Raw genomic sequence first — 61,947 nt, 5'->3', positions numbered from 1 at the left:
AGTAAACTCCGTAGCCACTAACTGCCCACCTCTCAACGAGTCATCAAAAGCAATTCCAAAGATTTGTGGAAGAATGCCCAATGCATGATGCAATGGTGAACTAAGTAACCACAAAATTGAATTGCACTCACACTTCTAGACGCCTACGCTGTTAGCACCCGAGTCTCAATCACTGCCTAAAAGTTTAACTAACTATAGTTTATAACCATAATTGACAACATAGAGTTCGGACTAAACACTTAGTCATAATTCTTTCATAAGATCACAACCTTAAAAATGTTGCTTATACATTTTATAAAAACCGGGATGTTACAGCTAACTTTTCAGATGCACTAGAACCCTCAACCACATATTGAGTAGATGAACGGGCTCAACAGGTGTTTCAACATTTACCTAAGGCAATTCCCTCTAAATCTCTAGGCGAGTGGATCGCATCCATGCGGTTGGTTCCATAGGCGATCCGAATGGTTTGTAAAACTTAACTCGACTCGTTTTTAGAATAAATTTTTAATAAATAATTATTAACAAAAATAAAATTTTTCTAAGCTGACCTAGCAGCTCGACCCTAACCAGGGGCTCTGCCCTTTGGACCTGCTAGGGGCTATCGCCCCTAGAACCCTGCTGCCAGGGGCGCTGCCCCGGACCCCCGTTTGTTAGGGGCTTCGCTACGTTAGAATTATGATATGATTAGGAGTAGTTACGTGATGCTTGTAATTTTTACACAGTTAGCCGTGCCCAGCTGAAGAGAGGTGTAACCATAACTCTGGGAGGAACAAAATTCAGGTGAGTTTCTAGCCCCTTTCCCTGTTATGTTTTTGGGCTGTGTGCATACTCTTATGTGTTTAGTGAATGCACTTACCTTAAGTGATAAGTGTATGCTATATGAATGTCTATGAATGATATAGAAAGATTTAAGAGTATGTGTATGTGGACGTGTATGATTATGTATATAAATATATAACAACAGATAAGTAAAGTATGTATGGTTGTATGGTTATCCATGAAGAAAGTACCAGACCCTAATAATATCAGAGATAAGACCCTAATAATATCTGAGATGGAAGGGACCAAACCTTAATAATATCTGAAATTGAAGGGAGCAGACCCTAATAATATCTGAGATAGAAGGGACAGACCCTAAAAATATATGAGATGGTAGAGATAGTTACGTATGTAGTTAGAAGGTATGAATGTATGAAAGAATGTATGTATGTATGTGTATGTGTGTGTGCGTGTGTGTGTGTATGTATGTATGTATGTATGTATGTATGTATGTATGTATGTATGTATTCTTATTCAAATAAGAATAAGAATACCTTGATGTATTCTTATTCAAATAAACATGTATGTATGTATGTATGTATGTATGTATGTATGTATGTATGTATGTATATGTGTGTATGTATGTATGTGTATGTGTGTATGTGTGTGCGTGTGTGTGTGTATGTATGCAGGTATGTATGTATGTATGTATGTATGTATGTATGTATGTATGTATGTACGCACGAATGAAGGAAAGGTAAGCAGGTTATATATGTAATACGTTTCTTCGGATGCGTATATGTAAGTGTGCGAATGTAATGTATGTTTCAGATTAACTAGAATTCACTCAGCGTAGCTGACTTTTAGTATGCACGCAGACAAATAGGTTAAAGCCGCTGGATTTATGAAGAAACATGGCATTGAACTAAAGAAGCTGGCATCTTGAGAAGAATGTTATGATCTTATGTTTGGTTATGTTGTATTTTTCGAAGAAAAATTTGAATGATGTTAAGACAAGATTTAAAGTTTTATGTAATGAATGGTTGATGTTTTATATTCTATGAAAAGTTTTAATTCACTCTGATGTTTAAAACTATGTTTATGAATAAATCTAACACCCAATGTAGGGCACTAGGATCGGGACCTTACAGTAGCCCTGGGAGAGGGGCTTGGAGTTGGAGTGTTGATTAGCCCTTCAACTTCTTGATGTGTGTCCCTTGTGCTTTTCGGAGTTTTACAGTTTCCTTTTGCGAGGAAGACTGAGTATCGCACCATCAAATTTTGACTAACGGAGTTTTACCGCGAGGCATGTGACATACCAGGATCTAGCTCATTTGTTATACCAAACAACCAATTTAAAATATTCAAAACATTAATTATGTCTCATTCAAGCATGAGAAAGCAAAAACCAAACAAAACAATTTACAAGTGTTGCGGAAGCGTTAAAGTAAATGGTTTAAAAATAATAAACCATGTGTTCAAACATGCACAACCCATAAATGTAAACAATGTGAAATAAAAATGTTAATGCGACAAGTACGACTCCTGACATATGCAATGTAACCCGTTCCTTAGCACATCTAGCAACTTGGGAAAGTATAAATACTCAAGGGTCAACACGAGCTTAGTGAGTTCATAAGTTGTAGTAAAAGTAGTATGTATAGTATAGTATATGTAGTATACGTAGCATAAGTAGTGTATGTGGATTTAGTACTTTTCAAGTATACAAGGGTAGCTAACCCATTTACAAGCTACTACAAGTTCGAACCGAAGCTAACTGTATTCCTTCTTACCATGTCTATCACAAAACACTGGCGCATGTATGTTAGGACAATTTACACCCGTCCATCCTTCAGTCGAGTTTTAGCAGGTGGGTTTTATCAAACCCAGTAGTACTACTTAAATTTCTCTGCGATCACATCCTAACGGTTCAAGGTATGTAACGACTTTAAGTGACATGAGGGCATCTAGTATACACTTGTGATGTATAAGAAACTACATAAATCCAAAACAAGTCATCGCATTTCCTCTAGAAAACCAATATGTAAGTATGTCCATGTTTTCTCCCAAAAAACAAGTAAGGAAAATGTTTTGTATTTTCAATCCAAAAAACAAGTATACGAAAGTAATTTTGTGTTTTCAATCCAGAAAACAAGGAAAATGTTTTGTGTTTTCAATCAAGAAAACAAGTATACAAAAATAGTTTTGTGTTTTCTCCCCAGAAAATAAAAATAAGAAGGAAAAAGAATGAACTCATCTGGTGTCGCGTTTAATAGACTTTTCTCAAACCAAATGAATGCATTTGACTCATTAACTGTTTCCTAGTACAAGGGTTTAAATGACGAGAGTGTGTTCACCAACACATGACTCTAAGTCCCACGTATGGACTTACACACAAACACAAGCTTGACCCGACGATTCATTGGTGATTGAAATTAATGTCAATAGTTGCAGGTCGTTCTAGCATGCATCATATGTCACAACATGATCAAACCATCAAGCATATAATTCAAATTCTGATCAATCAGTTTACAAGACAGATTCTAGCAATTACAAACGAATTTTATTCACTAAGCAAAACTTATAAATAAATTCTATAGAACCACAGTAGCATATATGAATTAGGTTTCTCAAAATATATTTATTATATTTTTCTCATGTATACAAAACACACATTAATTCAATCATTGCAGATAGATACCAACAGTTCAGTAGATTGCGCACCAAAAAGTAGTTTCATGGTTCTCTCAACTCATTTATCCAAATTGTGCAAGGCCAATTGGGTTGTCTTATACACTCACAATACTAAATTCTAGAAGTGGAACCAACCCATTTGGTTTTGTTATTAGGGAGGTATGGTGTCGGAAACACAGACCTGAATATAACTCCCCGAATCAGCTTTGACATATATTTTTTTAAAATCATAAAAACTATTTAAAACTCATCCAAAAATTACAAAATTTACCTTTCTGGAAACTATATCCTATAAACAAGAATCTATCACTAATCATTATTTAACATCGAGTTACAGACCAATCAATAAATGAGAACGAATCTGTTAAGAAATTGTTGTCATCAAAACTCAAACCCTAACATGTTTATGACATCTTTAGGGTTCTAATTCACCTATTAACATCATAATCATCAAAATTACATAGATTTAACATCTAGGGTTTCATAATAACTCATCAAAAGAAAATATAAAACTTAAGAATTAACATTAGAAATCGTGTGAATCACTCAAAGATACCACCAATTGCAAGAATCAAGAATCAATTGAAGATTTTTAGGGCTTATGGTTACTTGAAATCGTGAGAGATGGAGAGGGTAGATACATCAATGGGTTTAGGGGGATTAGGTTTTGGATTTTTGTTTTAATATTGTTAAAATCCTATTTTACAAGAATGGACCCTCTTGAAACAAGTTTGGCTTTAAACGAACTTTTTAACAACGAATCGGGTTATACCAAACCATTATTACTAAACTACTAACCCAAGTTAGTAAAAATACTCGTTGATATCTTTGCTAAAACTATTTTATAAAAGCCGAAAACGTACAAATCACACGCAATCGATCGCAATTTCATGAAACACACTATAAACTAAACGCAGAATCATTTAGCACATAATTTCACACAGATAATATTATAAACATATGCTTGAGGTATTATTTTTATATAATAACAAATAGCAAGTTAAGCAAGCATAATGTACTAATCGTGTAACACATAAAATCATCTATCACATAATAATTATATCCGAATCATTTAAGCATATCTGATTCGATATTAATCACCAACACGTACTGATAGACTCATGTGTGACTCTTTATTGACTCATGTAAATGTTATGAGTTTACAATTATATCCGAATCATTTAAGATAACAGAGTTTGGATTAATAGTGTTGACGTGAAAGTGCGGGGTGTCACACTAAGGAGTTGGCTTGGGTGGAGGTGTGGTATGTTGTGAGGAAGTATCAACAGTCAATTTTCTTCGTGGCCTTTATGTTACCACATGTGATTCGGGCACTTCTTTTTCCTGAACTACCTTTTTGGTTTTCTTTGTGGATTGGTTTTGTGGATTTTCTAGAGGTTTTCTTTATGGTGGTAGGTGTGGGTTTCAAGGTACTAGGTTAAATACCTTGATAACATAGAGAACTGACCTCATCTGTAACTGTTGGTGCCGAAGTATTAGTAATTTGTGCAGGTTCCACCTCATCAACCAAAGTTGATGATTTAGAATCCTTCATTCTCGCAAATATCTCATTGTTGAGACTTTGACTTTGAACATGTGATCCTTGGATCAAATCTGGGTTTGATAATACATTCATAAGGTATACCGTTACAAACCTAGGAAACATTAGAAATGGTTTTCCTTTTTTTGCAGTCATTGCTTTTGCATTATTAACTAGATCATTGAAAAGTGATTTTGAAAGCAGTAATTCTCACTATTTAGAATAGAATAAGCCAAGTATTGAAGAAACTCTAGAGCAAAAATGTTTTTGTATTTCCTTCAATTTCTTTCAACTTTTGTCCATAAAAATATCTTGGGAACACAACGTACACGTTAGGGATGAGCAAATTCGGTACCGGTAGCCGTACCGGTACCGGTTGGGGTACGTACCGGTACCGAAATCGGTCGGTACCAAATCGGTGCCAAAGTTTTGAGTTTCAGTATCAGGAGCGGTACCGGTACCGGTATTTCCTGAAATATTATACCTTTGCCAAACCAAAGATTTCGGTACCGATACAAAAAATTTGCGATTTTCAGAACCGGAATTTTTGGGACGGGACCGGTTGGTACCGATACGGTACCAATCTCATCCCTTGTACACGTGTATCCACACCTGCCAATGGGCTTGATTAATTGATTTGGATCCAAAGAGCAAGGCTGCTTATATAAACATTTTTTTTAGTTTCGGCATAAAAGTTATAGGGCTTAGGTCCAAACCAATTAATTATCTTTTAACGAATTTTGGCCGCCAGGGATGGTTATAGAAAACTTTCGATTAGGGTTACAGGTCTTTCTATTTAAATGAATCTAACTCTGTTTTTAGCCGCACCCTTGCTTCTCTATCCCAACCATATCTCGCTTCGAAAAAATGACTTCTTATTCAGTAGCGATGCTAATGTAAGTACTTTTAGTTTTGTTTGATCTAATCTGGTTCAAAATCTTTCTTTACATATTTCAAAATCGTTTCTTGTTTTCAAAAGTATTGATTGAGAATATTTTTAGTTTTCTTATTCTTATGGACATAAATCCATAGACCTTTTTTGTGTCAATGTAACATATTCAGATCAGTTTAAAAAATGAAGAGAACGTTACCGATTATATTTTTTTTTAGCTTTTTAAGAAATTTATTTTTACTACATTCATGTTCCATCATAGATCCGTAAACAAATAAAAAATATTTGTAATGGATTTTTTGGGGTTCCTTATTTGACGAGTTTATAGTAGTAAGGATATTACATCTCTTACTTGTTTTGTCCATTTCAAATATTAGGTTTGGTGTTACTTATTCATATTTGGCTAATCCATTAGGAGAAGACTACTACATGTTGATTGTTTATAGCGCTAAGGGGGTTACCAAATAAAAGAGGTAAATTCTAAAGCCATTCTATTCGAATTGTTCACTAGTAATGGCCATGGGCCAACAAATTAATGGGTCATGTCTATTATATATATGTAAAGATCTGCGGTTCGGGGCGGTTTTGGGTTAAAACCAAATCGAAAACCAAAGTTTCGGTTTTGAAAAGCGAATTCAAAATCCAATTGAACCCGAAAACTGTAAACCCAAAACGAAAAACCGAAACCAAACGGTTTTGAAAAGTTGTTTCATCTTTCTATGGGACAATCTCAAAGGGAAATTGTACTTGAATGCAGAATACATATTCCCATGACTTATCCCGATTTTGAAGCAGAAAACCAAGAAAGAAAGCACGATGTTTTTCTATCAGATTCTTGTAAGTCCCTAACCACAACACAACCTGAACATGTTTACTTGAGACTACAAATAGGTGCTAAAAAAAAGGAGCACAAGTGGACGTAAAACCTTACGATGAGATCTGCTTAAAGCAGACAGAAAAAATGAAGGCGGCGTTTGAAGATGGTGGTGGAAAGTGAGATAACGACTGGATAGGAGCTTGTTGTTTGAAGAAAAAGATTATACTGGAAATAGTTAAGCTAGAGTTGGTCAGTTGATGCTTGAATCTTTTAGGTCTTGTTTATTTATGTTTGAACTTATGTTAGATTTAGATGGTATCCCGACTTAAGTTATGAGGTTGCCGGGTTTAAGTTTCGAATAGTCTTTTCTGGTTCAGACAATGCAAAATTGAGGCTCTGTCCTTACTTGTTTCTCTTTCTGGTTCATTGTTGTAAGGCCCCGAACCCGGTAGCCCTACTTTAACGTCGGATTTACTCATAAACACAGTCCTTCAAATCAGAGTTTATTAAAACTTTTCGCGGAATATAAAACATCAATCATTTATTGCAAAACATTAAATATTTTCTTTGATACCATAACACAAAACTTTATATTCAAAACATTTTTACTTCTTTCTTCAAATGCCAGCCGTTCAATCCATGCCATGCGTCATCCTCTTGCTAGCTCTGTAATCGGCTCACATGCGTGCATACTAAAAGTCAGCTACGCTGAGTGAGTTTTAGTTAATCAGGTATCATACAATTTATTCCCATATATTACTTCCCGTATCCGAAGACACATATTACTACCTTAACCTTGTATAAATATCCATAGGAGGATCGTCACGTAATATTTATTAAAAGAACCATTACCATTACCCTACCATATATAATTTCCATAGGAGGAACACTATACTATCCATAGAAGGAACACTTTACTATCCATAAAAGGAACACTATACCTTCCATAAAAGGAACACTATACCTTCCATAAAAGGAACACTATACTTTATTATTTAATATCTATGTAAGGAGCTAGTCACTTCCCTTGACGATACGTGCAATATCCGAAGATCGTTCACGTACCGTCAAGCAATCAATCGTATCGATCACATATACCATACACGGCATACACATAAAATTATATCCTTTCGTTCATACTTTCTTACTTTCTTTTGTATTATCTTACTTTCATATCTTACGTTATAAAGAGCATTACGCCCTACATTCCTCGAGTATTACTAGGGCTCGGTACTCTCTTCGTAACCATACAACCATACGTTATCATTTCTTTCTTCTATTATCTCTATCATGTTCATACACATAAACATACATAACATACTTACCTTATTCTAAGCGCTGCAACCTGACAGTACGTGCAATATCCGAAGATCGTTCACGTACCATCAAGCAATCATTCATATATTTCGCATTATCCATATAAGGCATACACTTATCTCTTAGGATAAGTGTATTAACAAACATATTGAGTATGCACACAGCCCCGAAAACGCAACACATAAATGGGGCTAGAAACTCACCTGAATTCTGCTTCTTTTTCTGATAGCTGTAAATCCCTTCTCTATCTGAGCTCGGCTGACTGTACAAGTTACACGTATCAATACTCGTCTGATCTAATCTGGTGGCCTAGTATTAGCTTACTTAACTTATCGCTTTTTAATTTATTTTCTAATCAAACTTAGCTCTAGGCGAAGTTAACCTTAGGCGAACTTAGCTATAGGCGAAGTTACCAGCTAGGCGAACTTAGCTTTACAGCGAAGTTGCCATCAGGCGAACTTGGCTTCGGGCGAAGTTGTCATCAGGCGAACTTGGCCTCAGGCGAAGTTACCAGTTAGGCGAACTTAACTTTACAGCGAAGTTGCCATTAGGCGAACTTAGCTTGCAGGCGAAGTTCATCAGGCGAACTTAGCTTGCAGGCGAAGTTCATCGCGTTGAAGGCGAAGTTGCCCAGATGCAGGCGAAGTTACCCAGACAGCCGCTGTTCGGTTTCTTTCCAACATTTTGAGCGTTTTTAACACCCTTGCTATGGTTCAATATCACCCACTACGCTTCCCGACCATCTTCGGTCGCTTATACACTAAAAAGCTTGGATCTTTAAACCTTAAAGGTCAAGAATCATACCTTTTTGAGCTTGTTTGGATCTCGTTTAACTTGCTAGCACACTAATCGCCCTCTCTCGGACCTGCCCGATTCTTCCATTGGCTCGGCCGGTGAAGTTGTGGCGTGTGTATGTGGGTGTGTGTTTGGATAATGATAGAAGTGAAGATATTTTGGGGTGTTAGGGTATTTATATCCCTGATATCCCATGGACCTAAGGCCCATTCTCATTTAACCCATCTCTATTAATCCAAGTCCATAACCCACATCCATTACCCGACACTAGCCCGACCCACCAACTCCTATTCTTTTATTTATTTCCTGATAACCCGAGTAAACTTTCCCTCTATTATTAGGTAATATAATTGATATTATTTTGGAAATTTCGGGATGTTACAAGTCTTCCCTCCTTAAAGAGGTTTCGTCCCCGAAACCTAACTTATTCCCTATAAAGGAAAACTTCTTATATTTACACGCTTTATTGAATCGCCTTCGTTTTCTGAGTTACCTTTCTTACTTCCGACTTTGCAGTTATCGAATGGTGGTCACGTGTATTAGCTATTTAAGGTAGCTTGTCCATGAGGCCCTCAATGTACCAAGTCTCGTTTCGATCTTTAAGAGGCTTTGTCTTATATCATATTAATGCTAAAGCCTAAGTCGACACTCTATCACAACACGTCAATTTATCATGACTAACATGCATTCAGACAATTCGTACCATAATTAATAAACACCAGTCTAAATTTCAACATAAAACAACACGCATCGAGTCATCAATAAGTTACACATAGATTTAATACTTATGGCTAGCATCTAGCCTTCTTGAATGGCTTCTCTAAGCATACGGAGGAATCTGTTAAACCTCAATCACTCTTTTCTCCTTCATGTCCTCCCTTTGGCTTCTTGCAATCCCTTGCTAGGTGCCCACGTCCTCCACAGTTGTGACACCTATGGTAATCATCACATTCCCAAGAGGAATGTCCTGCTCTTCCACACCTGTAGCAAACACCTAATCCCTTCCTGCACTCTCCGGGGTGTCTCTTCCCACATTTTTCACAAGCAATGAACCCCTCTTGCCTTGCCCTCTTTTTGCGTGGATCCACCTCATTGGCTTCCTCTGGTTCTGGGGTTGGGTTCTTTTTCTTCGGTTCCATCTTCTCCCCTTCACAGTTGGCAAGGTCCTCATAAATCATCTCGGCCAATTCCACGGCCGAGTCAAATGTTGCGGGCTTACTAGACTTAACCAAAGTGCGAACATTCCGTGGAAGTCCCCTTACGTAACACTTGATCCTTTAACTTCGGTGTTCACCATGTCAGGTACCAACCTAGACATGCGGTTGAATTCAGTAGTATACTCCCGTTGTGTCATCCCTCCCGCTTTCAAATTCAGAAACTTCATCTCCACTCTTTCAACTTCTGTATCAGCGCAGAACCTCTTCATCACCATGTCCTTTAGGTCATTCCAACTCATCGCCTTGATCTCTTCACGGGTCTTCCTCTGCTCCACACTCTCCCACCAATACATAGCCTCATCTTCAAAAGATTGAGTGGCATAACCGACAGCTTGGTCAGGACGGCACTCGCTAATGCGGATAACCTTATCCATGGCGGTTATCCACTGAAGAGTAGCGATTGCGTCTCCTAAACCAGTCAGCTTAGGCGGGTCACAACCTTTGAAGGACTTATAGTTGCAACCGCCTCGGCCCCTCTTCCTATCATCATCTTTCACAGACTTTACCTCACTCGAGTCACCCATTTCCCTCTGGTCATCCTTTCTATTATTACCACCTGCCCCTTCAACGGTTCGTTCACGGCTTCCAGCAGATCCTTCGGGATTCAGGTTCTTCACAGCAGCAACTACAGCTTGAACAATGGCTACTTGAACTGCAGGGCTAAGTTGAACTTCTTCGTTGTTGTTCTGGTCTCCTCCAGCGGCGCTCCCTTCATCTTCGGTGTGGGAAACTTCTTCTACCGAGGGTTGCCGGACAAGACGAGGCCTGCCACGACGTCCAGTGCGACCCCCAGTTCCCACAACTTCTCCAGCTCCAGCCATCAGTATTCTTAAAGGGACAACACAAACATCATCACTCAAGGAACTATTTAGTACAAGGATAGCAAGGCTAACAGGTAATAACAGTGGCCAGCTGTGACTAGCTGATCACGTTGCTATCCGTGTCCTATTCGCTTCCCTTTATGAGTCTATTTGTGCTGGTTCTATTTAAGCAGTTAGTCAAATCAAACAATCAATTACTTCTATCCTTATCGTTCACGTATCTTTTCTTTCTCATTAACATATATCATTTAATCATACACCTTACCTTTACTGATTTTTGCTTGAGCGACACATGGCATTCTTGAACTGGCATCTTCTTTCTTTTCTTACTTAAATCCCATTCTCTGTTCGAGTCTAAGCATGTAGGATGCTTAAATCTCTCGAACTTATGCTCTGATACCAACTTGTAAGGCCCCGAACCCGGTAGCCCTACTTTAACGTCGGATTTACTCATAAACACAGTCCTTCAAATCAGAGTTTATTAAAACTTTTCGCGGAATATAAAACATCAATCATTTATTGCAAAACATTAAATCTTTTCTTTGATACCATAACACAAAACTTTATATTCAAAACATTTTTACTTCCTTCTTCAGATGCCAGCCGTTCAATCCATGCCATGCGTCATCCTCTTGCTAGCTCTGTAATCGGCTCACCTGCGTGCATACTAAAAGTCAGCTACGCTGAGTGAGTTCTAGTTAATCAGGTATCATACAATTTATTCCCATATATTACTTCCCGTATCCGAAGACACATATTACTACCTTAACCTTGTATAAATATCCATAGGAGGATCGTCACGTAATATTTATTAAAAGAACCATTACCATTACCCTACCATATATAATTTCCATAGGAGGAACACTATACTATCCATAGAAGGAACACTTTACTATCCATAAAAGGAACACTATACCTTCCATAAAAGGAACACTATACCTTCCATAAAAGGAACACTATACTTTCCATAAAAGGAACACTATACCTTCCATAAAAGGAACACTATACCTTCCATAAAAGGAACACTATACCTTCCATAAAAGGAACACTATACTTTATTATTTAATATCCATGTAAGGAGCTAGTCACTTCCCTTGACGATACGTGCAATATCCGAAGATCGTTCACGTACCGTCAAGCAATCAATCGTATCGATCACATATACCATACACGGCATACACATAAAATTATATCCTTTCGTTCATACTTTCTTACTTTCTTTTGTATTATCTTACTTTCATATCTTACGTTATAAAGAGCATTACGCCCTACATTCCTCGAGTATTACTAGGGCTCGGTACCCTCTTCGTAACCATACAACCATACGTTATCATTTCTTTCTTCTATTATCTCTATCATGTTCATACACATAAACATACATAACATACTTACCTTATTCTTAGCGCTGCAACCTGACAGTACGTGCAATATCCGAAGATCGTTCACGTACCATCAAGCAATCATTCATATATTTCACATTATCCATATAAGGCATACACTTATCTCTTAGGATAAGTGTATTAACAAACATATTGAGTATGCACACAGCCCCGAAAATGTAACACATAAATGGGGCTAGAAACTCACCTGAATTCTGCTTCTTTTTCTGATAGCTGTAAATCCCTTCTCTATCTGAGCTCGGCTGACTGTACAAGTTACACGTATCAATACTCGTCTGATCTAATCTGGTGGCCTAGTATTAGCTTACTTAACTTATCGCTTTTTAATTTATTTTCTAATCAAACTTAGCTCTAGGCGAAGTTAACCTTAGGCGAACTTAGCTGTAGGCGAAGTTACCAGCTAGGCGAACTTAGCTTTACAGCGAAGTTGCCATCAGGCGAACTTGGCTTCGGGCGAAGTTGTCATCAGGCGAACTTGGCCTCAGGCGAAGTTACCAGTTAGGCGAACTTAACTTTACAGCGAAGTTGCCATTAGGCGAACTTAGCTTGCAGGCGAAGTTCATCAGGCGAACTTAGCTTGCAGGCGAAGTTCATCACGTTGAAGGCGAAGTTGCCCAGATGCAGGCGAAGTTACCCAGACAGCCGCTGTTCGGTTTCTTTCCAGCATTTTGAGCGTTTTTAACACCCTTGCTATGGTTCAATATCACCCACTACGCTTCCCGACCATCTTCGGTCGCTTATACACTAAAAAGCTTGGATCTTTAAACCTTAAAGGTCAAGAATCATACATTTTTGAGCTTGTTTGGATCTCGTTTAACTTGCTAGCACACTAATCGCCCTCTCTCGGACCTGCCCCGATTCTTCCCTTGGCTCGGCCGGCGAAGTTGTGGCGTGTGTGTGTGGGTGTGTGTGTGTGTTTGGATAATGATAGAAATGAAGATATTTTGGGGTGTTAGGGTATTTATATCCCTGATATCCCAGGGACCTAAGGCCCATTATCATTTAACCCATCTCTATTAATCCAAGTCCATAACCCACATCCATTACCCGACACTAGCCCGACCCACCAACTCCTATTCTTTTATTTATTTCCTGATAACCCGAGTAAACTTTCCCTCTATTATTAGGTAATATAATTGATATTATTTTGGAAATTTCGGGATGTTACAATTGTGGTAACATCGGCAGGAAATCGAGCTTTAACATTTCCTGCAACAAGAAAAAGGCATAACTATATATCTGTTAATGATTATAAACACATTTCAGATGAGTTGCAAACCTACAGCAAGAAAAAGGCATCACATTTCATATGAGCCGCAAACAAAAAAATTGACTCGAAACCGAAAAAACAAACCGAATTAGATTGTATCCATGTGATTGTATCCCGGAAGATAATGGCTGAAAGAATGGTAAAATGAAGAAAACAACAATCGGAATCGCATGAAAAAGAATCGCATCGCAAAGAATTGCGATGTGACTAGTGTAAAGAAATGCGATTGGATTGCCTCATGCGATGCGATTGGATTGCCTTCATGCGATGCGATTTGATTACATCCATGTGATGCGATTGGATTTCATGATTGGATCATAATTCATGCGATGCGATTGGATTGCTTCCATCCGATTGGTTTCATATGCCATCTGAATGGGTTGTATAACTTATCTCGATTCATTTTTCTGATGAATTTTTAATAAAGACTTATTAACGAAAATAAAATATTTCCAAGCTGACTTGGCAGCTCGACCCCAGCTAGGGGTTCGGCCCATTGGACCCTTCTAGGGGCTGCCGCCACTAGACCCCGCTACCAGGGGTGCTGCCCCGGCCTCTTCGTTAGGGGCTTCACTACCCGAGAATTATGATATAATCAGGAGTAGTTAAGTGATGCTTGTAATTTGTACACAGTTATCCGTGCCAAGCTGAAAAGAGGCATCACAATCAATTCCGAAAGAAACAGGATTTAGGTGAGTTTCTAGCCCCTTTTCTTTGTTAGGTTTTTCGGGTCTGTGTGCATACCCATATGTGTTTAAGTTAACATACTTACACTAAGTGGTAAGTGTATGCTATATGAATGTCTTTGAATGATATATGATCGTTGTTGAAGTGATGAATGAATGTAGAAAGGATTAGAGTTAAACTAGTAAACGTATATGAATATATGTATCTAATGTATGGTTGTATGGTTATTCAACGTACAAAGGGAACCGAACCCTAATAATATATGAGGTAAACGTATAGTTGTATGGTTATTCGATGCAAAAGGGAATCGGACCCTAATAATATCTGAGGCAGAAGGGAACCAGACTAAATAATATCCGAGGCAAAAGGGAACCGGACCCTAATAATATCCGAGGTAGAAGGGAACCGGGCCATAATAATACTCGAGGAAGTAGGGCGAAATGCTCTTTTAAACGTAGAGATAGTTATTATGAGTTAGTAAATATTAGAACAAGAAAGTTTGAAAGTATGAATATGAAATATGAAAGAATGAAAGAATATAAGTGTGAAAGATGTATCTCCGGATACGTATATGCAAGTGTGGATATGTAATGTATGTTGCCTGATTAACTAGAACTCACTTAACATAGCTAACTTTTAGTATGCACTCAGGTAAATAAGTTAAAGAAGCTGGATTGAGGATGGCACATGGTATGGACTAAGTGGCTGACATCTATAGAAGGAAGACCCGATGTTCTATTTTATGTTTTAAGTTAAGACAATTGGATGTTTTAAACACGAATGTTTAGTTATGTAATGAATGGTTGTCTTTTTATTATTCCATGAAAAAGTTTTAATTAACTCGGATGTTTAGAACTGTGTTTATGAGTAAATCCAATGTCAAAGCAGGAACCTGTGACCAGGGCTTTACATGCTACAGTTGCGGAGATGGTATCTCTAAAACAACTTTTTTTCTTGAAGAATGTTAAAGAGACGGAAGAAAAATTTCAAGAACTTTTAACAAATTCTCCTTATTTAAAGGCAATATCCATCCATGGCTACGGACGCTTGATTAATATCCGTGTTAGTGGACAAGCAATTAACTTAAAACACTTAGAGATACATAGATGCGCGTATATGAAATCCATTCATTTATCTGATTTTGAACTTGTGTCAACTGACTACATGGGTCGAGGAGTAGATTTAAATCTAGCTAATTTTCCAAACCTCAGCAAACTCTTTTGTCAAGGGCATGTGGGGTTCGAATACAATACACTCAACCAGATATCATCAGGTGCTTTGTCTCGGGAGGATTTTTCATTCCTTGTATATCGTCCCCAGGTTTGCAGCTCATTTGAAATGTGTTTACAATCCTTAACAGATATATGTGATGTATTTTTCTTGTTGCAGGAAATGTTAAAGCTCAATTTCCTACCAATGTTATCAAATGTCAAGAAACTAATTCTGATAATCGGATCTCATGAAGATGAATGTTTACTAAAGTTCACTTCAATAGCTAAATCATATCCAAGTTTGGAGAGTATTACATTTGAAGTATATATGTTAACAAGTTAATTTAATGGCATAAAACTATGCCAAAAATGGTCTCACTGAAATTGAAGCAAACATGTTATTCTTTTTTGTAGCTATTTTGTTTTACACCGATCAAAAGGAGGAAGAAAGTAATGAATGTTGCAACTTACCGTTATAAGCACCTCGTGTAAGCGACGTAACTTGTTGCTTATGTGATAGAGAATGCTTTAGCACTGAAGAAAATCATTATAGATACTCGGTTTCAGGAGTAGAAATACGAATTGCGGTATATCTGCAAAGCACTTCTTAAAGGATGGGGAGAGTGCTCGATCTTCTGCAAAGAGGCAGCTAATACGAAGGACACTCCAGGTGTTAGCCTGATCATACTACGAAAATAAGTAAAAGTGAAATAGTTTATGTAATTTGTCAAACATTTGCAAACACGTCTCTTAACTAACATATAAACATCTCTATAGACTACAAACCCAAATTAACCTTGATTTTGGTTATGTGATAATCAAAGTTGTGTTTTTAATTGCTTGCGTGTCATCTTTTTGTTTAATGTATTCTCTTTTAAATATGAGAAAAGATTCGATCAGGGCTTTGGTGTGTTGTTGTGTGTGTTTAATATGTGATCAAGGCCAAATAACTTTAGAAAGCGGAAACTACGAAAAACTTTGGATGGATAAGTTCTGTCGTCACAAAATTTAAAAAAAAAACGAAAATTTATGTTTTATAAAACCTATGTAAAATGAAAATAAAAGTTAATAATAAGTTGTTATTTTATGGGGAACAAAAAGTAAAAAAAAAAATGAAACGTGAATTTGAAACAAAACTTTGTCCCAACCCCATTTTTGTTGTCCAGATCGTTTATGAATTTAATTGTGGTAGCGGGGTGAGGCAATCCTTGACACCACTGCCCGGTGGGCCATATATTTGCATCCAAACTTTGAGACCTGCACTTGCAAACTTGCAACTATTCATGTGACTTAAATCTCAATAGTTACAAATTTAACAGGTGTACATGTTTAAGCCCCCAAATTAACGACCTCGGAGTTGTTTTTTCACAAAATTAACTACATGCTTTGTTTAGGTTGCAAAATTAGCAGCCACATTCGGTTTATTTACTTTTTAAAGCACCTTAATCATTGATGTAATGTTACAAGTTAAAAATACATATTAATCTATAAGTAGAAAGTTTTCTTGCTGTACAAATATTTTCTTGCATATAATTAATAAGAAATTAATTCAAGGGAGATCAACCTAAGGTGTTTTAAGAAGACTACATTTTGAGGCATTCTCGCACAGATGGACTTCTAAACACACAATGTAACTCGGTTTTGTGCAATTCCATCATTTTGTCGTTCATCGGCACCTTACTGCTTCTTGCCACTCCTGAGGTTAATTTTTAAATTTCAAAACACATGCGCTTCTATACATCCGGAGTAAGGTTTGCTTGCTATTTATATATACAAATTACAATACGATTTATCAAATAGTTTCCTAATATTCATGTACATTTGGTTTAGTGCAAAACCCTGCGATAAGAGGGGCGACACATATTTGTCGTTGGGTGCCGTTGGAAGAATATTATTATTTTATTAATAGACCATTGGCAAGCCTTGGGGTCGATTTTTGGGCAACAACGCCACTACACCCCTAAAATAAAATTTGCTCATTTGTTGACATGGCGTCGTAAAAATCGCCCCTAATTTGTAGCCCCCCACTACATATAGCCTTATTTTGGTTTATTTTGACGATGTGGATTTAGTTTTTGGACTTTATCAATTTTAATGAACCAGTTATTGATATGGTGTTGACTAGGTTTATATGGATAGTACTTGACACTAGATGTCCTTTGGCAAAAGGCAAAATATCCACATGAGTAGCATCCACATGATAAAACTTCAATCCATGAGATAGGGTTGTCTTATACTGCATTGGAGGTTGATGATTGTTACATATGCACCGTATTAGATTACATGAATTCAAGAGTTTATCACTCACTTAATCGATCCAATATGGTTTTAGATTCTTTGGAAATCGTCATATCCATACTAAAATTGATTTCGTGACCTTGATCCATTGGTCTAGTGGTATTGTTTCACCTCTCACAAAAGTGAGGTGATGGGTTCAAACCCTTGCAAATACAAGGTATGAGGGATTTTTGGTGAAAAAAATTGTTATAAAAAACAGATTTTGTGACGTGTTACACGTTAATGATAAGCTTTTGTGGGAAGTGCCGAACACCACAAATCTTTAAAAGTAATGTGATATGTAGAGGATTAAAAAACACAAAAGGTGCACCATAAGATTAAGATTAGATGAATGGTATATGATTGAGTTCTCTAGTTTTTCACTTTTTGGAGTTCTCCAATGATTCACACACACAAACATACACAAACACACACACACACACACATATATATACATACATACATATGCATATATATATATATATATATTCTCTCTATTTTTTAAAACAAAACAATAAATTCTTTTCTATTCTCTTCAACAAAATTCACAAAATTTTTATCAAACTACGCAAACAAGATGCACCAATTCAACCCTTCAAGCTTCGGTTTTAGTCAATTCTCATCCCACAAACCAACCCAAATAACCTACAACCGAACACCACCCAGCCGATGCAACTCGCATCGGAACCCTCAATATATGTCACAGCCCGTTAAGCGATTTGCAAAAGCGTAAAACGGTAATATAACAGACACAACTGGTATCAAACGCATTGTTCATAAAGAAACATTACTAACTAATTTACAACATATTACATTGTTCTATGATCTTTTACAAACTAGGTAATACAATCAAAGCTAGTCTGTTAACTACTTCACTTCATACTTGCATGTTTACATGGCTTCGATCACAATCCAAACACGTAGCACATAATCAAGCTACTTCACTTTTCTGAATACCTGAAAAGCATTTTAAAAGCAGGTCAACTACGAATAGTTGGTGAGTTTCATAAGTTTTAACGAAATCGGTTCTGCATACCACACAGTTATAGTTTCTATGTACGTGCGTATGTAAAAATGCATTTACGTTTGTATATATGTACATTTATATGTTTGTATGTACATATGTATGTGTGTATGTTTATGATATAAGTTTGAAAACTACGATAAAATTGTAACTGTTCGTTTGTACTACGTGTCTTCATCTTCCACGTAAAATCAACCATTGTGCCCCCCCCCCCTTCCGCCCATAACGGTTCCACGTAAAATCAACCACTGTGGCCCCCTTCCGCCCACAATGGTTTCACGTAAAATCAACCACTGTGGCCCCCCTTCCGCCATAACGGTTCCACGTAAATTCAACCATTACATAGTGTGTATGTATGTATGTATGTATGTATATATATATATAGTATTTCCTATGCTATAGTGTTTCTAATGCCTACTCGCATAATATGTATATATGTATATATACACACACATATATAGTATTTCCCACGTACCACCAATCACTGTGGCCCCCTTCCGACCACAATATGTATAATCACAGTATTTTCTTGGCGTTCATGCCATAATCAAGTTAGTTTGTTTAGTTCAGCAGAACTTGGCTCATAGGCCATACTCAATTTTAGTTTATTAAGTTGTAGCAAAACTTGGCTCATAGGCCGTACTCAACTTTAGTTTGTTACTATTGCGGCCCCCCTTCTATGCACAATAGTCTCGTGGCCTCCACTGCCTACGTTGACATGGCCGTCACAGACCACGTTATCCCCATGGCTATTACAGACCACGTTATCCCTATGGCCATTACAGACCACGTTATTCCCATGGCCATTACAGACCACGTTATTCCCATGGCCATTACAAACCACGTTATGCCCACGCCATAACAGACCACGTTATTTCCCTAATTTGTTATGTTTAACATTACACAGCGTGTTTGTATAAAGATATAGTCACATGTAATTTTGTAATGTTTTGGTATTCGCACTATTTCCACTTAACTTATCATTCAACAATACTATTCACCTTTCATCAGCCTGTAATCAATCATTATGTTTGTAGGAACTTTTCGTATATGTATGTTTAGATAATTCATATCCTGAACCGTTTTTAGATAGATTCATGTATATAAATATGCTTTTCACCCTGAAAGTTCATAAACAGTTTGAAAATAGGGGTCATGAAACTCACGGTTTAGTTGATACTCAGTACGATGTCAGCTCGGGATTCGTTTCCCTTGCTATCACTTAGTCCCTATAGTCAATATTATAATAATATTAAGATTTTATTATTATTATTATTAGTATATCCTACTAAGCTGGGGTGTATAGCTAGTCTGGGTATAATTGTCATGCTCAGAAAGTGTTAATAGGCTTAGATTGTGACGTTGTTCAATGTCTTATGATTAAACTAGCCAAGTTGCTTGTTTACGCGTTTGGAAAACAGGTATGAGTATGTAAACTTGGGTAAACGTATTGGTTGATAAAATGATTAAGTTATAAGGAAATATCACAATTTAGGGGTCTGGATTCACTACGGGGCACATTTCCGTTTATTCAGTTTGGTTTGGAGAAAAGCGCGCACAGTTCATCCGAATTACCCGTATTTCTCACAAAAGGTTCGATTTTGCTTAATTAACCCAAAAATATGATTTTTGATCCCTTTTGATGTTCTGAACAGGTTCGTTAATCACGAACTCGTCGATTTTTATCAGAATTGAATTTGTTTAATCTTTAATTTAGCATATTTAATTATCTGCTTAGCATATATAATTCCCAAAACAACCTATAAAATTTCCAGAATTTAACAACCTTGCCAAATTACTTTTTCGAACCAAAAACGACTATAAAAATCCTAATAAACGTGAATCCACAACACATAGCTAGGGTTTTCCAAATGACCCCAAATTTTATATGTGATCATATTATACAAATCTAAGTTCCCCACAAAAGTTCATAATTTTTCAAGCATTTTAAGTATTTTTTCAAAATAAACGTCCCTAATCGGTAATAAATTCGCCAAATATTCTCGGATGGTCGAAGAATAACCAAATTTGGACAGGGAATCATTCATATGGTCCCTGATGTCCCTGAAAAATTTTACAATCTAAAAACAAGTACGTCGCAATCTAACCCTAAACAACCCCTAAACGAGTGTCTCGTCATTAGCTTTGCGGTTTTCGACTGTTTCAACCCTTTACTCGCTTTTCCGGGTTCTTGGCTTTCTAGCTAGAGTAACTACAGATCCTATATTATAAAACCAAGCATGTATCATCAAAAGACCAGCCTTGAAAGTTAGGTTTCGGGTAGGGCTTTAAACCGAACTTTTGAACCGTAAAAACGTGATTTAAACCCTTAATGTTTATAGCCAAAAAAACTTATCAAACCAGGTTCCTATCCTTGTCTATGATCAAAATATGTTTATGGAAAATTTTTAGGGTTTTTGCATGGTTAGAAGTAATTTTTGATAATCAAAGATCAAGTTTTATCCAAAAAAACATGTTAAATTCAAGTTTTAATAATCAAAATCCATGCTACCTTGAAGGTATTTGGCTGGAAGTTAAAGAGCAGCAAGAGCAGGTTCAAAATACGGAATTCTTGTGCAAAATATCTTTAGTTGTTATCTTATATAACAAGATTTTTCAAAAGGGGTGTACTTTTCAACAATGGCGGGCCGGAAGCTTTAGGGCCCCCCTTGGGCCCCACTTTGGCCCATTTGCCTCGTTTTTCATGACCAAATGTGAAATTCCGAGTCCAAATTTATTTCGGGTTCAGTTTTTGACAAAAAAAAATATGACTGGTGCGACAAACATTGCGAAAACGAGTGTTTTTCGGCCAAATTTTTGTAAATTTAGAAAAACATACCATTTGTTTGTAAAAATTCAAAATATTTTCATGGATCACTTAAAGCATCCCAAATAAGTGTTTTGTAAGTCTTTTTTAGCTTAACAAACGATACAATGCTTGTTTTGGAACTAACCTTCACGTTTAAAGTCATGGCGGGTAGTTAAACGAGCATGCTTTTGTTTAAGTAGTTTGCTATCGTACTAAAGCCATAATATCAATATGATGGCTTATAATAAACATATATCACTTATAGATGGCCCTCGGGATATCTGGGTAATAACCAGACCTGTTCGGTTATTCGTTAGTTCGTTACGCATTAAGCGGTTAATCATTTATTCGATAAACAATTACTAAGGCATGCTCAATTTTGTCACAAACGTCACCTTCTCCCCCAGTTAAGAAATTTCGTCCCCGAAATTCGATATACCAATTACGCCCTTTTTTGGGAAAAGATATGAGTATTTGTTTCGGAATTCTTTCTTTCATTCTCGAATGTATTTTAGAGTTAACTTATCATTTTCATCAACTCAACTAACCCTTTCAAAAATCAACAACCTCCACGTATATTGGTTTAGTTCTTTTGTCAATCCCAAGTGGCTTTCAGTTTGTTTTTAATCTTTCGAGCTTTATCTGTGGTTCCGAAAACAGATCGGATTTTATATTTTGAGTGTCGCCAATTTTTAGATCAATAAGGTGGCAATTTATATTCTTGCTCGTATAACACAAGGATAGCCGCTTGTATAGTATTATTATAGCTGTTAGTGTAGTAGGAATAAACTAGTAGAAGGTACCGGTCCCTATTTTCCTCTATTGTTTAAATAGTTTATTTGGTTCGATTGTTTGTTAGAGGACGGCAGATTCGGGTTTTAAAGCTTCAAGCACAACTCGCCAAAGATTAGAGGTGGAATGACCATCTCGATCTAAAATAGATTAAATAAGCTCACTATGTCGAGACACGATTTCTTTAACATAAGACGAGTCAGTAGTGTAGTTGTTATAAATCGGGAGGAAGTATGCGGATTGGGTCAGTCAGCGAACTATCATCCAGATAGCATCGCTTTCTCGGGATGTTTTAGGAACGTGTGTTAAGATGTCCATTGTAATTTGTTCCCACTTCCCTTGGGGTGTTTCAGGTTGTTATAACAATCCCGACTGTTTTAGGTTTGTTATAACAATCTCGAATGTTTTAGGTACTCAACCTTAACTTAGTACAGGCTACATCTTTGCAGCACATGCAACTATAATCTTTTTCATATCAGATCGTCCATAAATTTCCCTTACATTTCTACACTTTGTACTAGTATCCGGACAAATAGAATATCTGAACTGGTTTTTCCTCGTCAATAACCCGGTCACTGAAGTTATAAAGGTTTGAAATTCAAGTTTGATTCTTGCAATAAGGTATTTCGTCGGTTTTCACAGTTATAATTGTTTAACAATTCCACCCATCTTCATCGCCTCACATTCAACTTCTTCTGATCATGTATAGGTCATAAGTTTTCGTGGTTCGAGTGATTTGTATATTTAGTAGTGTACAAGTAGTGTTCCCAGATCTTAGGTGCAAATCCAACCGTTCCATAATTCTGGTCATGGATAGTATTTAGTCATTGAGGGGTGTATGCTATTACTTTGTTTATTTCCATTCATAACCTAAGTCTTTTGAGTTAGGAGGACAAAAATTTAGGTAATACTAGAAAAGTGTTCATCTCGCTGGGTATACATGAGTTCCTTGATGTAACTGTTTTAATATATACTTTAAAATAGGGTAGGGGAGGTATTACATTACCAGGTTTCTCTCCCTGTACTTCAATCATTTCGTTATCTGGAAGAGGTATTCTGGCAGTTCCGTCCTTACATCAGACTTTCGTTTTAAATTTAATTCACTAGCCCATACTGACTATTACGTAGCAGCCTCCCAATTTCACCAGGAGTAAATCAATAGAAAACAATTTGTTGCTTAGGTTGAGAGGGTAGTTTTGAATAATATGGTTAACAATTATAGTCTTACCTTTAGCGGGTTCTATATTTTAAGGATCTATTAATTTACTAACTGTTATATATTTTTCCCAAGGGTAAGAAGTTAGATGGAATAATACTTCTATCGGTACTTATAACAACGAAACGGAAGCATTTACGAATGTATTCTTCACCATATTTAGGTCTTGACATGTTCTATCAAATCCAATCACTGAATACGGCCTCTAGCCTAGTTAGACGTTGATGTTTGTTCTTGGTTTAACTTGGGATTATCCTTCTTGGAGCGTCTTGTACCGGCACACTCATAGCAAGCATGATGGTTTGTCGTAGATTGTGAGAGAATTGGTTGCGGCTGGGGTAGCTGTGAATGGTGAGGTTAGAACGGTCGGTTTACAATTCTTATAATGATTCCACAGCTACGGGCATAGTGTCCACTCTTCCCACCTTTGTGAAACAATTATATTTCTCTCACTTTGGTGAAAGTTGTATATTTTTCGTTTGGAACTAAAGTTGATCGCGGTATCGTTTTGAGTTGTAGGATGCACACATTTAATTAGTTGTATTTCTTGTACCCCCGTTTCATGATAGGTTTATTTTGTACTAGCTGATACCTCGGCATTCTAAGCATACCATTTCTGCCCAAATCAAAAGCTACCACACCGACTTGCGTCACGACATTCTCAGAAGTTAAGTGGGTACGGAATTAACTAAAGTCCCTACTTCTGGGGCTACTAATCATGGCAACAGTCGAACCAAATCGTTAAAACGGTTTGTGTATCCCAATTGGTCCGCTTCTTTCATTTTCAATTTCCTGGTTTCATGTTCTAATTTCTAGATTCATTCCTTAGACGAAAATTTTTCAATGTAAAGGTCTTAAGTATTGTCCAGATCATGAGGATAATTGCCTCTTGTCCCGAATTCGTGCAATCGTTTTCTTCCACATAAGGGTGTGGTCACAAAATGTACAAGTGACATACTCAAATATACAATCTGATGGGCAACTACGGGTATTGATAACAGCATCTGTCGCTTCGATTCATTTTACTAACCCAATTGATGTTTTTGTACCACGAAAATTTACAGATTTGTACGACATAAAATGTTTAAACGAATATCCCCGTCGTGAAGGATCACGGTTGTTACGACCGGTATTCATGTTCGGTATCAGATTTTTGTTGCCAATGGCATTTAGTGGGGGAAATTATTACTATTGGTAGTAGCATTAGTGTTCAGTGGCGGAGTATTATTCGTGGCAATGTTAGTATTTATTGGGAGAAAAAGATTTGTAACTCTATTTAGTATTGGGCAGCGAAATAGTATTCGCGGCCGTATTAGTGTTTGACATTTGATTTGTATTCATTTCCGTGTTAATGCCAGCATCGAATCGTGCTGCTATTGTCAGAATTAGGTGGTGTTTGTTTTTCCTCAAAAGCTCTTCCAGACCACTTCTGTCTGCGCCGCGCAGACCAAGCGCAGACGTTGTGGTCTGCAGTGTGTTTGTTTTTCCGAAGACATTTCATTAAAAAACCTCTGCCCGTCCTCTTCTCCCAGAAGTGTTGTTCATGCTACTTCTAACCTCTTCTCAACTTTTATTTCCCTTAGCTCTCTCAAACCTAAAACCTATACATCTTCTTCTTCAACCCTCAAATCCTGTCAGCCCCTTCCCACCTTTGATTCAGCCGCCACCACCTTGCTCCACCTCGCCGCCGCTCCTCCGCCACCTTCCTCCTGCACTTCCATCCATCCACCGCTGCTACGCCCTGTCTACACAACCCCGCCTCCCACGCTGTTCCTTGCCTCATATTATTCGGCGGCGCCACTGCCTCATATTATTTGGCGGCGACACTGCTGTTGGCGGTGGACCTTCGTCTCCGGTCCCTGGAATCCGTAACCATCCATCCATCCTTCATTGATTGATTGTTTACTTGAGTTTGTATAATTGTCCCCAAATTGATTGATTAGGTTAAATGTTTCAATTTTAGGGTTAGATGGTGTCACAAACTCTGTTCATGTGTGTGATGTTCTCACCAGAAAATGGACCACAAATTTGTTTATATATTTGGTTTTTTTAAGCATTTTTAGTAGGTTTGATTTGTTTATGTTTAGGTTTTGTTGTTGATTAATATTAATTTAGGTTTTGGTTGTTGATTAATGTCAATTGTGGTTTTATTTGATTTGTTAAGAATTTTAATAGGTTTGATTACCATTAGTTTGTTTGGTTCGGTTTGTTTATGAATTATTTGTTTATATCATTCAGAAATAATTTTTAACAGTCTGCAGACGTTAAAAAACAAACAGTCTTTTTCTTGCATGTTGCAGAGGTTTGGTCCACCTCTTCTGCCACAGATCCCTGCAGATGTGGTTCGCAGACTGCAGACATTTTACCACTTAAAAAACAAACACCACCTTACTGTCTGCGGCTGCCGAGCAATCATCTCGGCCACAACTGTCTCAGATAGTATGTTTGTTTTTCTCCGGGGCCATTCTATAACGATAACCAATCATACCGCAATTAATAATAATTCGCTACTTAACTCATCACATAAGGAATCACATTAGCAGGTGATCAGGTATTTCAGATAGCACATATGTATCACACGGATCTGTTCTTGCGTCTATATACTAAAGATAGTATATAGATTTAGCCTGATCAGGTATTTCAGATAGCACATATGTATCACACGGATCTGTTCTTGCGTCTATATACTAAAGATAGTATATAGATTTAGCCTAACAAAGGCCAATGTTTGTGTATATATATATCAAAAGCTGCCACCAAGTGACAAGAAATTTTAACTCGGTGAGGGTCAGTATTGTCACGAAAGGTCCCAAATTGTCCTTCATATCAGCATAGCACACTATTAGATGCTTGCATGGAGTATCGAAAAGATGCTATACACAATAATACCATATGTTCTTGTCTATCTGTGCTCATATTATAATAATCATAAATAGTTCACAACTCGCATAATTAATCTGATACAATCCCACCATTGGGCAACTGTTTTGTCCCGACATTCCCGTAAATAGGCATCTGCACGTTATGAGTTTAGATAGTTTGTTAAAAATGTCAGAATGCACTCATCCATCTCACTTTACCTCTGGATGTTACTAGATATAACTATAGAACGTTCTTTTACCAAGTCAGTCAGTACCCTTGACCATGCTGGGTCTCATACAAGTGGTAATTTCTAAGTTGGGAGTAAGTAGATTCTCTACAAGCCAAGACACATCATTGACCTGTGAGCATGAGGTTTCTCTTCTATAATAATCTAATCAGAATGGCGAAAATATAGGAATGGTTGGAGGTACTTGTACATAAATGGTTTAATGAGTTTGCTAGTTAAGGAGGCTCATCAGAGTTGGTTGTACTGATTATATAAAATTTTTTTGAACCATAGCTGGTAAATGGTATATACGGGTGATTACGATCTGTTATATAGTCGAGGATTTCGTAAGGTAATTATTATATTTATAGTTTCATAAATTGGGCTCCTCACTAGGTATTCCCCTAGGAATAGTGTTTGTTCTTGAATGACAGAAGTGAAAAGACGACTAGAAAACAGTTCATTTTACTATTAGAAAACGGGTATGTATAGGATAAGGATTAGGCACAAACCGAGAAGTGTTATATATATAGGGGAAGGGGAGTGTGTCTAAAAAGTGTAAGAAGTAATCTGGTGCGTTAGATTTGATGATCTGATGGTCTAGATGGAAAGGGTGTTTTTTAGGCGGTGTGTTTTTTTTAATTCTTGTTTTATAACACTCTAAGGGCATATTCTTCTGGTGTGTTATATTATATATGGAAACAAAATTAAATTACAACACCAAAAACACATCGTAATCTATATTACAGTGCGTTTTAAAACCCAACACCAAATACTAATCCATATTTAGAACACAGCATCAAGAACACCAAAAACACTAAGAACACCAAGAACAAAAACACACTTAAAAACACACACACACACACACTTATATATAAACCTACAATTTCCATGAATAATTGAAGATGAACATCACTGGTTTCGAACATCAAGGAAGAACACCAATTTCCATGAATCAAGCTTTATACTTTGTTTAATTTTGGTAACATTAACAAGGAAAGAACAACCATCACAGGTCGTCGTCGATGGGTTCCGGCCATCTTCATTGGTGGGGTTCCGGCCATCGCCGCCGCCACCACCAAACACCTTACAATACCAATCCCATATGACCGCTACCTCACCTTCGCACACTACAATGGCCGAAATCACCGTAGCGCCACCTATCACAGATCCTAGATCTTTATACTTTATTTAAATTTGGTAACATTAATAAGGAAAGAACAATCATGACAGGTCGCCGTCGATGGGGTTCCGGCCGTCTCCGTCGGTGGGGTTCCGGCCATCGCCGCCGCCACAACCAAACACCTTACAACACCAATCCCATATGGCCGCTACCACATACAATGACGGATTGTATGTTTGCTTGATTCGTTTATTTTGCCGGAATCGATTAATCTTCTTGACTGGAATAAATCTTTGAAACTCTGTATTCCGACGTCTATTCTCCGGAGCTCTGGAGCGGCGATAATGAAGTCGGAAACTGTTGGACCACAAAAGAAAATTAAATAGAATCATGAAGTCGGCAACTATTCAATCATGTTTGGTGACTTTTGTGGCTTCTATTGAAAAACTAAATAGAATCATGGATTGATGATTTAGCAAAAAATAAGGGATTTTAGTTAATAGGTATTTTTATTCCATAATTAAAAATAGATGATTGTTGCCCATCTTACCCCTATGTGTCTTATTAAATCCAACGGTCCACATCTCTTCCTAAAATTGACTTCTTGTTTTAACCTATATATATATATATATATATATATATATATAGTAATAAATGAAAGCTATTAATGGACATGTGTCATCTAGAAAAAGCTTCTCCCTTAAATTCTAAATTCTAAAAAGTAGCATGTTCTCAATATTTTCCTTTGTTTAACGGTTACAGAGATTAAACATTTAACAAAAAAAATATCATTTATTATAAAAAATAATAAAATCCCTCAAATAAAACATATATGCAGTTCAAAAAAAATAAAATAAAATAAAACATATAAGCTGTCACGTTCATCTACATCAAACCCTAATCCCTAATTTCTTTCTCCCCTCAAATAGCCATCCATACACGACCGCCTCCTCCGTCCTTCCTCCCGACAAACAGCTCTCTAGATACATTTATGGTAAACCCTAATCACTAATTCAGGCGTTTATAGAAAAATCATCGGATATTGTTTTTTAATTTTGTTTAAATTGTAAACCGGTCCTTTTTTTAGGTATTTTGGGTCTAATCAAATCCTTTTAATGTTTCGTTTATATTATTGTTGAAGAATATAGATTACAGATCTACACATTAGTATTCAGCACTTCTTTTTAATTTACTTGAATTTTTTAAGTTAGGTTTCCTTCAATTTGATCACATGGTGAATTATTGATGGTGTCTCTTTTTTCAAATCAGAATTTGATCGTAATTGTATTTAAGTTAATAATTTGTTATCCTCAAGGTTGTAATTCAAATTAAAAACAAAAAAAAGAAAAAAGTAACTGTTTAAAACTTCTTTAGCGCATTTTATTATTGAATAACCGGTTAAAACTGCTTTTATTCAGTTTCTTTGCACATTTTTAGCTTAACTGACTTAAGTTGGTTTTGCACGATCTTATTTTGCAGTTGACTAGAATGCCTATAAATATGAACCCTCGCACAAACATACTTATCCCCATCTGGTTTCTATATGGCGAATATTGGTGGCAGTATTTCTCCAAAAATGAGTTCCAGGTATATTATACTTATTAATATCATATTTTCTTCATTCAATTTTGATACATAACTTTGGAAAATAAATACAGGTTACTTGACAATTCTGAAGTTACAAAGCTGAGTGTACTTGATGTATCAACCCTTGATGCTACTATGAAGGTTAGAATTGTCAAGTTGTGGAAGCTACCTTCATTCAAGCATCCTAATACTACTCACGCACTAGAATTGATCCTTATGGATGAGGAGGTAATTTTTAAAATTTTCAGTTAAGTATTTAAATATTTAATGATTTTTTAATCCTTTTCAGCTAACAATTTTACTCCTTTTCAGGGTACAAAGATTCAAGCAACTGTTATGAATGCTTACTTATCCAAGCATGAAAGATTCTTGGTTGAGAAAGAATGTGTTTTAATTCAGAAGTTTGCCATTGGCGATAACCTTTGTACCTATCGATTGACAAATCATCCTCATAAACTGTTTTTGAATGATAATTCTGTTGTTAAGAGGTGCAATGATCGTGTTGGATCTTTATATGGCTTCTCATTCATTGACTTTGAAATGCTTCTCAGAATTCTGTTGTTGGTAAGTAGTAATAATAACTTATATTATGTAATTTTCATTATTATCAGATAACATTATTTTACACTAACCTGCTATTTTTTCATTATTTTGTAGATATCATCGGGTATGTTTATACCTATTTTGACATGGTTGATCACAAAACAAAAAATGGTCAACTGAAAAAAAAATGAATCTTCAAGTTCGTGACTCAGAGTAAGTTATTTTAAATTCCCTCTTTTATAAATTTCAATAAATCTTACTTATCTGCATATAAAAGTAATTGTGTATATTTTATATTATGTAGGTTACGTACTATTTTTGTTACCTTGTGGGAAAGCTTTGCTGAGAAGATGAGTGATTTCATGTCCCAAAATCCAGACGGTGTTACTGCTATCATGATTTTGCAGTTTGGAAGATTCACTTATTCCAGTGGTTTTAATTTTTATAATTTTTTAGTATCCATTCTTTATTCTTGCCTACTAATAGTTTTGATAGCTCTTTATGTTACTTCCCTGTTACTTAGGGCGGGCGTATGTTTCTTCTTCCTTTCACGGAAGTACCTTGTACATCAACAATGCCATTGACGACATAAAGGCTTTTAAGAAAAGGTACCATGTCTTTAATATTACATGTTTTTGTTAAATCTATTTTTTAATGTTTAAACATGTTGGTCATTTAGTAACTAATATTTCTTTTTTCTTTATGTTTAGTATTGCTGACAAAGACTCTGATGAAATCTCAAGTCGTTGCTTGGAGGCAGCACAATATACTAACAATGTTGAAGATGATTTTTTGAGCTAGCCTGTTTTTAACACCATTGAACAGGTCAACAAATCAGCTGAGGTAAGTTTGTTTGTTAATATATTGTTACTCATATTGTATTTATAGCAGATGATTATAACGAGTAAATTTTATCATGTATAGGTTTTATCTGTTGTTGTTACGGGCACTGTGATAACTTTCTTACCTGGTTTAGACTGGTACTATAACGCCTGCAGCACTTGTAACAAAAAGGTTACAATGCAACTGAATGTAAGTGAAACCGATGATGGAACTCATGGTGCCGAGGCAAAAAAGTTTATTGAGTGCCCAACTAAGGCATGTAAGAAGAAAAGTATCAATACTGTTCCAAGGTTAGTTATTCATACTTCATTACATCCTTTGATTCCCATTTTATTGTTTTGAATAACTTCATTTTTTATATTGTTTATCATATCAGGTTACAAGTAATTTTTTTAAATTATATTGTAGGTTTAAAGTTCCTTTAAGGGTACAGGATTGTACCCGTGTTGTTTCTCTCATAATGTTTGATCCTGTGGCAAGGAAGTTGTTCAAAAAGTCTGCTAGAGAATTACTTGATAGAGCTGTTGAGGTTAAATTTTATGAATCTGTTATTTTATTTTTCTCTATAATTTTTGTTTTTATGTCTTTATTAATGCTTTCAATCTATATTATAGGATGATACTCTTAACATGATTCCTCCTGAAATGGATGAGCTGGTTGGAAAAAAAATAGCTTTCAAAATTGATATTACAAACTACAACATCACCAACAATTACAAGGCATTCACTGTTAACATGTTCACCGAAGATGCTTCCATTATCTCCAAACTTGAAGCCAAGTTTGATGTTGATCAGGTAATAGTTGTACCTTAGTGTTCAATATTCAAATACCTGGAAGTAATTAATCTATATTTTATCTTAATTATTTAACATATCCATTTTAATTTACTTTGTAGGTTGAACATATCCATGGCAAGTGACTCTCAAGATACTGTCAATTTCAAGGTATTATGTAATATATATTTTAACAATAAATAATTTTTATGTTATTTTAATAACAGTGGTTATTAACAAACTTTTTTTTCATTCTATTACACTATATCATGCGTGAGTGACAATGAGACTCCTTTATCACATATGGGTTCAACCAAGGGGAAGAGTTTGTTAAACGAAGAAGAGGCTAGAATGACAAGCGCCCATTTGAATTTGAAGCGTAACTTAATTGAGGTCTATGATGTAGATGAAACTCCAAGTGAATCTACAACAAAGCATTGCAATAAAACAAATGAAGGTTTGAAACTACTGCTACCCCCACTCCAAAGCTGTTGATTCCAAAGAAAGAAAAATGATCACATTTTTTCAGCTTTTATGTTTAACCAAGTTATTTTGTCTTTTCAGTTTGGTATTTTACTTTTGTTGCGAGTTAGAGTATTTAGATTTGGTTATTTTCATGTTTGACTCTTTAAATTTGGTTGTTTTAAGGTTTGACTCTTTGAATTTTGTTTTATTATCAGCTTTTGTCTAGACTTATATAACATATTGTGCCTTTTTATATCTAATATACACTTAAATGTGTTAATATTCTGTTCATTTATAAAAAGTGCAAAGACCTAAACATGGAACATGTTAAATTCTTTTAATATACTCAACTTGATTGAACTAATTTACTATATTTTTCAAAACATCAAGTTATTAAAATAAATTGAATGTTACACTTTACTATTTATAATATCAAGAAATCATATTTTCACATAACAAAATATTCGTGTATATGTTTACCATTTTGTTTGTTGATTGTTTCTCTCTTTAAAGCTTCTCATTTCAGTTCAAGTATAAACTTGTAATTAATCATTCATTTTTTTTATTTGGTTACAGATACAAATACCTCTCTTCTCAATATCAATATTCGAAAGCAAAGGAATCTTTATTCGGATAGCACAACATCGCAGGATCCTTAGGTCGCCCAAACCGTTCATGTTACAACAGCAACTACATCAGTTAGAATGAATGAAAATTGCAATCGTAAGAAACTTTATTATACAAGTACATTACATATCATATAGTACAATAAATTTAAATACAGAGATAAGTAAAATTTATAAATAAACCTTTTTAAACTTTTATAAACTTTTTGTATGGTTTTCAGTACAGAAATGTCCATTACCGATTACAAACACAGGCGAAAGATAAGGAAAATTTCTTTGGATACCAAGAGGAGCAAGAATGCTTTTTTGGCCCAATCCGTTCATGTTACACCAACCCTTTATTTGGTACAACTTGTGAAAACTATAGATGTACTAATATTATTTATGCCTCTCTTTTACACCGTCATATATCATAATGCTCAATACTTATTACTAGCTTTTTTTAGTTACTTTTTTTTGTAGTTGATCAACATAATTTACGATCATCAAATGATTCGACATGCGTTTCAAATTGTAATGAAAATATCACTACAAATAAATCCTATCCGTATTCTAATGCATCTTCTCTTACTCTTTCTGCAAATCAAAGCATTAGAACACCATTGTCTGACATTACAAAAGGTACACTTTTATACTTTTTATATATAATTTCATATACTTTTTATGTCTATTACTTATTATAGGGATTTTAGATCTATATAATTAATTACATGTCAAAATATTTATTCTTTACAGATATGAATATGCCCATGGTTAATACTGATAGTAAGCAGAGACGACTATTGAGGAAAACTTATTTGGATTAAAAAAGATTGAAAGCCGTGTCTGTAGCACAAACTGATCATTTTTCATCAAGTAATACATCTATGACGGTGTCTAAAAATTCTTATGGTAAGAGTTCTCTTTTATGCTGCTCTTTTATTAGATCATACATCAAGTCAATTAATATTATGTTTTTTCATGTATTTTTTAGCTGCTCTTACTACTTTACAACCGTCAAATAGATCGAGAAATGTTTTGAATGTCAATCAAAACAACACTAAAAAAAAAAGCATCTACATCTTCTAATACATATTCTCGCGCTATTTGTACTAATCAAAGCATTAGAAGTCCGCTGTCTCATACTACTAGAGGTACACTTTTTGTTAACTGTAATGCTTACTCTTACAATATATCATATATTATATATTATATAATGTGATATTTATAATTTTGCCATGTCTTACTTATTATGCATATAAATTTTTTTAGATACACTTGATTACAGTAACAACACGCTAACATCATCATCAAATTTTAGACGAATGCCAATTATGTCTAATGCCAGGAGGTCCACTGCTTCATTTATCACATCTTCTGAAAATTGTAACGGTAAATACTTATTATTAACAAATTTATATTTATAAACATAATCTATCGTACATGATTTTTCATTCGTTTTATATTTTTAAATTATCTTCAGTTCAAAACAAGGGCATCGAATATTCCATTAGTAAACAGAGGAGAAGTGATAGAAAGAATTATTTGGATGCTAGAAAATCAAATGCTTTGTCTGTCCCAGAAGCTCATGATACACAAAATATTATAAATGTATATGCAGGCGTATCAAAAGGTCCATAATATATTCAGTTATTTACAAGCCATTTAATTATATATTTATATTTTACAATTCAGTTATTAAAATTATGTTTTTTCCTACATTAAATCTCAACAGATTACCTTGATCACGGTGACCAGAATGTTATTTGTGAACTATGCCATGCAAACCTATGGAAACTTGAAGCTGCTAGAGGGAAATCAACAAATTGCTATTATACCAGTTATTCAATGTGTTGTGGATATGGTAAAGTTCAGCTTCCTGGTATGAAGGAATCACCATAAGCTTATAAGTATCTTTTTAATGGTTCGAGTTCTGAAAGCAAATTCTTTTTGAAGAACATTCGTCGCTATAACTCCATGTTTTCATTTACGTCCATGGGTGGAAAAGTTGATTCTTCTATTAATAGAGGCAATGCTCCTTTTATATTCAGACTCAGTTGTCAGAATTATTATAGTATGGGCAATCTTCTACCTAAAGATGGATCTAAACCAAAGTTCTCTCAGTTATATACATATGATACTGAAAATGAAATCTCAAATAGACAGTCTGTTTTTGGGTATGTTTCTATTTTACCATTATATTTTTTTAACCATATATCTTAGATTGAATAACAACAATTACATCAAGTAATTACTGTATTGTTTTCGTTTGCAGTGATACCAACAAAGCATCTACTTCAACCTCTCGGGATAGTGATCTTCAACTTATACAATATATAAAGAATATGTTAGACTCAAATAATGTGTTGGTTCAAACATATCGGATGGTAAGAGCCTGTTACAAAGAAAATCCTCACTTGGAGCTAAAGTTGCGTTTGATTGGAAATAGGCAAAAAGATGGGAGGACTTACAACTTACCAACCGCTTCTGAAGTGGCAGCTTTAATCGTTGGTGACATTAGGGATTCATTAGAAAACCGAGATACTATGGTAAAAACCAAAGAAGGATCTCTAATATATATTAGTGAGCTACATCCTTCTTACCTTGCTTTTCAGTATCCATTGTTATTTATTTATGGTGAAGATTGCTATAGAGTTGATATACCTCACAGAGGTGTTGGTTCATCTACATCAACCAAACGAAAAAATTGTACTATGAGGGAATTCTTTGCTTATATAATTCAAGATAGGATGGGCGTGTTCTCACTAATTCTAAATTCTCGACGGCTTTTCCAACAGTTCTTAGTGGATGTGTACACTATGATCGAAACAGAGAGACTGAATTACATACGGTATCAACAAAAGGAGCTAAGATGTGAAAGTTTTGAGAATTTGTGTAATTTACGTAATCATGGTTCTACAGATGTCTCAAATATTGGAAAGAGTGTCATATTACTCTCATCATTTACCCGTGGTGCCCGCTACATGATGCAGAATTATTTGGATGCGATGTCTATTTGCAAGTGGTATGGATATCCGGATTTGTTCTTAACTTTCACATGTAATCCCAAATGGCCTGAAGTCAAAAGGTTTTTGAAAGACACTACTGTTAATCCTGAAGACAGGCCTGATATCCTGTGTCAATTGTTTAAAATCAAACTTGATCATTTGATTAAAGACCTAAAGGAGAAGTCACTACTTGGCAAAGTTTTAGCAGATATGTTACAACATCTTTATATAAATTCAATATTTGAAAACATGATTATACTTTTAAACTTTATTTTTTTTATTAATACTTAGTTCGTTAGCTTTTGCAACTATTCTGTTACTAGATTATTAATTGACATAAATTTTAACTAAATCATTTAATCTTAGGTATTCCTTTTGTGTTTTAATGCAATTGTTTATACGGTGGAATTTTAGAAGCGTGGACTACCTCATGCACATATATGTTTGTTTTTGCATGCTGATAACAAGTTTCCAACAGTGGAATTGATCAATTATTTGTGCTGAAATTCCAGACAAAAACGAAGATATAGAGCTCTATACACTTGTTAGTGATTTTATGATGCACGATCCTTGTGGTAGCCACAACATCAATTGTCCATGTATGGTCGATAAAAGGTGTTCAAAGAATTTTTCCAAACAATTCCGTGATCAAACATCTATTGACTCAGCTGGTTTTCCTCTCTATAGAAGACGGGATAATGGTTATTTTGTTGAAAAGTCTGACATCAAGCTTGATAATACAAGTGTTGTTCCTTACAACAAGACACTTTTAAAAAGATACCAGGCCCATATTAATGTCGAGTGGTGTAATCAGAGTGATTCGATAAAATATTTGTTTAAGTATATCAACAAAGGCCCTGATAGGGTTACTGTTTCTATTACAGAAGGTCATGCAAAAGATGTCCAGCAACCACCAGTTGATGAGATAAAAAAGTTATTATGATTGTAGATATCTTTCGACGTGTGAGGCGTCATGACGTATATTCTCATTTGATGTTCACTATAGGTATCCTTCAGTTATGAGGATGCCTTTCTATCTTCCAAACCAGCAACAACTTGTATATAGGCTAAATGATTATATTGACAATGTGCTCAATAAACCGTCAGTGGCATGTACAATGTTTTAGTTTGGATGAAATGCGATGAAGCTTATGAAGATGCAAAAAATCTCACATATGTTGAGTTTCCTACTAAGTTTGTGTGGAAATAGGAACAACGGTGTTGGGCTCGAAGGAAGAGTGGATTTTCAATTGGTAGAATACATTCCATTTGTCCTTCTGCGCGTGAGGGTTATTTTCTAAGGATACTCTTGAACAAAGTTAAAGGTCCAAAATCATTTGATTATATTCTTACAGTAAATGGACACAAATATGATACCTTTAGACAAGCATGTTATGCTTTTGGACTATTAGACGATGACACGGAATATGTGGAAGCTATTCAAGAAGCAAGTCATGCAGGCTCCGGTAGTTATTTACGAAATTTGTTTGCCATGATGTTGACGACTAATACTCTGTCTAGGCCGGAATTTGTTTGGGAAAAAACATGGGAAGTTTAATCAGACGACATCCTTTATAAACAACGACGTATCTTAAAGGTTCCAGGTATAACTCTTTTTCATGCATTAGTATTTAATTACTTATTACATATAAGTTTAATTTTTATATTTATTTTACAAGAATTATACTAATTACATTTACTTATTTTATATCAATTTGATAATACATTTATGGTTTTTTTTTTCCAGATTTACACCTTAATGAAGATCAACTAAAAAACCTGACTTTGTACGAGATTGAGAAGCTTTTAATTCATAATAAATATAGCTTACGTAATTGGAAAACAATGGCATACCCTGATTATGATTTGATTTCTTCATCAAATAATCGTTTAATTACTGAAGAGATGGATTATGACCGAAACAATCTGCAAAACGAGTTTACCAATCTTTTTACCGCATTAACTGACGAACAAAGATGTGTTTATCATGAAATCATAAACGCGGTTGAAGATAACAAAGGTGGTGTTCTCTTTGTTTATGGTTATGGAGGAACTACTAAAACATTTATTTGGAAGACATTATCTGCATCCTTAAGATACAAAGGAAAGATTGTTTTAAATGTTGCTTCAAGTGGGATTGCATCTTTGTTGCTTATAGGAGGTAGGACAGCACATTCTCGGTTTTTTATTCTGTTTAACCTAACTGAGGTCTCCACGTGTAATATAATGCTAGACAGCGATGCTGCTAATCTATTAAAGAAAACCTCATTGATTGTATGGGATGAAGCACCAATGATACACAGGCACAGTTTTGAAGTGTTGGATAGGACTTTGAGAGACATTTTATTGCGGGATGATTCTAACAATTCTAACCTGCCATTTGGAGGTAAAGATTGTCTTTGTTGGAGATTTTAGACAAGTTCTTCCTGTTATTCCAAGCAGCACTCGACAAGATATCGGTAATGCTTCTTTGAGTTCTTCCTGCTTTTGGGGTTATTGCAAAGTACTTAGGTTGACCAAAAACATGAGGTTAACCGTAGGAAGTGAACTACATGATATTGAGCAAACGAAGATCTTTGCACAATGGTTGTTGGATTTGGGTGAAGGGAATATCGGTGGCTCTAATGATGGCGATGCAATTGTAGACATTCCATCTAATTATGGATTCAGTTGATCCTATATCTGATCTTATTGAGTTTGTGTATCCGTCCATTCTTCAAAATTTCAAGAATACTCATTTTTTCTAAGAAAGAGCCATTCTTGCACCAACGAATGAAGTAGTAGACGAAATTAATGATCAATTGCTTTCTATGTTTCCGGGAGATAGCAAGGAATACTCAAGTTCAGATAGTATTTGTCCTGAAGAGAATGTACGTGATGATCTTGATCCAAGTTTATGTTCACCTGACATGCTAAATGGACTTAAAATTTCAGGACTGCCACATCATAAACTTGTATTAAAGGTCGGTGTTCCGGTTATGCTACTACGAAATATAGATCAAAAGAGGGGGTTTTGTAACGAGACTCGACTAAAGGTCACATCATTAGGAAGTCGGGTTATAGAAGTTGAAGTAATAGCAGGAAGTAATTTAGGGATGCGTACTTTGCTTCATAGAGTTGCTTTAACACCTTCAGACAAGAAAATCCCATTTAAATTTCAACAAAGGCAATTTCCTATTGCTGTATGCTTTGCAATGACAATAAACAAAAGTCAAGGTCAATCGCTATCAAAAGTTGATTTGTTTTTTAAACAACCAGTCTTTTCACATGGACAACTCTACGTCGCTTTGTCTAGAGTCAAAAGTAGAGATGGAATCAAACTCGTAATCCTTCATAAGGATGGAAATCTTACCAATAAGACCTCCAATGTTATATATAAAGAAGTTTTTAGAGATTTGTAATTTGTACGTTGGTTGATTTTCATGAACTTGTAAAAACATTTTATTTGTTGCTTTGGGTCTGTATGTTTAAACAATTTATGACTTAGTGTTTTTAAAATATGTACTAGCTTTGCTTTGGGTGACTAAATATTATGAATTATGCTTGGATTTTAAAAGTTTGTTTTTTATTTACAGCAACTTTAATTGTTGTTACTTAGTTGTAGTACTAATTCAAATGTAGCATTATTAAAATATAATATGTAAAATTGTTTTGGTTGATCATACTTTTGGTTGATAACAAGTAAATATTTGATTTAAAGGTTGTGAGTAATTGAGCAAGACATTTTGTTAGTATGATTAAAATTATATTAGTTAACAGTAATACTAATACATATATAGACATGAGAATATGTTACTGTATTTTTTAGCTGCATTTTCCTTTATTTTAAAACCAAAAGAAAGATTAGCAAGTTTACATTAACAAAACATCAAACGTATCAATTTGATTAAAATGTAGATTACAAATTTAAAATTATGAAAATATAATTTGTATTTACATATAAATTTATTTACTTTCAGAATCTGTTTTACCCAAACCCGTGTATCACATAGGTTCATAACCTAGTGTGTGTGTGTGTGTATATATATATAGGGGTGGGTTAAAATAAAAAGAGATAGTTTTCTAAGAAGACTAGGAATAAATCATAGCCATTGGATCATGTTAATCAATGGTTGAGATTTAAAATTACCAAAAACCGACAAAGTTTCCTAGAATTACTCTTTAATTATTATAACCGACATAGTTTCCTAGAATTATTCTTTTACCATAGGTTTAATGCCAAATGTCAAAAAATCTATTAGTTCTTACCATTCTTAGGAAACTCTTTATTCTTATTGGAACCCTTTTCTATATATACACACACACACACACACACACACACACACATATACATATTATGTGGATAGGCATAGGAAATACTATAGCGGTAGGAGATACTAGATATATATAGATATATATATGTACATACACTGTGCAATGGTTGAATTTATGTGGAACCGTTGTGGGCGGAAGGGGAGCCATAGTGGTTGAATTTACGTGGAACCGTTGCGGGCGGAAGGGGGGGCGCAGTGGTTGATTTAACATGGAAAGTGGAGGCACGCAGTACGAACGAACAGTCACGATTTTATCGTAATTTCAAATTATATCATAAACTTATACACGCACATATGTACATACAAAAACATAAATGTACATATATACAAACGTAAATACATTTTTACATACGCGCATACATACAAACTATGACTGTTTGGTACGTAGAACTAATTTCGTTAAAACTTATGAAACTCACCAACTATTCGTAGTTGACCTATTTTTAACATGCTTTGCAGGTATTTAAAAAAGTGAAGTAGATTGATTATGTGCTACGTGTTTGAATTGTGGTCGAGGCCGTGTAAACTAACGCAAGTATGAAGTGAAGTAGTTAACATACTATTTTTGATTGTATCACCTAGTTTGTAAAAAATGTTATAACAATGTAATATATTGTAAATTAGTTAGTAATGTTTCTTTATGAGCAATGTGTTTTATACCAGTTCTGTCTGTTACATTACTTTTTTACGCTTCCGCAAATCGCTTAACGGGGTGTGACAGCTACCATCACCATCGCCGCCACCACCACCACCAACGCCACCACCACCATCACCATCGCCACCGTTGATGCTAACCACCACCATCCCCGCCTAACCAACATTATTATCGACATTGCCGTTTTTTATTTTGTAATTTTTTTTATTTCAAGGCATATATTTTTTGTCATTTGTATATGTTACTTGTGATTTTTTTTAATTCATTCCCAACCTAACCCTCATCCCCGTCTGTATAATTACACTAAAACACACTATATTTCTCTCTTTTATTTAATTAAATAATAATTTTTTATACTTTAATCATTACAGTTTTCTCGTCCCACCCTATAATTTACAAAAAATCACTAAATTTTCCCCAAATTTACAAAAAAACCAGTACATTTTCTCTCTCCACTTTATAATTTACACTCAAAGTCACTCAAAATCGTACCCTGTAATTCCCAAAACCATATAGGATGCGAATGCTCTCTCTAAACAAATGATATTCCACCCCGATTTTCAGTCACGTTTTAAATAGCATAAACTAAGGTGTTGTTTGTTTTTGCAGACATAAACTGTCTGCAAGCTGATTTCATCTGTTTTCATGTCTGCAACTGAAGATGTGGTCTGAAGATCTGCAAGCTGAAAATATAAGACTGTTTGTTTTTATAAGCTGATACTGTCTGCATAACTGTCAAACTTATCTCACAAGATAGAAGTCATTTATTCAAGTTACATCTAGTTTTTAGTCTTTGCTTGCCATGCCGATTTGGTTTTGGTGGGTGGTGGAAGGTGGTGGTGGCGGATGGTGGTAGTGGCGGCGGACGGTGGGTAGTGGCGGTGGACAATGGGTGGTGGTGATGGATGGTTTTGGTTGGTGGTGGACGGTGGTGGTGATGGATGGTGGTGGTGGTGGGTGATGGATGGTGGTGGTGGCGGTGATGGATGGTGGTGGTGGTGATGGATGGTGGGTGGTGGACGGTGGTGGTGATGGATGGTGGTGGTGGTGGCGGACGGTGGTGGTGATGGATGGTGGGTGGTGGACGGTGGTGGTGATGGATGGTGGGTGGTGGACGGTGGTGGTGGCGGTGATGGATGGTGGTGGTGGTGGCGGTGATGGATGGTGGTGGTGGTGGGTGATGGATGGTGGTGGTGGCGGTGATGGATGGTGGTGGTGGTGGCGGACGGTGGTGGTGATGGATGGTGGGTGGTGGACGGTGGTGGTGATGGATGGTGGGTGGTGGACGGTGGTGGTGGCGGTGGATGGTGGTGGACGGTGGCGGCGGGGTACGGGGGTGGTGGTGGCGGCGTACGGTGGGTGGTGGTGTTGGCGGACGGTGGTAGGAGCAGTGGATGAGAGGGTGGCTGCAAAGGGAGAAGAGTAGGGTTTTTTTGTGAAGATGTTTTAAGCAAGATTTCCTTGCTTTTCTTTTAAGATGAAAGAAGATAACTTCAGATCTGTTTTAAGAAAAAAAACAAACAGTCTTCAAGGGTAATGTCTGCGCGCCTGCAGACATTAGCTCCCTTGAAGATGTTTGAAGAAAAAACAAACACCCCCTAACACTTTAAATACCCTTTGAAGTTTCAAATTGGTAGCCGTTATCCCTACACCACACCAACCCACAATGTTCTTCCACCACCACCACCACCACCCATCACTTCTCTTCACTCACTCCCGCCACTTCCTCCGCCGCCGTCACCACCACCTCTCAACTCTCTCACACTCTCTCTCTCACCCTATCTACACCATCTGGTCCGCCAACACCGGCCTCGGCAAAACCCTAGTCTCCGCCGGCATCGCCGCCGCCACCATCCTCTCTCCACCGTCGAAATCAAAACTCATCTACATCAAACCCCTCCAAACCGGCTTCCCACTCGACTCAGACTCCAATTTCATCTTCACCAAAATCCCCCAGATCCTCACCCGCCGTAACCCTAACCTTACCCTTACCGCCTCCAACCAAACCCTAAACTCCTCTTTTCCCGCCCCCAATTTCAACAAATTTGCCGCCAATTTCAACAAATTTGGCGCCAATTTTAACAAATCTGCCGCCAATTTTAACAAATTTGGCGCCAATAATATTAATATTAATAAATTTGGCGCCAGTTGTGATAATAATAATATTAATAATAATAATGGATTTGGGGATTTTGGGATTTATGAAGAGATGAAGGTTGGGGGTGGGGATGGATTAGGGGTGGGGAGTGAATTGGTGTGTAAGACGATGTACGCGTGGAAGGAGGCGATATCGCCGCATTTGGCAAGCGAGAGGGAAGGGGCGGGTGTGGGGGATGAGGAGGTTTTGGTGATGTTGAAGAAGTGTTTGGAGATTGGAGTTGGTGGTGGCGGTGGGAGGGTTTTGAGTTTGGTGGAGACGGCGGGTGGTGTGGCGAGTCCGGGGTCGTCGGGTATGCTTCAGTGTGATTTGTATAGGTGAGTGTGTTGTTGGTTTCTTGATTCTGTAAGTAGTGGCATTATAGTTTTAAGTTAGTTTATGTTTGTCTTAGTCATTGTGACTTTAGTCCGGGGTGCAAATAAAAATACTAATTGAATAGAAACGAAATACTTGACCCAAAGTAATAAATGACGTTTAGATTTGGTTTATCAACCGAAGACTAGGTTCGGTTATACCTCTTTCCGTAACCGAACCGGATTGAACTTGTTGGGATATTTGTTGTTGGATTTATGGCTCGAAATAAAATTTTGGGCCAAAAACTTTAGACCCAAATTCTTTAAAAAGTGGTTAACTAAATTTTTAGACCAAAAGTTTATGGCCCAAGTGCATAGTTTTGGGCCAAAATATCAGACCCAAAATCATTAATAAATAATAAGTGGTTAACTGGTTAACAAAATTTTAGGCGGCCCAAGATCATTAATTAGGGGTTAAACAAAAATGTTAGTCCAAAGTTAAAGGCCGAAGTTCATAATTTTGGGCCAATGTTTTTCAGGCCCAAACATCTCAAGCTCAAATGTAAAACCGAACACCGACGCATAACCAAACCGAACCCATACGTAAAACCAAAAACGATTAATTTTTGTTTCTGTTTGAGCCAAAACCGACCCATGCACACCCCTAAGTTTTTAATATTTGGTGACTAAATTTAAGTAGTGCTAGACGCTGCAAAAATATCACTTTCGCAGCACATACAAAGCTAATTATTTCCAATAAAATATTTGTAAGTTGTATGTCTTAAGTAAATCATTATTTACGGGCCTATTATCTTTATAGTTACTTATGAGTTATGAGGTGTGATATAATTAACTTGGACTTCATATTTTGTAGGCCACTTCGGTTACCTTCTATACTTGTGGGTGATGGAAGATTAGGAGGCATTTCAGGGACAATTTCGGCATATGAAAGTTTGACAATACGAGGTTATGATGTTGTTGCTGTTGTGTTGGAAGATCATGGCCTTGAAAATGAAGTACCATTATTGACTTATTTAAGAAACAGGTATGATCTTATTATATTCATTTCATACTCTTGTTCTGTGTATCTTCATGGGTATTCAAGGTGGCCATTTTGACCCGTTTACTCACGAAGGGTCGGTCTAGGTTATATTTTATTTCTAACGGGTCAACTGATTAAAATCACAAAGATTGACTAAAGCGGGTTAAATTGGTTCTAAAGTCAACAGCCATGCATTTATTATCCATAACTTACTAAATTAAAAAATTTAATTATTCAAAAAACTAGATTATTGTTGAACAAAGAAAGTATCGTAGTCATAAGTAGGGGTTTAAACGAGCCAAGCTGCTCGTGAGTTACTTGAGATCGGTCTAGGTTATATTTTATTTCTATGGGGTCAACTGATTAAAATCAAAATGAGGCTAGAGCCGGTGAAAATGGTTCTAAAGTCGATAGCCATGTATTTATTATCCACAAATTACTAAATCTAATTATTCAAAAAACTAGTTTTTTGTTGAATAAAATGAGTATTATAGTCATATGTAGGGTTTAAACGAGCCAACCAGCTCATGAGTTACTCGAGATCGGCTTGCTAAAAGCTCGAATCGAGCTGAGCTTAAACGAGCTTGAGCCAAAAATATAGCTTGGCTAATAAAGAATATATATAAATCAAATAATATATAAATTAGTTAAAAATGATAAACGAGCCGAGCTTGAGCTTTAGAAATAGAGCCCAAAATCAGCCAAGATCGAGCTCTTGTAAACTAAACGAGCCAAGCTCGAACCTTGTCAAGCTTTAGCTCGGGTCGGCTTGTTGACACCTTACATCGTATGTTTCATATTCAAAATATTTGTTTTGACCCAAATTGGTTTTGACTTATTACCTAACCCACCCAAAATGAAACTTTATATTTTATTTTCCGCGTGTTATTGATACTTGAACTTATATATAGTTTTATCTTGAATTTGTAAGGATACCGGTTCTTGTTCTTCCATCTATCCCAAAAGATCCTTCAGACAACTTACTGGATTGGTTTGACGAATCACAAAGCGTTTTTGACTTGTTAAAGGAGATAATGCTATCATCATATAATAAACGAATGGATCGATTACATGAAATGCCTAAAAAGGCTCAAGAAATCTTTTGGTGGCCCTTTACTCAACACAAACTTGTGCCACAAGAAAAGGTCACGGTTATTGATTCTCGGTGCGGGGAAAACTTTGCAGTTCATAAGGTTTTATTCTAACATGTTATGTTTTTCGTAATTCTTTTTGTTATTTTGGTGGGTTAATACTCTTTAGACGCTGGTTCGTGTAATGGTGAAGGGTGATGAGTGTATTACTCAAATGTTTGATGCTTGCGCAAGCTGGTGGACTCAGGGACCTAACGCTGCTTTACAGGTCATTCTATGATTTTGTGTATTATTGAAATATTCTTTATTAATTGGTGAAACTTCTTATCGGTAATGGATGTAAATTTTTTCAATATATGTTTTTCAAATCTTTTGTACAACTGCGAAAGTTATATCAATGTTTTAGCAACTGCATAATGCACTAGGAAGTACCGCATAATGCCCTTGCACTTCTTGCTTAAAGTGTTATACGGAAGACAGTTACATAACCACCTACCCGCTATCTCATAAATCGTTAATGCGCAACGTTCATGTCATTTATGTGGTTCTTGCTAACATAAAGCTGGTTCTGAAAAGATCGCGCCCCTATTTATATATTCTCTAAAATACAAGGGTTTCTTAGTTTAGTAGTAATTTGTTTTTCATGATTTCTGTATAATTATATCTGGTTGGTAAGTTATTCTTAATGGTGCTTACTTGTTTAGGTGGGTTCAGATTAAGCTAGCACGGGAAATGGGTTATACTGCTGCCAGATTCGGGCATGTAATGTTCCCTGAAAACGTTTATGAACCCGCACTCGAATGTGCTGAGCTTTTGCTTCAAGGTGTAGGAAAAGGTTAGTTTTTTTTGTGAACAACCAAAAATCACCATGTTAACTTAACTTATTGCAATTGGGTCAAACGTTCGGTCAATGTTATAATGGGTTGGGTTAACCCAAATCTCTTTTTGTTCAAAGGGTGTGTCGAGTTCGATTAAGAGGTTATATAATTTGAATATAATGTAACTTTTATATATAATTTTTGCAGGATGGGCGTCTCGAGTGTATTTTTCAGATAACGGGTCAACAGCAGTTGAAATTGCTTTAAAGATGGCATTTAGGAAGTTCTTGGCTGATAATAAATTGCTTTTGGATCTTCACCAGAATTATAATACTGATGAAAGCAGTATTGAGCTTAAGGTATCTCTACCTTTTTTTAGTGGGTAAAGTTATATAGAAATCTACCATGATTTAATTAATATTGCAAATATGTTCATCCGAATAGGTTTGAAGATGAAAGTTACTTGACTTTCATGTTTCTCTAATCATAAACGTGGGCATTTTTTGATATTTTATATTGTCACCTGCTGTGTAGGTCATTCTTATGACGTGGCACATGAGTTTATTATAAATAATCAAACTATTAGCTGACGTGGGTATTTTATTCTTTCCTACCGATTTTTGGCTTTAAACTATACATGTTTTATTTACGGAACTTATGTTAAGGGACTTTATACAGAAAAAGTGAACAATTTTAATGTTTGGATAAACCAACTGCTTTTGATAACAAATTATTCAAAATCAAAAACAAATTATTTAAAGTCAAAACAAGGATACTCAGTTTTATATCAGCTATACCGATTGTGATAATTTAAAACCAAAATATTTCCACTTGTTTTCTCATTATTTTAACTTAGGTTGAGAGATTCTTATTTCCATCAACAAAGATTCTCCATTTTTTTCACCAAAACGTTATTTTTGGTCATTTCATCAGTTTTTTTTAAATAATTGAAAGGTACCTAATAACTAACCATGTGACCATCTGATTATTACTCCAAACAGAAGCTCTTCCAAACAGTATTATCTATTGCCTATGTTTATTTTAGTTCATTGTTTTAGATATATAATTATCTTTCAATGTGCAAATGGACTCTATTTAGGCAAAGAACATTGACTGGGTTACTACAATTCATCTAATTGTGATTACATAAATCTGATATATAACCTATAAAAAAAACTGACCTGACTTAAAACATACCTGCTATTATACGTATGTATCCATACAAACTCCATTATTATTCCAATATTTCATACAAAAATGTGTCATAAAACTTCCTTAGCAGCAAAGCTCATTTTCAGCACTTGTTTTTTGTTAACCGACTAAAATCATGTGACCGATAATCAAATTTCTCTCGCTATTATACAGGTTGTAGCACTTAAAGGATCTTATCATGGAGATACATTGGGTGCTATGGATGCACAGGCCCCATCACCCTACACTGGTTTTCTCCAACAACCATGGTAGGTTAACCTTTCTTTTATATGGGATTTTTGCAAGTTCTTATTTAATTGCCTTGTTCAATCAAGTTGATGCTACATTGGCATGATGTAAACTAGGTGTGTAACGTGAGCTACATCAGATCGACTCGTTAAACGATCGAATCGAACCATGCTTAAACGAGCTTGAGCCCGAGCTCAAGCCTTAAAATAAGCTTGTTCAATAAACGATCCCGGGCGCCTACACGAACCAATTATTTATATTATTTTTATTCAATTTTTTCAAATATATATTAATATAATTATATTTATTATATATAAAATTTTTATATAAATAAGATTTATGTACTTTTTGCATCCCTATGGTCAACGGGCCGGATGCACTTTGGGCCAAGGCGTCATCTCTCACCGTTTAAATTCTGTTTGAATGCGTCTGAAAAGACAATTATACCCATAGTTACATGGCTCGCTCTAAGCCCCATGATTTTTGATCTGGATTGTTCGTACCAAAACGCGGTACGAACGCGGTCCTAGTACGTTCTAGATCGCGATTCTGATCTTGTAAATGGCATTCCAGGAAATTCAGTCAAAATTGTTTTAGAATGGGTCAAAATTGGACTAAATCGCTCAAGTGGAATAAGTTCTTACCTCAAACCGAACCAAAGCTGGACAAAAAATCGAACCAAATTCGTGCTTGGTTTCTTTATGGCTTGATGAACGAAAGATAAAGGGAAGCATATGACGTGGTGGCGGGGTTAAGGTTTAATTAAGCGTGGGTATATTCACATTTAACGCCCTCCATCTTCACTAGTTTATATTTGGTCCCCAAACTTGTAAATATGCATAAAAAGTATAAATTTTACATTATATATAGTGTCGCAAAAGTCGCTAGGCGTTAGTCGAGTTGTTGGGTACTGACTAGGCTTAATTGGATTTGACTTTCTATATGTAATTTTTAAAATTATATATATATAAAGTTATTTTTATGCATAATTTACAACTTTGGGGACCAATTATAAACCAACGAGGATGAAAGGTGGGGTGTTAGATGTATACTACGCAAAGTTAATTAAAGTAAACCCCCACCCCGTAAATTTGGTTTGTTTTCGGTTTAATTGAGGTAAGAACTAGTTCCCCTTGACTGAGTTGGTTCAGTTTTGGTCCATTATGAAACACTTTTGACCTAATTTTCACGGTCTTGGTCCGATTTGGACCATCACTGCCTAGGGTGACCGATTCGGCAAAATTCGGGCGGAGCGCCTAGGTTTACAACATTGATTCTATATATAATTTTGAAAAGTTACATCGTACCACATTATATGGTACATCGTACTGGATCCGTTCCGAAATAAACAACCCCCCCCCCCCCCCCCCCCGGCTGAATAACACCAATTGTATCGGAGCGTACCGCGAACCATGTGTGACTATGATTATACCCCTCTATTTTGCGTGCCTGTGGTTGATATAAAATTTATATACCCTCGTCGTTTTCGACTTCCCTCCAAAATTAAAATTAACCGACTTTTGACTTTTTTATTTTGCATGCTTGATGTTTGACTTTTAGTTTGGTCTCTATTTTGAGCTTCGTTTTGACTACACCTTAACTTTAAATGCCCTTTTGACCCTATTGACTTTGACCAATCCAAGAACTATCGACTTTAAGCAAATAATTCATATGAACCATGCATTTTTAGCCGTGGACGTAGGTTTCACACCGAAGCCAAACTATGCTATTCAGTTTATTATTCCTTTTTGTGTTATATGCATGTGTTTGCATGTTATTTATTTCTGATGCGTGCCACTCTATACCTAACAAATGGTAAAGCTTGATGCTTGTTATTACTATTTGATCTCCCCCCCCCCCTTCTCCGGGGTTCGAGGAAGGGTTCGATCAGTATAAGTTTGGGTTGTAAGGCTTGTTACCCACGGTTCACACTGAAGAGAGGGCTGCCGTTTGGTTCGTTTTTCTTGTTTCTTCTTTTGAAATCATTGATTAGGGTCTGCGCCATTAATCCTTGAATTGTCGATCAGCCTTCTGATTCGAAGATTACAACTGCCGTTTAAACACCCAAGCATTCGATTAACCCAAGCCAAGAAATTGATTAAGCCAAGCCACCACTAGGGGTGTCCAAAATGCCCAAAACCCTATTAACCCAACCCGAACCAAAATAGGGTCGGCTTAAAAAGGGGCAAAACGTATTAAATTGAACTATTTTGATTAAAAATGTGTGTAAGTGTTTGTTTGTAGCAGTGTGATTAGAGTTGATTGAAAATAAAGAATAACCCGAAACCCGACTAACCCGAACCTGACATACCTGAACCTTAACAGGGTCGGGTTGTGGGTGAGCTTTCTTTTAAAAAAAAACCCGATCAACCCGAAACCCGAACGGGCTGACCTAATTAACAACCCTAGCAGTTGCTAGGGTTTGGGATTTGATCGTCAGGATTTGGTTTTTTCTGTGGATCACGGGTTGTGATCGAGGAGTACGTAGCCACCTAACGCGTGGTGTTCGATCGGGCATGCTTGGGTTTTCTGACGAGTGTCGGGATCGATTTTTAGGGTTAAGGTTTGTTTTTCAAGTTCATTTTTTTGCCTATCTTATTGTCTGATTACTAGATGTGTTTTGGGTTTATGAAGGTTCGTTTTTTGATTGGGTCCGTCACTCCCTTCCATAGTTACCTAAATCGCGGTTTGCTCAAGTACGGGAACGAAATGCGGGTACGCAATTCGCTCAAGGTGACGTATTCGGTACGGAGAGGGGGGGGGGGGTAGGTTCATTTCGGTCGAACCGGTACGGTGTACCATAGTACCCGGTTCGGTGCACCCAGTTTAAAACAAAAATGACCAAAATACATAATTACCAAAACATTAATTTTATGACAGAGAATCAATGTCATACCCAAAACTAAAGTTCCGTAACATATTCTGCAAAAGAGAGTATTCATAATTCCATAACAGATTATAAACTTATAATATTATACATAATTCCAGAGTAAAGTGTCATTTCCGTCCTTGTGGTTTGACAAATAATGCGAATTTAGTCCAAAAAGTTTATTTTTTGCATATGTACCCTCCACGTTTCCCAATTCTTGCCAATTACATCCAAATCACTAACCCCGTTAAATTGAATCGTTAACTCAGGGGTAGACATGTCTTTTTACTCTTTCTTTATTACATGAGTACAGTGCCAAAATCGTCCCTGAAGTTTGGTCACATTTGCTAATTTCGTCCAAAAATATTTTTTTTCGCAATTAGACCCTCGATTTCGTCTAATTTGTTAACTCGGTCTAAATTTAACGTTAACTCAGGGGTGTTATCGTCCTTTTACATATTTGTTTACATTGTTATTATTATTTCGCTGAGCTAAACCCCTTATATGACTAAAAATAAAGAAGAATAAACAAACAGATAATATATTGGATTCAAACATAGGAATCGTGAAATGTTATATATGTTAGGGATGAGCAAAATCGGTACCGGTACCGATTTGGTACCGTCGGTACCAAGGTTTTGAGTTTTCGGGACCGGTACGGTACGATACCGGTATTTCCCGAATTTTACCTCAAATACCGGTACCGGTACCAAACATTTGCGATTTTCGGGATCGGGATTTTCGGTACCGGTACCGAGTTCATCCCTAATATATGTCATCAAACAAACACATAATAACAATAATGCAAACAAGCATGTAAAAGGACAGTAGCACCCATAAGTTAACGTTGAATTTAGACCGAGTTAACAATTTGGATGAAATTGGCAACGGTTGGGAAAAATCGAGGGTCTACTTGCGAAAAAAAATATTTTTGGACGAAATTCGCAAATATGACCAAACCTCAGGGACGATTTTGGCACTTTACTCATAATTCCATTATTTATATAATATTTATTTTCCAATTAAATAGTTCCAGTTTATAAAATATTTAATTAAATAATTCCATTATCCTAATCGATCGGAACGCTAAAAAATCGATCCAATTGCCGAATTTTACATCACCATAAACATGATTTCATTACCGTATTGATCGATTAAATTTCCGAATTGGATCGACGCACCATTGGAATTGGTACGCGATTTCATGAGCGTTCGGTACGCTATCGTATTGCGTTTCGGCACACTCCGTTCCAATACGCAATTCGCACCTCATGGAGCGTATTTGGTAACTATGCCCTTCATCACAAATATGACAATGGAGTGACAGACCCAATCACAATATGTCTTGTTAGGAACTGTTCATTTTCTTTTGTTCCTAACTTCCTACAATATCAAAGAATTGTAAATAAACCGGTAAATAGTAAATGTGTTAGGTGTGAAGGACATCGCTTTTTGCCTGTTTATTTACAATTCTTTGATATTGTAGGAACAAATTGGTTTATTTATAGTGTTAACTGTTAAGTAGAACAACGGTCAAGTTTAGGCCTGTGGCATTGTTGTGTTTGCGCACTGTTTTCGGTTTGTTCCTTGTTTGCTATTGGTGAAGGTGGGAAGGTTCAGATTGACAAGTTGAACTGTTCTGATTCTGTTTGGTGGAAGTTGCAAATGGAAGCTTTGTCATGTCAAAAGACTTAGATGTTGTACTAGCGGAAAACCTCAGAAAATCAAACAATTTTTGTTGCCTTGACAAGAAGCGTTGCTTTAGCATCATGAAGGAAACCAAGACTCGTGGCATGATGCCAGCTTTGCCAAATATACTGGTGGAGAATAAGGGGTTCTTCATGATGGAGCTGTTCATGACAATGATGAAGGTAGTGGCAGATCGCATTAACAATTTAATATCAATTTTGTTCAAGTTACTCTGTGGGAATTAAATTTGATGATGAGGCTCAAGTTCTACTGATGCTATCTTCGTTGCAAGGTAACTGGTTCGGGGCATTTGCTGATGTTATAAGTTCTGTGGGGGCTGCTGGATTCAAGTCGTTCATCCTCTTGAGAGTTGTTGAATGGTAGTAGGGATAGAAGGAATAGCATGGACAATGTGAGGAAGGGTAGGAATTCGTTCAAAACTCGAAAAACTGTTAATGAGGGGGGATATGCTAAGAGTTGATGTTCAAATAAGAAGGAATTCAACAGTGTTGTGGATGCTACTAGTGAGGATGTTACCGGGCATGATGCTCTAGTTTTCAGTGTGGAAAGCAGTTTGGACTCCTGGGTCGAGAATTCACGAGCTTCATTTCATGCAATGCACAACAAGAGGAGATGAAGAATTTGGAAGAGGGTGACTTTGGGAAGGCACAGTAAGGTAACGGTGAGGTTCTTAAAATTACGGGCATGAAGAGATGTTTATCTGAAAACTCCATTGGGAACTACATGGAACTTACAGAACGCTAGGGTGATTTTAGGTTTGAGGGTGAAGCTTATTTCTCTTTGGCAGCTGGATGAGCAGGGACGAGAAGTTAAGGTTAGTGGGGCTTAATGAAAGGTGATCAATGGTAATCTGGTTATTGCATCGGGAAAGAAACGAGGATCGACCTGCAGTCACAATTATACACCACAATTATACACCCGACATCTACCTAACTTAAAACACCTCTTCACATCATGGATGCATTTGAAGTTACCGAAAGTTGCTAATGATAATGGGGGACATGCTCAAATAGAGGGTGGCAAAATAGCGACCATCCTTGATGATTTAGCAGCGACCGGCCTACATGCCATTCTAGGTAAATGCCAAATGCAAATCATCCCAATGAAGCTTCCTAAGTTGAAGCTGACTACACAGTTGATAATCCCATTTGAGATGCCATTCTGCAGCCACGTTCCATTTTAGCCCATCAATTGTTCTATGAAGCAGGCCAGGCTACAATGGAATGGCTTAACGCTTGGTGTGATAGATTCTTTTTTTTTTTTGACTTGAGGACAAAGCGATATTCCTGGCCGGAAGTATTGATACGATCCCAGATCTTGGCCAAAACAGTTATCGAAAACGGGGGAAAGTGAGTGTACATGGGTATATGAAGTTTAGGGCTAGTAATTACTTATAATAAATGGGTAGCTGAAGTTTAGGGTTAGTTATTATTTTAATTATGCTTATTTATATCCTTTGTTCTAGTTGATAGGGATGTTAATAATTATGTTTAACAGAATTACTAGGTTAATTCCTTGTAACTAGAGATCAAGCCATCTCGAATAGGGTCATTATCTTTTCAATTTCTATATGTAATTTCGGTTTCTGTCAGTATCTCTTTTGGTTTCTATTTGTAATTTTGGTTTCTATCACCAGTTACATTACAATAATAAGCTAACATTTGAGTAAAATTGTTTAGAAGGTTGTATTCATTGAAACTAGCCGTTGGCTAACTTCCAACCTGTTTGACCAATTCGACACATTCCATTTATTAAGCTAAAATATCACTTTGGGCCACCTTTTTATAATCTGAGTGTTATTAAAATTTGATTCATCTTTCTTTAAATTTAATTTTGCAGGTATACTGGAAGAGGACTTTTTCTAGAACCACCAATTGTTTCTATGCAGGATGGAATCTGGAAAATAATCGTTCCTAAAAATATGCATTACGAAGACGTGATTTTGCAAGATATGTGTAAGTGAAACACTTGTGAGTTATGACTTTGTAACGTTTTGTATATATTTTTAATTTTTATTTTGTTCAGCAATTTCTTTCCTTTTCACAGACTTTAACTCTCGTGATCAAGTTTTCAATAAAAGCAGAGATGATTCGAATCTTGCCTCTTTTTATTCAACTTATATATCACAAGAATTGCTGTCAAGTTCAGGTTCAAGAAAGTATGCACACATGGGTGCGTTAATTATCGAACCAGGTAACTTAGTTTTTAAACTACTTTGTAGTTGTGAAATTTGATTATTGGGTGTTTGTAAACAAAATGATGAAATACGAACGGAGCATGTTCATGCTCGTTTATTTAACTTTAACTGAACAAACGGTTAAACGCAATCAATTAAACGAACAGGGGTTTTTTATGTTCGTTTGTTAACAGTATAAATGAACGGTTCACGAATGTAAACGAACAAACATGACTGAGCGTAGATGAAAGAAAATAACTGAGCTAAAACTAGTCAAAAAGTAATGTAAAAACAATGTATTGAGCCTAAAACGTTTAATATATTAATGAACTTAAACAAACGCAAACTAACAAACATAAACGAATATAAATTAACGAACATAAATGAAGGTATGAGACATGTGTTCATGTTCGATACTTCGATTGTTTAACTAAATGAGCTAGTTTATGTGTTCATATTTGTTTGTTTATTAACAAAAGAACTTTCCGCCGGGGATGTCACGAACTGTTCATGAAACGTCAGTTCGTTTACGGGCCTAAGTTCACACTATCAAATTTAAAGAAACATGATGCTGAAATAGTGTTTGGATGTGGTTTTGCTGTTTGAATCTTGAATAATTAGATTTTTAGTGGTGATTTCATGTATTTTAGAAGTTAATAGTTATTAAACATAAAAATGACCAAATATGTTATTCTGAGATTTTCTTTTTCTTTTTGTTTTTGATAGTTATACAAGGGGCTGGCGGGATGCTGATGGTTGACCCGTTGTTCCAACGCATACTTGTAAACGAATGTAAAAGTAGAAAAATTCCAGTTATATTTGATGAAGTTTTCACAGGCTATTGGCGGTTAGGAGTTGAGGTTTGTTGATTTTAGTTTGGTGGGCCCCACACATACACAAGCACACCTAAAGTTAGTAAGATGGACGGGTCAAAACAGTTTTGGGTCAGAGCTAACTTTTTTGCACAGGTCAAAATGTGTCAAGTTGGGTCGACCCAAAACACTATTTTTTTTTCTATCGTCTTCAAATAATTAGCACTTTAAACGTAATTACAAAGTTGTGTTATTAAATTATCATTTTGATCCGTTTCAATTTTATTTAATTTTTTGTAAGTTGACCTGTTTGACCCTTGACTTGTATAAAAGTCTGGTAATAAATGACGGGTTTTTTTTTTTTTACTTCTTTACAGTCTGCATCAGAGTTGCTTTTCTGCAAACCCGATATAGCCTGTTTTGCAAAGTTAATGACAGGTGGCATGATACCGTTGGCTGCTACATTAGCTACAAATGATGTTTTTGAATCATTTGTCGGTGATTCAAAGGTAAATAACTAAATTAAGATTTTATTTTCCAACATATTATGCCTGTTGTTTTTTATTATTAAAAGGGTAATTCGGTCCTTTTTTTTGGCAGTTAAACGCCCTTCTTCACGGACACTCTTATTCAGCACACGCAATTGGGTGTGCAACCGCTTGTAATTCCATCAAATGGTTCAAAGATTCACAAACCAACCCCAATATTTTGCCAGGACAAAATCTTTTGATAGAGGTATTTATAAACATGTTTCTTTGTTTCAAGGAATATTATAATTATATTTATATAAATAGGGTTTGGATCTCTTAAGAACTCCAAAAAATTGGAAAACTTGAAGAACTTCTAACAACCAATGATTTTGTTTCTGTGTTTTACGTATTTAATATTATTTGGGGGTAGTTTTGTCATATATTGTATGTAATTTTGTGATTACATATAATAAATGACAAAACTAGTCTCCAATAATAAAATAGTAATAATAAATATATTTGATAAATAAATAAATAAAAGAATTGATTGTTAAAATATCTTGAAGTTCTTAAATTATCTGGAAGTTCTAAAATGATCATGATTCTAAATATTTATTATAAGTAATTATTGTGTTATATATACAAGGCTTTACACATTTGAATACGTTTTTGGATTATTTTTGGATACAACTGAACCAAATGCATATACATTGGAAATGTCACCACTAACATGATAATAATAATAATTTTGGATTTAATACCGTTGCAGTTATGGGATCCGGAGTTAGTTAACAAGATCTCATTTCATCCTGCGGTCCAAAGAGTGGTTTCATTAGGAACTCTCTTCGCTTTGGAGCTTAAAGTAGATGATCATGATGCCGGGTATGTGCATGAAATTACAATAATACCCTTTTCAAGATCCCATGAAGTGATTTATGAGGTTTTACTTTTAAATTGACGTTTGACCTTGACCTTTCTTATCCTCATATTTGTAGGTATGCATCACTATGTTCAACATCTCTACTTTTAAAGCTTCGGGAAGATGGTATTTACATGCGCCCATTGGGAAACGTGATTTACATGATGTGTGGCCCCTGCACATCCGATCGGGTTTGCTTGCAAATGTTGCAGAAACTATACACAAGGCTCGATGAGTTCAAGCAAGAAAAGATTCAAAAGGGACACTCAATATGTGATCTTGATCACAATTTAACAATACCATAGCATCTTCAAGGTTATTAGCTTTTTTAGATGCGTCTAGTGGTGTAAAGTTCATGTTTTTCATGAGTATTAGTGAACTTTTGCTTGTTAGTTAAATGTTAGAATTTAGTGGTTAAAACCGTATTTGTTGGTGATAGTCTCCATACTCTTATCATTTATGATTAATCGCCTTCGTTTTGAGCTCTACATTTAAAACTTAAGCATGTGACATCGATAGTTTTTCCAGCTTGAGCTTTGGCAGGCTCGACTAGTTTATTAGTATACTTATTTATATTTTTATGTATGTATACCTATTTTATATATAATAATAATGATAATAATAATAATATAACGTAGTTTATATTGTAAGTAGTTGTTTTAATAAATATACACACAAAAATGCACGAATATGGAGAAATTCAAATAGCAACCGTGAATAACTGTATAATTCATTTGTATTTATTGCTTTGAGTGTTAGTATACTTGGCGGTTATGTAACAACCCATGTTGATCCCGCTTGTCACCTTTATTTATCTTTTATGTAATATGTGTCATTACTTTATGCATTTTTCAATATAAAATTGATTATAAAAAAATTGTTTTTATTATATATTATAATATAGGGCAAAAACCATAAAAAAACCAATATACTTTTTGTTTTTTCTCATAAAAGTCCTTCAACAATTTTTTGCATGTTAAAGTCCTTGCACATGTTAAATCTAAACAAAAAAGTGACATAAATTATAAAGACATATATATATTTTTTTGTTTATGTAGCATATATGTAATATATATTAGCGGTATTCATGGTTCGGTTTTGACGATTTAATGTCAAACAGTCGGTAACGTTTTTTATCTTCGAAAATGCACAAGCGAACCATTGAAAAATAAAATCAAACCAAATCGAACCGTTACTAACGATTTGACACCGATTTATTTCACGGTTTATCTTCTACCAACAGTCGTTGAGTTATATGGTGTAGAAAGGTTTTTGTGCATTACCATTGTTTGCACGTGAAGTTACAGACTTAATTCTCTGGAAATAATGACCTGCTTTCTTGTGGTAGTATATCAAGTATGCCATTATGTTTTCAACTATTTTTATTCTTGTTCTTTAATAGAATTTTTTAAATTTGTATTCAATATATATGATTTATATGTAATACATATAGAATACATAAACTATTGTAGAGAACTGAGTCTGTAGCTTCAAGTGCAAATACAGTTAATGCACACAAACCTTCCTACGCCATATAATGCAACGAGTGTTGATGGAAGATAAACCGTGAATCCAAACCAGAGCCAAATCATTAGTAACGGTTCGGCTCGATTTATTTTTCAACGGTCTGGTTTTCATTTTCGAAGATAAAATATAAAATGACAAATTGGATTTTAATGATCTCATATTTTTACAGTTAGCTAATAACAATCACACTTTAAAAAATAGTTTTCACCGGTCCTACATTTCATACTCATTGTTTTCATTAGACCTTTGTTAAAAAGGCTTTTAATCGGAATAAGGATATCAGTCGATTGATGTAAAACTTACATCGTGTTTTATACGTAGTTTACTTAATGTATTTTTTACCCGACCCATTTTAATTTGACCCGTTCTAATACGACGTTTTTTTTACATCCATGGGCTAAAATTTCTGAATCCGTCCCTAAAAATTAAATTCGGTGAAATTATGGAAATTACACTAATTATACTAGCATTAGGTAGAAAGAACTGTAAGGGTGTGCAAAGGATAAAGCTCGACCCGACCCGAGGACCTACATGTGCAGATTATGAAGACCGAGTACTGGACCAGTTGGGGATTATCGGGTTCGGTCTTACCTTTGGTCGGTTCATCGGTTCTCGGCAATAGAACCGAGACTGGAAAATATTCCTTTGTAGATCTGAAACTCCGAATTGCAGGGAAAGATATGGTCTGAACCATTAAATGATGCATTGTTGTGGTAGAGATGTTAAGATGAAAAGAAGATAATAAAAATAGATAGGCCGGAGCTTATTCCTGTGGTCGTAGTTGAAGTGTGCTTATTACGGTAGGCAATGTTTAAAATAAAGAAGGAAGTTTCTTATTGGTTTTTACAACCTGCTAGTGAGACTGAATAAAGTGAATAAAGACAGCTGTATGCTCCACTAAAAGAAATACAACACGTATAAGTTATAACACAATTCTTGTACATTTTCTTTTTAAATTAAATTATTTATTTAACTTTGTATACAGAGAAGTGTCAGGGTTTTGTTTTATCTTTATTTTACTTTTACTTCTTTTAGATTATATTATATTATATTATATATTTTTTTCCAAATCAAAATACTCAAAACCCACTACAAAGAGCTTCAAATACTTGTACTTTATTCTATAAAAGTTGTATCTGGCTAACCTATAATTTAGAAAATATTATAACATTTCTTTAAATATATACACTTCTAGAATGTTTCTTCACTTTTACCGGCCTTCAAGATAAACACAAGAAAACTTTGAAGACCAAGAGTTTCAGGTTTGCAATTTTGATAGCATAAGAAAGATATATTGTTAATCAAAATCAAACAAAAAAAAATCAGTCACAAACTTCTTCTACGCACATATTTCTTCAGGTCAGTTCGGGTTTCATGTGGGTTTTCGGTCAAAAACCGAACCCGACCCGAGACCGAGTTTCTGCAGATATCAGAACCGAACAAGAACACCGAACTATAGAATCGGTTCGGGTTCGGGCGTATTAGGGTCGGTTATGTCGGGTTTTTCAGTCCGGACCCAAATGTGTGCACCCCTAGAAAGAAGACAAAAATAATAATAAATAAGGAATAAAAAGAAATGTGGTGTACAAAAAAGGCTGGCTCCGATTCAGGAGTACCGCTACTAAACCAACCACCGTGTCTCATCCTCCTCAGACCGAATGACCACCACTCTACCCCGCCGTTCAATATTTCTAGGAATCGACGTCGGCACCGGTAGCGCACGTGCAGGTCTTCTCTCTCTCACACACTTATTTTGAATGTAACAGTTGTGTAGAACACGAGTATATGTAATATCGTGTTAGTTTAGTTTAGGTTTACTCAATCAGTTTTAGTGTTCAATTGCGGAAGATAATATGTATACCTAACTGTAATAAGTCAACTGAGGTGTGCTTCAATTGATGCCAACTTGAAGAATTTTGTTTGAAATTCTGATAGTTTGTTATGACTTTTGTAGCTCAGTTTTGAAAATAAACATCACTCAACTAATTGAATGTAGCATTTGTATACAACACGATTGAGTATCGTATTAGTTTACGTTTTAGTGTTGAATTAGGGAACTTATACATACCTGTAGCCTTTCAAAATCAAGTACCTGTGTTTGTGTACTTAAATTCATGCCAATTTGAAGGATTTGTTTCAAATTGTGATAGTTAATTAAGCGTTTTGTAGCTGAGTATGTGAACCGGTGGAGTTATGAAATACACACACACACACACACACATGACACATGAGTGTGTGTGTGTGTGTAATGTATGCGTAGCTGAAATTGTAGGTATGAGTATCCTGCTGCTTTAGTTTTGATGAATATTTCAGTTTTAGTGTTAAACTGTAGCTTTTCAAAGTCAACTAAGGTGTGTGTACAGTGTACCTAAATTGATGCCAATTTTGAGGATTTTGTTCAAAATTGGTTGATAGTTTGTTTAGAGTTTTTGTAGCTGAGTATGTGACGATGCTGAAAATATATATACATACAAATGCGTGTTTCTATAGGTGCAGACCGCATGTCTAATTGAAATTGTAGGTATGGGTATATTTTGGTGAATAATTGTGTTACAGGTAACCTTTGGAAGTCAACTAAGGTGTGTTTGCATACCAAAATTGATGCCCATTCTAAGGATTTTGTAGATGAGTGTGTGAATTGGTGGGGTGATAACTGATGATGCTGAAAATATATGTACATATATATGTGTGTATATCTATATGTGTGAATAGCTGAAATTGTAGGTATGAGTATCCTGCCTTTTTAGTTTTGGTGAGTATTCTACTTTGGTGTTAAATTATGGAAGATATGCATGCCTGTAGCTTTGGAAGTTAATTAAGGTGTGTTTGCAGACCAAAATCGATGCGCATTCTAAGATTTTTTATGGAAATTCAGATGGTTAAGTTTTTATAGCTAAGCGTGTGAATTGGTGGAGTGTTGATGCTGAAATTAGATACATACATGTGTATCTATATCTATATGTGAATGCAATGTATGCATCCTACCTATGCAGTTGATATCGCCGATATAGGATATAGGTTATCGGTCCCTTGGTAAAATATCGGTCAGAATATCGGTCGGCGATATTGACCGATCTATCACCGATATTCCCGATATCAGTGTTTTAAGTTTTAATTATTAATATTAATTTTTAGTTTTCGATGTTAGTGTTTTAAGTCTTAATCAGTTCATACTTGCTACGATTGTTAGTGTTTTGCTAGCTGCAAAAGGTTAATTTGTTAATGTTAGAGAGTATCCTGAATTATTAGTGTTAAATTAATATATATATATATGAATTTTACATGATATTATAATTACCAATATCCCACCCGATAACCGATATCTCAAATATCGGTCCATGACTGATATCCGATATTTTTCCGCATTAACTGCTTAGCATCCTACTGAGTTCAGCATGCGTCAAAAGTCAAAACTTCCTAGTGATACACCAACACTTGCTTATAATGTTTCTTGGTTACATTCTGTGTCATTCTATCTTCCTGTAATGGAAAATAGACCCACAATATGAACGTGCAGCATGAAGAAAATAAACAAAAAGAATAAAGCATCTTATTTGCAGGATTAGAAACATTGACAGACGGTATTAAGTTATCTTTAATACTACATTAAAAGTCAGAACTGTTTGGAAGATTACCCAAATATATTGTTTGCTATCTGCTAAAAGCAAATGCTAAGCTTAATACTTCGGATACACATTTGCTTATCCACTAGTATCTATAAGGCCCCTTAACAAGGCAAAACGTATTATTAATCAAAAGTTTAGTTATTAATTTGATATTTTGATGTGTTTGCTGATATGAAGAATTTTAAAATAGGATTAAAAACTCACCAGAAGGGAGTATTTTATATTTTTATTTCTAACAAACAGAAGTAATCACTATAGCATTGTTATGTATTGCAGTATTCATAATTTATTGTGTGTTGCAGGCCTTTTTGATGATGCTGGAAAACTTCTAGGCTCTGCAAGCAGCCCGATACAAATTTGGAAAGAAGGTGACTGTGTTGAGGTGATAAACAATAGTTTCTTAGTAGGAATTTAGGCCATGAAAATATCAGGCTTGTATGTTTAATAAATAA

The 61,947-nt window shown here is 35.7% G+C and overlaps 2 protein-coding genes and 1 pseudogene across 3 annotated transcripts in view; all 3 read left to right on the top strand.

The window, feature by feature from the left end:
- The first annotated feature begins 34,056 nt into the window (after positions 1-34,056).
- Positions 34,057-36,519, top strand: LOC143557540 (uncharacterized). Its single transcript, XM_077046588.1, has 4 exons — positions 34,057-34,201; positions 34,304-34,745; positions 34,844-35,769; positions 36,089-36,519. Exons 2-4 carry the CDS (start codon positions 34,546-34,548, stop codon positions 36,517-36,519), a joined length of 1,557 nt encoding a protein of 518 aa, XP_076902703.1. The 5' UTR covers positions 34,057-34,201; positions 34,304-34,545.
- Positions 36,520-38,386: 1,867 nt separating this feature from the next.
- LOC143557539 (bifunctional dethiobiotin synthetase/7,8-diamino-pelargonic acid aminotransferase, mitochondrial-like) lies at positions 38,387-56,788 on the top strand (annotated as a pseudogene). Its single transcript, XR_013139595.1, has 15 exons — positions 38,387-38,899; positions 42,182-43,019; positions 43,870-44,040; positions 44,969-45,230; positions 45,322-45,396; positions 45,843-45,963; positions 46,154-46,305; positions 47,312-47,406; positions 53,805-53,920; positions 54,012-54,158; positions 54,868-55,001; positions 55,331-55,462; positions 55,554-55,688; positions 56,193-56,305; positions 56,419-56,788. The product of XR_013139595.1 is annotated as a bifunctional dethiobiotin synthetase/7,8-diamino-pelargonic acid aminotransferase, mitochondrial-like (transcript).
- A 2,748-nt stretch (positions 56,789-59,536) lies between these two features.
- LOC143557530 (uncharacterized) overlaps positions 59,537-61,947 on the top strand; it is a 9,474-nt gene continuing 7,063 nt past the window's right edge. Inside the window, exons 1-2 of the mRNA XM_077046583.1 lie at positions 59,537-59,597; positions 61,798-61,877. The gene's annotated coding sequence lies outside the window, so the exon portion shown is untranslated. The remainder of the gene's footprint in view (positions 59,598-61,797; positions 61,878-61,947) is intronic.

This window comes from Bidens hawaiensis, unplaced genomic scaffold (genome assembly GCF_021521415.1).
Source record: "Bidens hawaiensis isolate Kalapana, Puna unplaced genomic scaffold, B.hawaiensis_p1.1 tig00019034_1, whole genome shotgun sequence".
Classification (NCBI taxonomy): domain Eukaryota; kingdom Viridiplantae; phylum Streptophyta; class Magnoliopsida; order Asterales; family Asteraceae; genus Bidens; species Bidens hawaiensis.
Note: the sequence above shows the minus strand (reverse complement) of the source record. Positions and strands in the feature narration are given on the sequence as shown.

Excerpts from the sequence above, each read along its gene's own strand:
- LOC143557540 (XM_077046588.1), top strand. The coding sequence starts at position 34,546 with ATGTTTTCATTTACGTCCATGGGTGGAAAAGTTGATTCTTCTATTAAT. Across the intron at positions 34,746-34,843 it reads AATAGACAGTCTGTTTTTGG|TGATACCAACAAAGCATCTA; the intron begins GTATGTTTCTAT and ends TTTCGTTTGCAG. Across the intron at positions 35,770-36,088 it reads AAAGGAGAAGTCACTACTTG|ACAAAAACGAAGATATAGAG; the intron begins GCAAAGTTTTAG and ends CTGAAATTCCAG.